Source organism: Spinacia oleracea, chromosome 4 (assembly GCF_020520425.1).
Source record: "Spinacia oleracea cultivar Varoflay chromosome 4, BTI_SOV_V1, whole genome shotgun sequence".
Lineage (NCBI taxonomy): Eukaryota > Viridiplantae > Streptophyta > Magnoliopsida > Caryophyllales > Amaranthaceae > Spinacia > Spinacia oleracea.
The window spans coordinates 158,431,163-158,503,251 of NC_079490.1; the positions used below are offsets into that span (position 1 = coordinate 158,431,163).

At 39.0% G+C, this 72,089-nt stretch overlaps 3 protein-coding genes and 1 non-coding gene across 4 annotated transcripts; 3 read left to right on the top strand and 1 right to left on the bottom strand.

Moving 5' to 3' along the window:
• The first annotated feature begins 17,822 nt into the window (after window positions 1-17,822).
• On the top strand, window positions 17,823-30,264 carry LOC110802895 (polypyrimidine tract-binding protein homolog 3). The gene is made up of 15 exons (XM_022008349.2): window positions 17,823-18,091; window positions 18,834-18,908; window positions 22,986-23,057; window positions 23,146-23,222; window positions 25,766-25,847; window positions 27,253-27,376; window positions 27,618-27,682; window positions 27,763-27,812; window positions 27,932-27,973; window positions 28,095-28,146; window positions 28,219-28,273; window positions 28,373-28,386; window positions 29,093-29,200; window positions 29,309-29,452; window positions 29,537-30,264. The coding sequence occupies exons 2-15, from the start codon at window positions 18,852-18,854 to the stop codon at window positions 29,924-29,926; spliced, it is 1,332 nt and encodes a 443-aa protein (XP_021864041.1). The 5' UTR covers window positions 17,823-18,091; window positions 18,834-18,851; the 3' UTR covers window positions 29,927-30,264.
• Window positions 30,265-33,180: 2,916 nt separating this feature from the next.
• LOC110802890 (5-formyltetrahydrofolate cyclo-ligase-like protein COG0212) lies at window positions 33,181-37,345 on the top strand. Its single transcript, XM_022008345.2, has 6 exons — window positions 33,181-33,655; window positions 33,749-33,839; window positions 34,863-35,089; window positions 36,188-36,263; window positions 36,789-36,914; window positions 37,014-37,345. Exons 1-6 carry the CDS (start codon window positions 33,212-33,214, stop codon window positions 37,163-37,165), a joined length of 1,116 nt encoding a protein of 371 aa, XP_021864037.1. The 5' UTR covers window positions 33,181-33,211; the 3' UTR covers window positions 37,166-37,345.
• Window positions 37,346-37,698: 353 nt separating this feature from the next.
• On the top strand, window positions 37,699-37,772 carry TRNAN-GUU (transfer RNA asparagine (anticodon GUU)). Its single transcript has one exon. It is a non-coding gene; the product is annotated as a tRNA-Asn (tRNA).
• A 5,991-nt stretch (window positions 37,773-43,763) lies between these two features.
• LOC130472081 (uncharacterized) lies at window positions 43,764-57,779 on the bottom strand. Its single transcript, XM_056842504.1, has 6 exons — window positions 57,304-57,779; window positions 46,875-47,222; window positions 46,283-46,661; window positions 45,026-45,877; window positions 44,483-44,875; window positions 43,764-44,405 (listed from the first exon to the last, which is right to left on the bottom strand). The coding sequence occupies exons 1-6, from the start codon at window positions 57,777-57,779 to the stop codon at window positions 43,764-43,766; spliced, it is 3,090 nt and encodes a 1,029-aa protein (XP_056698482.1).
• Between the last annotated feature and the right edge of the window lie 14,310 nt (window positions 57,780-72,089).

Below are 72,089 nucleotides of genomic sequence, written 5' to 3' on the forward strand. Positions count from 1 at the left end.
ACCGGGAATTTAATCGGAAGCGTATCGTACGAATTAGCATCGGACGAGGCCTGCCGGACGAAGGCCCAGCACGAAGTCGGGCCATCGCCCAGCAAGCCAAACGCGCGCCCAGCCAAGGCAGCGCCCAGGCCCACCGCAAGGCAGGCCCAGCGCGCGCCAAAGGCCATGGGCCTCGCTGCGTGGGCTGCTGCTCGCACGCACGCATGGGCGGCCCTCGTGGCTGCCGTGTGTGTGTGTGAGTTTGTGTTCATGCACGATTCCTAAAACTATTAGAATTAGTATATGATTAAATTCCTATTCCTAAAAGGATAAATTAATTAATTAGAGTTCTTATAGGATTCTAAAGTTTAATTAATTCGTATCCTACTAGGATTCCAATTCCCTTTCCATAACTCTATAAATACGTGCCTAGGGTCACATATTTTCAGAGATTAATTCAAGTATTCAAAGTGAGTTTTGAGAGAAAAATTCAGCCACATTCCTTGCTCAATAGTGCCGAAAATTCTAGTACCTTAAGGGCGATTCTAGTTGGTCAATCTTAAGGCGGATCCGGACGTGCTGTGGACTATCTACGGAGGGACGACACTTGGAGTCCTAAAGACTTGTTCTTGTTCGGTTCGGGCGCAGCTAGGGAAGGCACGCAACAAAGAGTATGCATCTAAATTATGCTATATAATTATGTGTAAATAATATGTATTCCTGGCTTAATGGTTGTTTCCGCATGATTTATGTATTGTCATATGTATCATAACCTTACAGTGGTATCACGAGCCCCTTATTATTTTCATAATCTAAATTGCATGAACATGCTTAAATATTACAAATTTGCAAGAATTAAAAGGGGTGATTAATTTTCGTAATTGTTAATTAATTGCAAATTGCGTTTATTTAATTATACGTACGCAGTTTTTCGGCAGTTTCTTCGTTACTCATCCAAATCGAGTGATTTTTGTGTCAATTCCGCATGTAAAAGGCATTCTAAAATTTTGATAAAATTAGTATTTTTCTGCCGAACCCAGAATTCTCAAATTCGAAGCCTAACTATGACTTTTCGAAGGTTTTAGTTTTTCGAATGCAAAATTTCGTAAATTTAAGATGTTAAATTAAATATTTGCGATTCTTGTTGATAAATCTTGAATTTTTGATTTACCTACTGTATATGTTTAACAAGTTTGAATGCCTAGCCTTGTTAATTATGCAATCTAATTTGTAATTATGATTAATTTGTTGAAAATTAGAATAATTTAGAATTAATTTGATTTTCATAATTAATTATAATTTAATTAGAAACCTATGATTAAAAACCACCATAAAAATTGTAAATTTATGATAAATTTTAAATTTTTATGACCTAGACTTGAATCCATGACAATCGGAAATCAATTGAATAATAAATTTTCGATTTTTTCGCCCTAAAATTATGAAATTAATATTATTTATTAATTTGTCATTAATTTTAAATATAAATTTTAAATTTTTATGTGATTCGTTCATATAACTTGCACGCACAAAGCAATGGACGCTTCGTGTTACCCTTAAGGGGTGTTGTATAGTGCGGACATGCGACGACGAGCAAGGGAGCTCGTCGCCCGTGAGGCACGAATGCAATGAGCAAGGCATGGTGCACGAGCACAAGGCAGCAGCCCTGCCTTGTGTCGTGGGCCACGAGCTATGGACGAATGGGCATGGGCGAAAGGCAAGCCATGGCAGTCGCGTGTGGGCAGCAAGCGAGCTGCGCCACAACGCGCACTGCCTCGCGCAAGGGCGCGCAGCCTAGCGCGCAGCGAGCGCAAGCTCGCGTGCCACGAGCGCTGCGCCCAGCGTTGATCGCGCGGAATTGCTCGCGCACAGCAAGCGATGGCTCGCGCGCACAGCGAGCAATGGCTCGCGCGCACAGCGAGCAATGGCTCGCGCGCACAGCGAGCGATGGAGCGCGCGCAGCGAGCGCTGGCGAGCGCGCACATCGAGCGATGGCTCGCGTGCGTCGAGCGCTGGCGCGCGCGCAGCGAGCACCACAGCGTGCGATGGCTTGCGATGGAAGATGCAGCAGCTATGCGACGAGCGCATGGGCTGCGCGCACATGGCCAGCAATGGCTGTGTGCGTGCGGCCCATGGGCGTGCAATGCGTAGGGTGTTTGCGTTGCGATTAGATCGTTTTGAATGTTTAATTTGAAATTTTTCAGTTTACGTAATTTTAATTAATTTTAAAATTAATAATTTAAATTATTTTCTAGGATTTTAATTTTGAATATTGTAATTATAATAAATTTTATTTATTCTAATTATTTTACTAAAATTAAAATCATGAATTAATTTAAATACGACTGAAATTAAATTAAACTTTTGGATTCAATTATAAATTTATATGAGCTTTAAATTTTAATTAAATTTGTATGTTTCCGGTTAGACTTGAAATACATTTTTATGTTTAAAATTAGTAAAGCATATGAATTTATTGGTTTGAGTGGGAGCCCTTTTAGTCATAAAACTCTTGATTAGGTCTACAAATCCTTAAGGTTAAAACAACTTGATTAGAATTAATAAGGACTGAATAATTGGTAGATTATTGGTGCCCCTGATTAATTGCTGCAAATGTTTACGTGATGCATAATGTGTTTTACTAACCAGCTATGTGGGCCATTCATGATAATGAATGGGTGAATGGTATATATTGTATATGTACTGTTTTGCAGGTTATGAAGTGACTAGTATGGCCCAAATAGGATAGAAAATATGGTATGCGTACCATTAATTTGAATGTAATTGGTCTAAAGTACCAAAGTTATTTTTCAATTCAAATATGGTCTGCGTACCATCATATAGTTGTAATTAGTTATAGCTTATCCTATTTGAAGAAAATGGTGCCTCCCACGGAGATTTTCAAGACAGACTTTGAAGTCAAAGCTTCAAGATGAAGTCGGGCCATACTAGATCACATTTATCTTATGCATGTATTAAGTTATTTATTGCTTTTAAATATGTCTTAAAATGCATGAGATCAAAAGCTTGATTATGTTGCATGATTAAGGATTTTAGTTCACTTAAAATCTAACCAACATAGTAAGAGCCTTAAGTTCCAAACTTAAAAATTGAGTTAAAAGGTGCCATGCCAAAATATACACTTGCTTGGATATCCTTTACATCAATCTAGTAATAGTTTTCGCTCAGCGAGGTGTTACTTATTGGTCCTAAAGGGGCAAGGTACACAAATAATTGTGAGTACATGTTAGTTTTGGTGAAACTCAACGATATAAGTAAGGAGTCCTTTTATGTCGTGGCAAAATCGATAGGTTTACCTAATAAGTTCTTAGACGTACCTATCAACCAAGAATAGTTTCTAGACTATTAGCAAAAGGCTTTTGCTTACCTAAGATGTTCTAGGATTAAGTCGACAAACTGTGCTTAGTTCTTCAATGATTTTAGGATCTTGGAATCATTTTATTCACACCTGCCGGAACACATAACTTGAATAAAATGCTTAATAAACATTGAATTATGCATGTATGCTAGAATTTAAGTTTATTAAGAGAAACTGTGAATGGTTATTTATTTGTTTATTCTTTTCAATTGTAGTTTTTAATATGGCAAACAACAATTCATTCAACATTCGATCAATTCTCGAAAAGGAGAAGTTGAACGGGAAAAACTTCCTTGACTGGCAAATGAACTTGCAAATAGTTCTTATGCAGGAAGAAAAGGAGTATGTCCTAGATGAGGCGATGCCCGAAGCCGCAGGCGACGGGGTCACTCAGGCAGCCCTCAATCGTTGGATTGATGCCAACAAGGATGTGAAATGTCTAATGCTCGCCACCATGAGTGCGGATCTGCAGAAAACGTTCATCAACTCAGATGCTTTCACAATCATCAGTGAGTTGAAGAACATGTTCCAAGATCTGGCTCGAGTCGAAAGATTCGAGACTCATAGGCAAATTCTTGAGACCAAGCTTAAGAAAGGCGAGCCCGTAAGTCCACATGTTCTCAAAATGATTGGACTCATTGAGAATATGAGTCGGCTGGATCAACAATTTTCTCAGGAAATGGCTATAGACACCATCCTCCATTCTCTTCATAGCGGGTATGATCAGTTCAAACTGAACTACAGTATGAATAGTCTGGACAAAACGCTCACTGAGCTTCACGGTATGCTGAAGACCGCTGAAAAGACGCTCAAAAGTGATAAGCAGGATGTGCTTATGGTGCGTGGGGGCAAGTTCAAGAAATCTGGAAAGAAGAGGAATGCTAAGAAAGGTGGCAACAAGGCCAGCCCAACTAAGCAAACTGGCGCCAAATCTGCAAAGAGGAAGGTCAATCAACCCACTTCTGAATCCGAATGCTTCTACTGCAAGAAGAAGGGGCATTGGAAGAGAGATTGCTTGAAGCTAAAGGAAGATCAGAAGAACGGAACAGTCGTTCCATCTTCAGGTATTTTCGTTATAGACTGTATACTTGCTAATTCAACTTCTTGGGTATTAGATACAGGTTGTGGCTCACACTTATGTTCCAATCCACAGGGACTAAGAAGAAGTAGAAAGTTAAGCAAGGGTGAAGTCGACCTACGAGTGGGAAATGGAGCACGGATTGCTGCATTAGCCGTAGGAACTTACTATTTGTCGTTGCCCTCCGGGCTAGTTTTGGAACTGGAAGAATGTTTCCATGTTCCAAGTCTTACTAAAAACATCATTTCAGTTTCTTGCTTAGATGCTAAGGGATTTTCCTTTATAATAAAAGACAATAGTTGTTCGTTTTATTTTAAAGAGATGTTTTATGGATCTGCTAGATTAGTCAATGGACTTTATTTATTAGATCACGACAAACAAGTATATAACATAAATACCAAAAAGGCCAAAAAGGATGATTCAGATCTCACCTATCTGTGGCATTGTCGATTAGGCCATATAAACTTGAAACGCTTAGAAAGACTTCAAAAGGAAGGAATTCTAGAACCATTTGACTTAGAGGATTATGGTAAATGCGAATCATGTTTACTTGGCAAAATGACAAAGCAACCTTTCTCTAAAGTTGGAGAAAGAGCAAATGAACTATTGGGTTTAATCCATACAGATGTATGTGGACCAATGAGTACAAATGCTAGAGGTGGTTTCAGCTACTTTATCACTTTCACTGATGACTTCAGTAGGTATGGTTATGTCTACCTAATGAAGCATAAGTCTGAATCCTTTGACAAAGTCAAGGAATTTCAGAGTGAAGTAGAGAATCAATTAGGCAAGAAGATTAAGGCACTGCGGTCTGATAGAGGCGGTGAATATCTGAGCTATGAATTTGATGACCATCTGAAAGAATGTGGAATTCTATCAGAATTGACTCCTCCTGGAACACCACAATGGAACGGTGTGTCAGAACGGAGGAACAGAACCTTGCTAGACATGGTCAGGTCAATGATGGGTCAGGCCGAACTTCCATTAGAATTTTGGGGACATGCACTAAATACAGCTGCACTCACTATAAATAGAGCTCCGTCTAAAGCTGTCGAAAAGACTCCATACGAACTATGGTTTGGAAAGCCTCCAAATGTGTCTTTTCTTAAGATTTGGGGATGTGAAGTATACGTCAAACGATTAATTTCAGACAAACTTCATCCAAAATCTGACAAATGTATCCTTGTGGGCTATCCAAAGGAAACAAAGGGGTATTACTTCTACAATACATCTGAGAACAAAGTGTTTGTTGCTCGAGATGGTGTCTTTTTGGAGAAGGATCACATTTCCAAAATGACAAGTGGGAGAAAAGTAGACCTCGAAGAAATTCGAGTCGAACAACAAACTCTAGAGAATGCTCAAGATGACATTCAGGATGAAACTCAGAGATCTTTAGAAGAATCTGGTGAGAATCATGGTCAATCTAGAAATGTTACCCCGCGTAGATCGCAAAGATATAGATCTCAACCGGAAAGGTACTTAGGTATTTTGACGAACGAGAGCTATGACGTTCTATTACTTGAAAGTGATGAACCTGCGACTTACAAGCAAGCTATGACGAGCCCTAGCTCCAAGCAATGGCAAGAAGCCATGCAATCTGAATTAGACTCCATGTCTGAAAACCAAGTATGGGATTTGGTCGATTTGCCAGATGGCTACCAAGCCATTGGAAGCAAATGGGTTTTCAAACTGAAAAAGGACAAGGATGGGAAACTTGAAGTTTTCAAAGCTAGATTGGTTGCAAAAGGTTACAGGCAAGTCCACGGTGTGGATTACGATGAAACCTTTTCACCAGTTGCAATGCTAAAGTCTATTCGAATAATGTTAGCAATCGCTGCATATTACGATTACGAAATATGGCAGATGGATGTCAAAACTGCTTTCTTAAACGGCGTTTTAACAGAAACTGTGTTTATGACACAGCCTGAAGGTTTTGAGGATCCAAAGAATGCTAAAAAGGTATGCAAGCTAAAGAAGTCAATCTACGGATTGAAGCAGGCATCCAGGAGCTGGAATATACGTTTTGATGAAGCAGTCAGTGACTTTGGTTTCATCAAGAACGCGGACGAATCTTGTGTATACAAGAAGGTCAGTGGGAGCAAAATTGCTTTCCTAGTATTATATGTCGACGACATATTGCTTATCGGAAATGACATTCCTATGTTGAACTCTGTCAAGATTTGGCTTGGGAAATGTTTTTCGATGAAGGATCTAGGAGAAGCACAGTACATATTGGGCATCAAGATTTACAGAGATAGATCTAAAAAGATGATTGGACTTAGTCAAAGCACTTATATCAATAAGGTGCTTGATAGGTTCAAGATGGCGGACTCCAAGCGAGGCTACCTACCCATGTCTCATGGAATGACTCTAAGCAAGACTCAGTGCCCAAAAACACTTGATGAGCGTAGACGAATGAATGGGATTCCATATGCATCATTGATTGGTTCAATAATGTATGCTATGATATGTACACGCCCGGATGTTGCGTACGCACTCAGTGCTACGAGCAGATACCAGTCAGACCCAGGAGAGGCGCATTGGACTGCTGCCAAGAATATTCTGAAGTACCTGAAAAGGCACAAAGATGACTTCCTGGTCTATGGTGGAGATGATGAATTAATTGTTAAAGGCTATACGGACGCAAGTTTCCAAACCGACAAAGATGATTTCAGATCACAGTCTGGGTTTGTCTTCTGCCTCAACGGAGGAGCAGTAAGCTGGAAAAGTGCTAAGCAAAGCACCATTGCGGATTCTACAACTGAAGCGGAGTACATTGCTGCACATGAAGCAGCAAAGGAAGCTATATGGCTAAGGAAGTTCATAGGAGAACTTGGTGTAGTCCCCTCCATTAAAGGACCAATAGCCCTGTATTGTGATAATAACGGAGCTATTGCACAGGCAAAAGAGCCTAGACACCACCAGAGAGTCAAGCATGTACTTCGTAGATTTCACCTTCTACGAGAGTTCGTTGAAAGAAAAGAAGTCGAGATAAGCAAAATTGGAACTGATGACAACATATCAGATCCATTAACTAAACCTCTGCCGCAAGCGAAGCACAACTCGCACACTGCAGCTATGGGAATCAAGCATATTGGAGAATGGCTTTGATGTCTCTGTTTAATGTTTTAAAGTATTAGAGTTTAAATCTTTGTAAAACATTATTGGTTAATCATTCACAATAAATGAAAGGAATTCATTTTTCCATTTAATTTGTGGTTTATTAAATGATGAGTCCCTTCAACTTGACGATATATTCAAGATAGACTGTCAGGACCAGTCCTGTGACTAAGAAATGTCTATCAAGTGAACTTGAATGTCAAAGGTTGAAAATGGTCCCTAATCGGAGTTTTCTATAAAATTGGACGCATAGAAAACGTTAGACGATTAGAATGCAAGATGACTAGTAGTTCTGTTTCTTGAACTATGTGGACATGGCAATGTCATAATCATTTGCATAGATACTTACTTTGGGAAGACTAGTATCGGACAAGACCTATGAAACTTTACTGTAAGAGATGAAAGTCTGTCATAAGTAAATTTCATTAAATTATTAGACACTAAATCCTCAATACCTGAGTGATTTGAGATTACTTGTTTGAGAACTGGTTGCTTTGACGTTGACCAACCGTCGCACCGTAAAAGGAGGCTATAAAGGCAACGCTCAGGTAATCACCTATCAAACGAAGTCTAATCTCAAGATCGCAAGATTGGGATTGTCCTCCCATAAATCGGGATGAGATGCTTAAAAGTTATACAAGGCCACTCGGAGAGCTAGAAACTGTGAAATGCATGGCCGTGCTCGGATGAATCATAGGCTATGATTATCTGTTTATTTGATCAGTTGAACTCTGAAACCGAGGAACACCTCTGGACATAATAAGGATGACAACTCTTACCTTATGTTCAAGAGCAAGCATCGAGCGACAAAGGAATTAGGAAATGCACACTTGTCCCTAAGGACAAGTGGGAGACTGAAGGAAATAATGCCCTTGGTCCAAGTATGCATTCTATGTTAAGTCTAATAAATGCGGTTCAGTATTAATTAACAAGTTAATAATTCAGTGAGATCAAGTGAGCTGAATGCCTAGCTAGAGGCCGCTTCAGTTCAAGTGGAATTAATGATATTAATCCACAGCTTACTCTTGACTGAACCCGTAGGGTCACACAAATAGTACGTAAACGGATCAAGTATTTAATGGCATTAAATACTCCATCTATGAATATTCGGAACCGACGGATCTTGGTTTCAGTGGGAGCTAAGATCGTCACAGGCAAGAAATGAATACTCCGGAAACGATGATATTGCCGGAAACGGAAATATGGATCGTATCGGAAATATGAATATTATCCAAGTCGTAGATGTTGTCGGAAACGGAAACATGGTACGTATCGGAAAATATTATTGGAAATGGAAATATTACCAGAATCGGAATATTGCCGGAAACGGAAATATTGTCAGAATCGGAAATATTACCGGAATCGGAAAATAATTTCGGAAACGGAAATATTAAATATTTGTTCGAAACGGAAATTAATTCCGGAATCGGAAATATTAAATATTGTTCGTATCGGAAATAAATTCCGGAACTGGAAATTTAATCGGAAGCGTATCGTACGAATTAGCATCGGACGAGGCCTGCCGGACGAAGGCCCAGCACGAAGCCGGGCCATCGCCCAGCAAGCACGCGCGCGCCACAAGCCCAGCCAAGGCAGGCCCAGCGCGCGCCAAGGCCACCGTTGCGTGGGCCGCGCTGCGTGGGCTGCTGCTCGCACGCGCATGGGCAGCCCTTGAGGCTGCCGTGTGTGTATGAGTTTGTGCTCATGCGTGATTCCTAAATCTACAAGAGTCAGTGTATGATTAAATTTCTATTCCTAATTGGATAAATTAATTAAATAGAATTCATGTAGGATTCTAATTTCAATTAATTCGTATCCTACTAGGATTACGATTCCTTTTCCATAACTCTATAAATAAAGGCCTAGGGGTCATAATTTATACACAAGTTTCAAAGTATTCAAAAGTGAGTTTTTTGAGAGAAAATTAAAACACACATCTTGCTCATAAAGTGCCGAAATTTTCTAGTACCTTAAGGGCGATTCTAGTTGGTCAATCTTAAGGCGGATCCGGACGTGCTGTGGACTATCTACGGAGGGACGACACTTGGAGTCCTAAAGACTTGTTCTTGTTCGGTTCGGGCGCAGCTAGGGAGGGCACGCAACAAAGAGTATGCATCTAAATTATGCTATATGATTATGTGTAAATAATATGTTGTCCTGGGTTAATGGTTGTTTCCGCATGATCTATGTAATGTCATATGTATCATAACCTAACACCAATCCACAGGGACTAAGAAGAAGTAGAAAGTTAAGCAAGGGTGAAGTCGACCTACGAGTGGGAAATGGAGCACGGATTGCTGCATTAGCTGTAGGAACTTACTATTTGTCGTTGCCCTCCGGGCTAGTTTTGGAACTGGAAGATTGTTTCCATGTTCCAAGTCTTACTAAAAACATCATTTCAGTTTCTTGCTTAGATGCTAAGGGATTTTTCTTTTTAATAAAAGACAATAGTTGTTCGTTTTATTTTAAAGAGATGTTTTATGGATCTGCTAGATTAGTCAATGGACTTTATTTATTAGATCACGACAAACAAGTATATAACATAAATACCAAAAAGGCCAAAAAGGATGATTCAGATCTCACCTATTTGTGGCATTGTCGATTAGGCCATATAAACTTGAAACGCTTAGAAAGACTTCAAAAGGAAGGAATTCTAGAACCATTTGACTTAGAGGATTATGGTAAATGCGAATCATGTTTACTTGGCAAAATGACAAAGCAACCTTTCTCTAAAGTTGGAGAAAGAGCAAATGAACTATTGGGTTTAATCCATACAGATGTATGTGGACCAATGAGTACAAATGCTAGAGGTGGTTTCAGCTACTTTATCACTTTCACTGATGACTTCAGTAGGTATGGTTATATCTACCTAATGAAGCATAAGTCTGAATCCTTTGACAAATTCAAGGAATTTTAGAGTGAAGTAGAGAATCAATTAGGCAAGAAAATTAAGGCACTGCGGTCTGATAGAGGCGGTGAATATCTGAGCTATGAATTTGATGACCATCTGAAAGAATGTGGAATTCTATCAGAATTGACTCCTCCTGGAACACCACAATGGAACGGTGTGTCGGAACGGAGGAACAGAACCTTGCTAGACATGGTCAGGTCAATGATGGGTCAGGCCGAACTTCCATTAGAATTTTGGGGACATGCACTAAATACAGCTGCACTCACTATAAATAGAGCTCCGTCTAAAGCTGTCGAAAAGACTCCATACGAATTATGGTTTGGAAAGCCTCCAAATGTGTCTTTTCTTAAGATTTGGGGATGTGAAGTATACGTCAAACGATTAATTTCAGACAAACTTCATCCAAAATCTGACAAATGTATCCTTGTGGGCTATCCAAAGGAAACAAAGGGGTATTACTTCTACAATACATCTGAGAACAAAGTGTTTGTTGCTCGAGATGGTGTCTTTTTGGAGAAAGATCACATTTCCAAAATGACAAGTGGGAGAAAAATAGACCTCGAAGAAATTCGAGTCGAACAACAAACTCTAGAGAATGCTCAAGATGACATTCAGGATGAAACTCAGAGATCTTTAGAAGAATCTGGTGAGAATCATGGTCAATCTAGAAATGTTACCCCGCGTAGATCGCAAAGATATAGATCTCAACCGGAAAGGTACTTAGGTATTTTGACGAACGAGAGCTATGACGTTCTATTACTTGAAAGTGATGAACCTGCGACTTACAAACAAGCTATGACGAGCCCTAGCTCCAAGCAATGGCAAGAAGCCATGCAATCTGAATTAGACTTCATGTCTGAAAACCAAGTATGGGATTTGGTCGATTTGCCAGATGGCTACCAAACCATTGGAAGCAAATGGGTTTCAAACTGAAAAAGGACAAGGATGGGAAACTTGAAGTTTTCAAAGCTAGATTGGTTGCAAAAGGTTACAGGCAAGTCCACGGCGTGGACTACGATGAAACCTTTTCACCAGTTGCAATGCTAAAGTCTATTCGGATAATGTTAGCAATCGCTGCATATTACGATTACGAAATATGGCAGATGGATGTCAAAACTGCTTTCTTAAACGGCGTTTTAACAGAAACTGTGTTTATGACACAGCCTGAAGGTTTTGAGGATCCAAAGAATGCTAAAAAGGTATGCAAGCTAAAGATATCAATCTACGGATTGAAGCAGGCATCCAGGAGCTGGAATATACGTTTTGATGAAGCAGTCAAGGACTTTGGTTTCATCAAGAACGCAGACGAATCTTGTGTATACAAGAAGGTCAGTGGGAGCAAAATTGCTTTCCTAGTATTATATGTCGACGACATATTACTTATCGGAAATGACATTCCTATGTTGAACTCTGTCAAGATTTGGCTTGGGAAATGTTTTTCGATGAAGGATCTAGGAGAAGCACAGTACATATTGGGCATCAAGATTTACAGAGATAGATCTAAAAGGATGATTGGACTTAGCCAAAGCACTTATATCAATAAGGTGCTTGATAGGTTCAAGATGACGGACTCCAAGAGAGGCTACCTACCCATGTCTCATGGAATGACTCTAAGCAAGACTCAGTGCCCAAAAACACTTGATGAGCGTAGACGAATGAATGGGATTCCATATGCATCATTGATTGGTTCAATAATGTATGCTATGATATGTACACGCCCGGATGTTGCGTACGCACTCAGTGCTACGAGCAGATACCAGTCAGACCCAGGAGAGGCGCATTGGACTGCTGCCAAGAACATTCTGAAGTACCTGAAAAGGCACAAAGATGACTTCCTGGTCTATGGTGGAGATGATGAATTAATTGTTAAAGGCTATACGGACGCAAGTTTCCAAACCGACAAAGATGATTTCAGATCACAGTCTGGGTTTGTCTTCTGCCTCAACGGAGGAGCAGTAAGCTGGAAAAGTGCTAAGCAAAGCACCATTGCGGATTCTACAACTGAAGCGGAGTACATTGCTGCACATGAAGCAGAAAAGGAAGCTATATGGCTAAGGAAGTTCATAGGTGAACTTGGTGTAGTCCCCTCCATTAAAGGACCAATAGCCCTGTATTGTGACAATAACGGAGCTATTGCACAGGCAAAAGAGCCTAGACACCACCAGAGAGTCAAGCATGTACTTCGTAGATTTCACCTTCTACGAGAGTTCGTTGAAAGAAAAGAAGTCGAGATAAGCAAAATTGGAACTGATGACAACATATCAGATCCATTAACTAAACCTCTGCCGCAGGCGAAGCACAACTCGCACACTGCAGCTTTGGGAATCAAGCATATTGGAGAATGGCTTTGATGTCTCTGTTTAATGTTTTGAAGTTTTAGAGTTTAAATCTTTGTAAAACATTATTGGTTAATCATTCACAATAAATGAAAAGAATTCATTTTTCCATTTAATTTGTGGTTTATTAAATGATGAGTCCCTTCAATTTGACGATATATTCAAGATAGACTGTCAGGACCAGTCCTGTGACTAAGAAATGTCTATCAAGTGAACTTGAATGTCAAAGGTTGAAAATGGTCCCTAGTCGGAGTTTTCTATAAAATTGGACGCATAGAAAACGTTAGACGACTAGAATGCAAGATGACTAGTAGTTCTGTTTCTTGAACTATGTGGACATGGCAATGTCATAATCATTTGCATAGATACTTACTTTGGGAAGACTAGTATCGGACAAGACCTATGAAACTTTACTGTAAGAGATGAAAGTCTGTCATAAGTAAATTTCATTAAATTATTAGACACTAAATCCTCAATACCTGAGTGATTTGAGATTACTTGTTTGAGAACTGGTTGCTTTGACGTTGACCAACCGTCGCACCGTAAAAGGAGGCTATAAAGGCAACGCTCAGGTAATCACCTATCAAACGAAGTCTAATCTCAAGATCGCAAGATTGGGATTGTCCTCCCATAAATCGGGATGAGATGCTTAAAAGTTGTACAAGGCCACTCGGAGAGCTAGAAACTGTGAAATGCATGGCCGTGCTCGGATGAATCATAGGCTATGATTATCTGTTTATTTGATCAGTTGAACTCTGAAACCGAGGAACACCTCTGGACATAATAAGGATGACAACTCTTACCTTATGTTCAAGAGAAAGCATCGAGCGACAAAGGAATTAGGAAATGCACACTTGTCCCTAAGGACAAGTGGGAGACTGAAGGAAATAATGCCCTTGGTCCAAGTATGCATTCTATGTTAAGTCTAATAAATGCGGTTCAGTATTAATTAACAAGTTAATAATTCAGTGAGATCAAGTGAGCTGAATGCCTAGCTAGAGGCCGCTTCAGTTCAAGTGGAATTAATAATATTAATCCACAGCTTACTCTTGACTGAACCCGTAGGGTCACACAAATAGTACGTAAACGGATCAAGTATTTAATGGCATTAGATACTCCATCTATGGATATTCGGAATCGACGGATCTTGGTTTCAGTGGGAGCTGAGATCGTCACAGGCAAGAAATGAATACTCCGGAAACGATGATATTGCCGGAAACGGAAATATGGATCGTATCGGAAATATAAATATTATCCAAGTCGTAGATGTTGCCGGAAACGGAAACATGGTACGTATCGGAAAATATTATCGGAAATGGAAATATTACCAGAATCGGAAATATTGCCGGAAACGGAAATATTGTCAGAATCGGAAATATTATCGGAATCGGAAAATAATTCCGGAAATGGAAATATTAAATATTTGTTCGAAACGGAAATTGATTCCGGAATCGGAAATATTAAATATTGTTCGTATCGGAAATGAATTCCGGAACCGGGAATTTAATCGGAAGCGTATCGTACGAATTAGCATCGGACGAGGCCTGCCGGACGAAGGCCCAGCACGAAGTCGGGCCATCGCCCATCAAGCCAAACGCGCGCCCAGCCAAGGCAGCACCCAGGCCCACCGCAAGGCAGGCCCAGCGCGCGCCTAAGGCCATGGGCCTCGCTGCGTGGGCTGCTGCTCGCACGCACGCATGGGCGGCCCTCGTGGCTGCCGTGTGTGTGTGTGAGTTTGTGTTCATGCACGATTCCTAAAACTATTAGAATTAGTATATGATTAAATTCCTATTCCTAAAAGGATAAATTAATTAATTAGAGTTCTTATAGGATTCTAAAGTTTAATTAATTCGTATCCTACTAGGATTCCAATTCCCTTTCCATAACTCTATAAATACGTGCCTAGGGTCACATATTTTCAGAGATTAATTCAAGTATTCAAAGTGAGTTTTGAGAGAAAAATTCATCCACATTCCTTGCTCAATAGTGCCGAAAATTCTAGTACCTTAAGGGCGATTCTAGTTGGTCAATCTTAAGGCGGATCCGGACGTGCTGTGGACTATCTACGGAGGGACGACACTTGGAGTCCTAAAGACTTGTTCTTGTTCGGTTCGGGCGCAGCTAGGGAAGGCACGCAACAAAGAGTATGCATCTAAATTATGCTATATGATTATGTGTAAATAATATGTATTCCTGGCTTAATGGTTGTTTCCGCATGATTTATGTATTGTCATATGTATCATAACCTAACAGATGTGTTCTACATTCGAGGTACCCTTGGGGGTGAAGAATTGATCATTCTCCATACGGCTCATGGTCAAAGTGTATGATCTTTTCCTAGTATACTAGGCATTTGTCAAGATGCTCATGACATTTTGACATGGAGGGCGTTCGCAAACAAACATTTCCTAGAATAGGAGGCGCTTTGTTCAGGATCGATCTCCCTTTTAGTCAAGGACCCTTTTGCCTCCATAAACTGACCTTTGCATCATGGTGAACCCAGACTTCCCTTGGGTTTAGAACTTTTCTATCCACATCATATTCATGACAGTGTGACAACGTTCTTTGTTGTGTATGGTGTGTGGGAGCTTTTGCACGCGTGAATGCCTAACTTCGAGACCTTAACTTTGCCAAACATTAGCCTCCACTTAGGTAATAAAAAAACACCTTAAGAGCCCATTGTGTGCCACACATAAATCGCCGATTAGAATGGTCATTTAGGAGTGCTTCTCCGTTCAATTCAAAACCCTCAAACACGTCTCACGCAAAAAAGCTTAAACCTTCAAGTCCTAATCATGACGTCATAATGCCGAAATTTTGAGTCACAATTCCAGACCTTCTAACTATGGCGTCGTAATGATGAAATTTCGAGTGACAAATGCCAAATTTTCGAGTCCAAACCATGGCATCATAATGTCGAAATTCCGAATCACAATACCCAACTTTTGAGTCTAAACCATGTCAACGTTATGTCGAATTTTTGAGCCAAGAAACCCTTCCAAATTTAAGGCCTAGTCCAAATTTCCCATTGAAAATCATAGTCAAGTTCCAAATTCAATTTGTAGTCCAAATTTCAAATTTAAATTCTAGTCCAAATCCAAATTCAAATCCTAGCAACAAGTCAAATTCAAATCCAAGCTCAAGTTAAAGAATTCCCAATTTCGACCCAAATTCCAAATTGTCAAACTACATAAATGTCAAATTCCATTACCATCTCTCAAATTGCCAAAATTTCAAGTACAATCCGGTAAACCCCCTTCAAATTCAAATTCTCCAAATTTCAGAATTTCTAATTCTATTCAAAAGTTCAATGTCCAAATTCAAAGTAAAAAAATTCAAACGTTCAAATTTCGAATTACCAAGTTCCCATGTTCAAATTCCGAATGTCCAAAATTCTATGTCAAATTCCTAGTTCGAGCTACGAGTCAAAATCTATGTCTACCCCTATTGAGTTAAAACCCGCAAAATCATCTTCTAAATATTTCCAAATGGTTGAAAGTCTCCATATAGAATTCAAGTCCAAACATACTTCCAAGTGGGTTGAAAATCCCTAGAATAAGTCCTAGTTAAAAGTAGTTCCAAGTGGTGAAAGTCCCCACACAAAATTCGAGTAAAAAATTACTTCTAAGAGGGTTAAAAATCCCCAGAAAAAGTCATAGTTCAAAATTCCGTTTCCAAAAAATACTTTCAAGTGGGTTGCAAGTCCACAGAAAAAGTCCCGGTGAAAATTCCGTTTCAAAAAACAAAAAATATTTCCAATGGGTCAGAAATCTCGAGAAATGGTCCTAGTCCAAATATAAAAAATCCCACTTCAAGGTCCGGAAAAAGTCAAACTAAAAATCCAAAATCTTAAACCCAAATATAGCGGAGCGCTGGTTAGAGTCTTTCTAGTTATCATTCTATTTGTTGGATGGTTTTAATTGTTGATCGTTATTTACAATTCTCGTGGTCTGTTTAATTGCTTGTTAATCTTGTTTGACCATACTTTATTGATTAAGTGTTGTTAATATTGGATTATGCATCGAGAGGTATAGATCTGATGTTTTAGACGTGGGACAATTAGGTAGGACTATTTTCAAGTAAATTGCGAGAGTCTACTAGTTATGTGTTCAAAAGAAGTCTTTAGATTCGAGAGAGCATGTTCTCCCTAATTATTGTTATTGATTAATCGTTATTGTCCGTTTGTCAATCCTAGTATGTATTTGCGGTGAACCGTTTTCCTAGACCGTTTTATCATACTTGTTATTTACATTCTCGTCTAATAATTATAACATCGAATATTACTTGGTCTCAGTTTTGATAATTATAAGAAAGTTTTTTCTACGTGGATACGATTTTTACTTCCCTAGCTATATTTTAGTTGGTGAACTAAGTTTATCTTTGATAAGAGTATGATTTAGCCTGTCAGAAACACAACTCTGGATTCTTTGAACCATACCGTTACTGTCGCATGGGATTTGTTTATGCTAGTGCGTAATAGCCCCTACATTAGCAAGTAAATAACCTTGTCTACTATATTTATTGTAGAGTCATAGTATTCAGTCAAATGGGCTATATTATTATCATTCATTTAAGATTTAGATATTGCTATTATCAAGAGTCCATAAGAGACTATGAAGGAGATGAGAAGAGAGAAATTGTCTGTTGTTGAATTTTGTCTATGCGAGGTTAGCTGTTGGGCTAGACATCGGATGCTTAGTTTTCTCTATGGCTTTTTCCCGAGGATTTTAAGAGAGAAACATATGCATAATCAAATTTGTGGCTGTGAGAAGCGAACTTATATAGTTATACTAGATTTCGAGTTTTGAATTTGTTTTACCGATGTTAAATCACCAAATATTTAATTTTCTCATCCCGCCGCAATCCCGCCATCAACATGTCCATATCCTTATTACTCTGTGATAGATTGTAAAGTATAATTTCACCTACATAATCATTTATGAGGCATGAAAGTTAAGTTTTTATTTTGGATTGTATCCGACACTCTTATTTATAAATCACTAATTCGTATTGCTGTTATAGCTCATTCATCAAAAAAAAAAGTTTGTTAAAAAAGATTAATTTCTGAAAAAACCCAAATGAAATTTATCTCTCATCTCCAGCTAGCAAGCTAGCACTCTCATATCCTCCTCCTCCTCCTCCCGCCTCCATAGTTCTGATTGCCTCCTCCTCCTCTTAAGATCCTCCAACAAAACCACCATCTTCTAGTTCTATTACCACCTCTAGTTGGCGGCGCCTCTGCCCACCACCCCTCCTCTGCCGCTGCTACACTCGGTGTTGACGACAGTGTATATTTCCTCATATATTTTCTTTACTTTTTCAAATATTTATCTAATTTTTTGAATTCTTCTGTCGATTTATTTGTATTTATAGATCCAAAGAGTTTGTAGTCTTATGTGGGGATGATGGATTCATGGATTTTGCCTGATAAGATGTTTCAATCTTGTTGTTAAATATGTTCTGTTGGGTTTTCCTTGTTGGCTTTGTTTAGGTGTTGTTTTTATATCTAACTACTCTATACCCAGTTCATAATTCTAGTATAAAAATCATACTCCTTAACCTTTTTTTTTTCCATTTGTTTTTTATTAAATACTATGTCTTGGGAGTTGATTTGGTTTTTTAACGAGGGAGAAGAGTAGAAAAGAGCAATACTTTAAGGGCATTATAAAATTTTGTTTGATTAAATTAATTTATAATTTTATTATATACAGTTTATGAGTTTGTTTGAATAAGAATTTGGGAATATCATTTTACTTTTTTAATTTGAATTATGGAGCTTGAGGAAATGCAGGTGGTTGAGGTTTTGTTCATGAGAAGATAGTGTATTGGGTTAGATTCAAACACTTGATGGCTTAAGAAGTTTGATCATTTATAAGGCCTCAACACCATTTAACCACTTTAACCATTCGGTCTAATTTCGTAGGCTTTGTTTATAACACTTTTATGTTATGATAAAAAACTATGAAAATCGGCCTTTTCTTCATGGCTCAGGGACGGGCCTGCTTATGTTCATTTCGGTCTGTTTTTCAGGCTGTTTTCTGTAGAAAAATGGCTGAGCCATCCAAGGTTATCCATGTTCGAAATGTGGGCCATGAAATATCTGAGGTATTAATTTTACCCTTTTAACAGTTCCCACTTTCTTGCTGTCTTTTTATCATCACAGTTCTTATTAGCTTCAAATTTTGAAAAATATGATGTGCTTTTGTATTACTTGTTATCTTTTTTGGTGGGAAAGACTACAAGTTGGCTTCATATAGAACGTTGGTATTGGACATTTTTTAATTTCCGTGTTTATTTCAAAAGAATGTACGGAGTTGGTGTTATTCTACAGTCCTATGGACCTACCTTTTCTGTCTTTCATGGTGCTGGAAAAGGTGAATGGCTTGAAAATTAGTGCGGAAATTCTTGTACCGGACAGTTTGACAAAGATATAAAGTTATTCCTACGTGATTGTTTACTTAATTTGCAATTTTTTACTTAGTTTCTTGTCAATTATCATGACCGAGATAATCATTCCTAGAAAGAAAGACAATAATGAGGCTGCTGTTTGTCGTTTGTGTTTGGTAACAATTGATTAAGTAGTAAAGCGTGTGTAATTATATCATGCCTTGTGGAACATCGGATATGTTGGCTCAAGCGATTATATAACTTTTCTGGCGCAGTCAAACATTGCTCAATGCTTTCCTATTCCTTAATAAGAGCTCACTTATTTGGATAATTGGAGTTATTTTCAGGAGTTATTGTTAAAAATCACCTAATATGACTCAACTTTAGTTAACAACTACCTATTATGTCCTTTTTTAATTAAAACATCTGCATAAGATGAATATTTTTACTTAGTAGCACTACCAGATGATGTTTTCCGTCCCATGGGCCCAAATATTAGCTTTGCCACCCTCTACTGTCATTATTTCCTTATAGCTTTCTATTCCTTACCGTTTGTGCTTCAAAAACCCCCCTTTCCCCTTTATGAATACAACAAATCCCTAGCAAATCAAACAAGTGTTCAAGCTGAAGAGATTGTGAAGACTACCCATTATAAAATACATTTCTAAATTATCACGTTACAACAAGTTGATGTTTCTATTAAGTTACTATTGGTCCCTGAATTTTTGAACTAGGGTTTGCAATTTTTTGGGAAATAGGACTTTATGTGATTTTCAATTATTTTGGGTAAGTGGTGATGAATAAGTTTAAACATGTTGAATACTTGTTCAATTTGGTTGAGTTGGTGGTTGAGTGGGAACATGTTTGGATAATCAAAGTAACAGAAAATGTTACTTGGTAGTGCTACCAAATTAAAATGTTCGCATTGGGTAGGTTTTTAAGAAAACAGACATAATAGGTATTAGGTATTGTGGAAGTTGGTCACAAAAGTTGATACTCCGTACATATTAGGTACTTTTTGACAATTTCTCCTTATTTTTACCCACTCCGTCCCAAATTATTCTTTACACTTATCATGACACAAGGTTTTAGGAGATAAATTGTTGTTTGGTTATCAAATATTAAGTTATTGGAAAAGTTGATGTGAAAGGAGATAGTAGGGTATTATTTTAATTGATTGTAAGAGGGTGTGAGCCCTTACTTTTTGGTAGTGGAAATTGAGAGTTATTAAAATAATTGTGAGGTGATTCCTAAAACAAAAGTGTAAAAACTAATTTGGGACGGATGAAAATGGAAAGTGTAAAAACTAATCTGGGACGGATGGAGTACTATATTTCTTGAATACTTTGTAGTTAGGTTTTGGCCTTGTTGGCAGTAGTTTATGGTAGTCTTTCCTTGCTTGACAAGCTGACTTTATCGGTTGTTTTAGGCTCTGTTATGTTTACCTTATTCCCACTTATTTAAGGAAAAATAAGTTCATATAAGTTCGCTTAAGTTCAGATAAGATAAGTTCAGGAAAATTAAGGGCTACCCAAGTAAAATTGATGACTAAAATAAATTTTGATAAGTTATAATAAGTTCAGAAAACATAAGTGAAAATCAGGTTAATAGAACTCATTAGTTAGGCATTAGCTTTAGCAGCTAATACAGATGTTTGGTAAAATAATATGTAACCTAACTTTCTCATTCGGGCTAAGAAGTTTTACATTCCTAGTTCTTTCCCGTAGAAGTTTGTAGTGACTAGTGATGCCTTTTTGGGAAGAATTGGTGGTTATCAATAATGCTACTTTTGTAATTGCCTCGGAAAGCTTCTTGACTATAGGTAATTTCCCAAAAGGGACCAAAATGTTTTTCCAAATTCCAAGGGTAAGTATTTAAGTATTTTATACGAATATCGTTTCTTCTTGAAAGTGAAGAGCCTTAGGGAACATTTATATTTGTATAACGTTTTGTTGACACTTGGTTGGCTAATTTTCATTTTCCTTTGAGGAAGCTTCAAGTTCGGGGTATATTTTTTGTACAAAGAGGTTCTTGATTGGTCTTGACTCTTGAGAGATGGAAATGAAAGAATATAGAAATGGGAACACTTAAATTCAATCTACAATGATCAATGATGTGGCATTCGTGTGGGTTCCATATTATATTTATAAAAAGGATTTTCTTTGATATCGATGAGAAGTCATTTATCTACGAGAATTTTTAGAGCTGGTCAGTATTTTTCCAGTGTTTTTTTTTCCCTTCGTTCAATTACATTTTGGTCGGACGATGGTCCATCTTTTTTTATCAATGTGAAGGGTAAGGGAGAAAACTTGGCACTTTTAGTTTAACTTAAACCAATTGCAGGGGAAGAAACCCAGGATGTGTTTAAATCACACTTATATACTGAATTCATTTAGTTTGTTGGCAACCATATTGGGTTTATGGAGGGTGTAGGAGCTGGGCTAAGTGGTTGCAAAGCTTAGGTGATTATGTTAGTGTGGCTTGAGATTAGTAGCCCCCTCAACTGAAAATTGTATCAAGCAAGCCTAACTAGACTATCGTAACCTACAACGAGGTAGGATTGTTTGGTGGGAGTTAGAAAATGGGCTTGGTAAGAACCAATTCAGCAAAAGGAGACGTGTGGTTAGTAAATGCAGCTCAACAATTCTCCTCTATAAATCATGGGCCTCCTTCAAAATTCAATTATTTAGGTCTCTTTGGTTCCATTTTAAGAATATGGACAACTCCTAATATCTTAAACTTTTTAACAACTGGTTTTGATTAATTCGTTACATAGAGATCAGTTATTACATTTGACTCACTAAGCCACCATAAGTTGCTCAAGAGTATTGACGAAGGTTTTTCTCCTTGGTTGTTTTTTCTTAGTTTCCTAGATTTAGGTATTTGGTTGTTTATTATCTGAAAAGTGAGAGGGTAACTGTAGAGTTGAAGAAAGAACGTCTTTGTGATGTAAGCTATTAGCGCAATAGCAATAAGAGGTCTGTCAAAAGGTTTGTTTCATCTTTTTAGAGGTTTGTTGACAAACCTCTTATTGCTAGAGAAAGTTACTAAAAGTTACAAAGTAAGAGGTTACTAATTAGTATCTGGTTCATTTGATAAATTTTAGTGGGGCCCACTAATATAAATTACAAAAAATTCTGATTTTTATACATAAATAAAATTATGTAATATTATAAAAATTATTATTTTGTCCATTTCCGATGGAGCCAAAGATTCATTTGTTCTTTTGGCTGTGGGATGTAATGGACTAAATCAAAATGACTCTTAAAACCTTTTCGCTTCCTCTTCATGAAGTAGAAGATGGTCGTCCCATTATTGCTTTTGGGTCAATTGGAAACAACCTCTCTGCAATTGCAGGGGTAAGGTTGCGTACATCCGACCCCCCCTTACCCCGCTTCTTGCGGGATTCTCTTTGAGGCAATGGGGTAATGATAATGATATATATAAAATAAAATTATGTAATATTATAAAAAATATTAATGGGCCCTATACACAAACCTTTAGCTAGGTTCATCTATTACTGGTGAAAGGTTTGTTGGGAGGGAGGTTTGTACAATAATGACGTGGCATGTGAACAAACCTCTTAAATGTTTGTGCTATTGCTATTGCCCTTAGTTGAACATACATATCTTTGAGGTTTGTCTATCTGTGAGATCCTTTTGTTACTTCTTACCTTGATAGAGCTGCTATTGATCTCTCTCCGTCTATAGTATTAAGTAATATGATTCTCCTCGACCTCTTATACAATGTTGTTGCTTTATTTTACTTCATGAACGAATCTTTTTGTTTGTCCAGAATGATTTACTTCAGCTGTTCCAACCGTTCGGAGTCATCACAAAACTTGTAATGTTGCGTGCAAAGAATCAGGTTTGTGCATTGTGTGTATTCTAGAGAGGGCAGTACTGAGATTCGACAATACATTTTGGTTAAATGTCTGATGCAAAAACTTTCCCAGGCTCTTGTTCAGATGCAAGATGTTGCCTCCGCTGTGAGTGTTTTGCAGTGCTACACAAGCACACAGCCAACTATAAGGTTTGTTGAATGAAGATACTGCTTTTGTCACAAGCTTTTTTTTATTGGTAACAGTGGATGGATATTGATTTTTGTGTGTACATGTAGATGACGTTTCATTATGCTGAGATTAATTGAATTTGCGAATTCTTTTCTGGACCTAGTTTGCACTGATAGGCTTTGGTCTATGGAATCATTTGTCAAAAGAGTGCAGTACAATTACCAGTTGCCTTTTCTGTAACAATTTTATTTTGATTACTAAATGAAATTCCTTAATGCACTTACTGACGTCAGCTTTTGATTCGTTGTTTAATTAACTGGAGGTAACCTTCTTTGTTCTGTGGTGGATTTTCAAGTTTTTGACGATCCTGCGGAAGTGGTCAGTAGTGTTAGAAATAATAGCTGAAGATGCTATGCTGGATGTTTTTTGCTGTTTCATGTTTCCCATGTTCACTAGCCTAATATTTTTTTTTTGCTTGCCATTGCTATTATATGCATCCACGTACTTCAAAGGGTTCTAATTCTTTATGGAAAAGGTGGTTGCCTCCTAGCATAGTCAGTAACTCAGTGTGGAATAACTTAACATTAGCTGGTAGAGTTTGCAGGGGTGCATGAAAATATGACAAACATATGATTTGATAGTTATCTTTTGATTCAGAGTAGCTTGTAATTATGAGTTGATTTTCACCTCTTCTTTATTAAAAGAATACATCTTATAGCTTAAAGAATTATTGCTGGTTTGTCCAGCCTCTACTGTCGATAGGAGACTTGGAGATCTTATGTCTATTCATGTTAGCCGACCCCAAATCATTTTGGGAATAACGCTTTGTTGTTGTTGTTGATTTTGGAAAAGCTTGTGATAGATTGTTTGCAGTTGCTGACTTGCTGGATAGGGTGATCAGTTGAAAGGTTTTTGATCCTAGATGGGAAGAGATTGATTTATACCTTTTCTTGTCCCTGCCAAAATTGAAAAAAGCATCTGTGATATAGTTGATTTATCAAAATGGAGATCTTATGTGAAGTGGCCTTGGAAAGACTTTGTCTGAAGGATGTTGACGAGTCTGGACAATTCCATGAAATTGGGAAAATAGGTATTCTTATGTAGTGTTCACCTTGATATCCATGATGGTGGCCTAGCCCGGTGCTTGAAGCATGGAGAAAAAGATCTCGACTCACTTCAACTGTTAGGAGTGAAGATGGTTCCATATATGTTATTGGACTCTTCAGCTTGAATTGGGCTAGTAGGTATGCGAATTTGGTTAATATCCACGCTGGTGGCAAAGGCTAGTGCTTGAAGGTAGTAGCGAAGAGGGATACGGTCTATGTAACCCTTGCCATTGGAGGCTATTTACTTGGCTGTGAAAGGGCTTTGAATGAGTGTGTAATTTTGACCACTGTTATTTATCTGCTTACTTTGACTCTGTGTATCTTTGCTTCTTGTTAATCTAGATTTGGCAGTTCATTCAAATGCGATTTTCACAGATAAGGCTAGCCCAGCACCAATTCTCACACTCTTACTCCCAATCTAAACGAAAGCGGGTTAAGACTGAGAAATCATTTGACAAGGATGACGTTTAGGAGGATGATATGGTGAGCATCAGAGGCAGGTTGAGAATAGGTTTTGATACGTAGTGGAGCTAGTTGAAACCAGAGGATAGTCAATTATGCAGATGACACTTATTGGTGGTACTAGTCTAAGATTGGCCTAGGAAGGTCCTTTGTGCTTTCAAGGAATTCAGGAGATTGTTGAAGCACTAATGATATTTCTATTGCATGTACTGTTAGTAAGGAATTTCTCATGGATGACATGTAGTAGGGAAAAAGGTTGTGGCGAGGTTTCTCTTATGCAGGTTTTCCTGTTTGATTGTAGATGTTCTGTTGGGAGATTCACTGGAAACCTCTGTAGGTTATTCTTGCTACCAAAGTAGAAGTTCAACATGATGGCGGTTTGTTAGGTTGCATTACATCCAATGTTAAATCAACCTCATGATGACCTCCTCCTTTTTCCTTCGTGCACATGCTGATGTGCAATTTCCTTCTGAGAATTTTCAGTTATTGGTATCTTGTTCATTTGAGTGAAAAGAATTGGATAAAATAAAACACTTTAAAACAGATATCAACTCTAATCCCTCGAGAAGGGCTACCCATCTTCCTACTCCCTCTCATTGTAGGTCTTTTTTGAGGGACAGTTTGTTTGCTTGTATTTCTTCTTGTTTCTTTAATTTGTATGGAGTTATTTTTTATTGTCTAATAATATGCTCCCTTTTAAAATATCAAATATCTAATGGTTTTATTGCTGAAGTGGCCCTCTTGCACTTGTTTCAACTGTTCATTCACATTGTCTTCAGTTATATTAAGACATGGTTAATTTGCATTGTTCATTCAGAAAGTCTTGGCTGTATTCTGACATTTTTTTCCTGTTTTCTTGTATGAATTATCTTTTTCTATCATGTATGTATAAAGAAAAACATAATTATATATAAACTGTACTGCTATGCTCATAAGTCGTAACTTTAAATAGCACAGCTGAGATATGAACCTTAATATTTATTTGTTTTCTTTAGGGGAAGGAATGTGTATATTCAGTTCTCGTCACATCAAGAATTAACAACAATGGATCAGAACACACATGGACGAGGAGATGAGGTTGGTATACGTATCATTTATAAGTATATGAAGTTTGTCTGTATAGACATACCTGTTCATGGTACATGTTATGGGATTACTCTGCTTTTGGCTGGACATAATCATCTATACTGTGTGTAGTTTGATTTAGATTTTGTATGTGAGACCATAGGAATCTATTTGTATCGTCTGACCTTTTAGGTTTCTGTCTATGAATCTTTCAAAATTGACATTCATGCTGCTGTTTATCAACTAGAAGTCTCCAAACTTTTTATTCATGTTTCATTTTATGTATTAATCATGATTGTATCTTTTACTCAGAATTTGGAAATTTGGCCCAAAGGTGGTCTCAGTGATTGCTAATCACAGCTCCAGAAAGCTGAAACCTTTGAAAGATGTGTTTGTTTTGAAATATGTACTATTCCTAGTTATCTGTCTTGTTCTGTGGAGTTTTGACTACGGTCACAACTCACAGGCTCACAGCCTAAAGCATGAAAGAAGTAGTTCAGGTTCAATCATTTTGTTCTGTACTGGATATGTATCACAGTAGGAACTTGGATGTGGAGGTGGTACAAGAAGATTAGGACTTTGTGGTTGAAACTTACGACATTTCTGGAGTAGGCTGCAGTCAGGAGTATGTATAGGTTCTTCAGTGTACAGGAATATGTCAATAGTGTCCTAACATTTCTTTTGAGGCTAGCTTCACCAAAAGAGAGGAATGTAGAGTGCTTTATTGCCAGTCCTGAGCAAAATCTTTTAAGATAGAATAAAAAAGATTCTAGTATTCCCTGTGGGAATCTTCTCCCTGTTCAATCTACAAAAAAGTGCATGGTGGGAGAGAGGAGAGGAGGGGAGTTGAAACTTGGAGTTTTAGTGGCCCCAACATGACTACATCTCAAGAGGACTTGTAGTTGTCATAAAAGTCCTACGGAACATAAGCTACAATTGGTTTGCTCCCAGTAGATTCTGATTTGATTTGAAACCAATTTTTCTCTTATAGCATATGTAAGGATTTACACATGTTATGTGTTGCACTGTATACATTTTTCTTCTTCTTTTGAGTTGCGGTAAATGACTTGTTATGCAGTAAGGTTGCTGCCGACCCCAAAACAATTTGGGACTAAGGCTTTGTTGTTGTTGTTGTATGCAGTAAGGTTGCTGCTGTACAGTCTTTAATTAACAGACTTGTGATGGTTGTTTTGTATTGGCCTTTTGCTTATGTGAGCTTCTAGTATGCTTCATGCTTTCGTTTCATTTTGTTGTACGTGGTAGTGGTATAAAAAATATGTGAAATAATTTATACATGCTTTGTTTCTTTAATATCTCTCTTCATCTCTCTATATATTCTTCTCTATTTATTCTCTTCTCTCTCTCCCCCTTTTCCGTCTCTTTGCTGGTTTGCTGTGGGGCATCTCTGGGAACTCAGCCCAATCGAATTCTATTAGTTACAATCCATCAAGCGGTCTATCCAATAACTGTGGACGTGCTGCATCAAGTTTTTTCTCCTCATGGATTTGTGGAGAAGGTTGTTACGTTTCAGAAGACAGCTGGTCAGCTTCTTCAAGTTTTTCTCTCTTTTCTGCTTTCTTTTCTTTTCTCTCCCATTCTTCTTTTCTGTCTAGAATTGCTTCTTGGTATAAGTTTTAATGTTACACATATGTAGGTTAACATGTCATCTGTTTGTGACTTTGTGATTTAAGTTATTCCACTGGGGAACGGATGTTTTTACTTTTTCTGAAATGTGCATTTTGCTTCAAGGAACAGTTTCTTCTGAGTATGCTTGTTTTGTAGGTTTTCAAGCTCTTATTCAGTATCAATCACGCAATAGTGCGGTGACCGCAAGAAATTCACTTCAGGTTTGGGTTCACCCAAATATATTTGTATTTGCTTCTGACACTTGCTTTGGAATGACCTAAGTCTGGTGAATCTTCTTTAGGGACGCAATATTTATGATGGTTGCTGCCAACTAGATATTCAGTATTCGAAGTATGTCTGACAGCTCCTGTAACATTGGCATTTGTTTATTTTGCATGTAATTATTTTGGTGATTGACTACATGTGTTTGAACTTATATTGTACTAATTTGTTTTATCATCTTGATGCAGTCTTGAAGAACTGCAAGTAAATTATAACAATGAGCGGACAAGGTATGCTGCATTCTGCAAGCTTCCATTTAGGGTTGTTGACTTCTGGATGCAAAAGAATTCTTGTTGAAGCAGCGTTGTTGAATCTAATGACGATGCATTGTTTTTTTTATTCTATATGCAGGGATTTCACAAATCCAAACTTGCCAGCAGAACCAAAAGGCAGATCTTCTCAGGTATGCCGGAATACCGACTAAGAAAAATGTTCATTTCTATCAGCATAAAGTTAACATGGAGTTTTGTAACAGCCTAGCTATGTAGATGGTGCTGGTATGTATCCACTTCCAACAGGTGGAGCTCCAGGTGATCAGCTGTGTTTATATCTCTTAATTTTTTCTTGTAACCTACATTACAATATAGAGTTTAATTTATTCCCCCCCCCCTTCTTTTTCCGTGTTTCAGGTGCATTTCCACAGGTACTTTTCGTGATTTGATGGAAGGTTCTTATTGGCGATGCTGCTGATGCTTCCATCTGATATGTTTTTCCCTTTTTTCTTTCCGCGTTCTTAAAATATTGTTGTCTATTCTCTTACAAGTACATTGACGTCATTTCTTCCTGAAAATCCTTTTTGCACCATATGTATGTTCCTTGTTCAGTTCCATGTGAGTATTCCCTGTGGTTATTCATGTGTTCACAGACATCACAGTAACTTCCACTGTGTGTTCTTGTATACTTTCTTGTTTTCAGCCTAATGATGTCAATAAATATGATATTGGTGATTGCACATTGCATGGTGTTCATTTTGTTAAGACATACATACATTTGTATTCTTTTAGTTTGAGGAGATGTCATCACATGTATGACATTACTCGAAACAAGACGGAAGCTATTATTTCTTCTTCTACTTGAAAATATGACATGCACGGCGTGTATTTTGTTACCAGATAAGTTTATAAACATATATTGTTTGATTTGGGGGGATATAAGACATGACTACTCGAGAACAGACAGAAGATGTCTCTTTCTTTTACTTGTGTTTGGTGTGGGGGAAATGGTCAAAACAATATGATATTTTTTTGCAGTTTATATGCATTTTCTTCCATTGTAATGTGTGGGATTCTCATGTTATGTTAGCATTTTACATTTTGGACAAGTGAATAAAAGGGCAAGTTTTTTTTTAGATGGCGAACCATGCGGCTATTGCAGCTGCTTTTGGAGGTGTTTTCCCTCCTGGAATCACAGGAATGAATGACAGGTGCACACTCCTTGTTTCTAGCCTAAATCCTGATGTAAGTCAACTCCCTTCCTTTGCCTCTTATGACTCCCTCCTGCTATGTAATTGTTTTATTATTATTATTTTATCGTTGTGGTAATTTGTGATATGGGTTGTATTTCAGAGTATTGATGAGGACAAACTATTCAATTTATTCTCTCTATATGGGAACATAGTGAGAATTAAACTTCTTCGTAATAAACCGGATCATGCCCTAGTGCAGATGGGTGATGGCTTCCAAGCTGAATTGGCTGTTCACTTTCTGAAGGTGTGCTTTGAATGTTTCTTTTAGTTTTCATTTGTTAATGGAGTGAGTTAGAACTGAAGTGGTGGTTTTCATTGGGTAATGTAGGGGATAACACTATTTGGGAAGAGATTAGATGTGAACTTTTCCAGGTACCCACAAATCACATCAGGGGCGGACACCCACGAATATGTCAACTCAAACCTGAACCGGTTCAACCGTAATGCGGCCAAGAATTACAGGTACTGCTGCTCACCAACAAAGATGATTCACTTGTCATCTATTCCTCAGGATATTAGTGAAGAGGAGATAGTGAGTCAGTTGGAAGAGCATGGCAGTATTGTTAACACCAAAGTTTTTGAGACAAATGGGAAAAAGCAAGCCCTTGTTTTGTTTGAGAATGAAGAACAGGCTACTGAAGCTCTTGTGTGCAAGAATGCAACAACCCTTGACGGCTCTGTCATTCGCATCTCATTCTCTCAGTCACAGGCAATATGAATGATTTTCCAGATCAACCGTCTATTCCTCATTTGCATTTGCGTACTATCAGAATCTGAAGCTGTCTATGCAACCTGATTACTTACTTGTATGGTTTTGAGTGTGTTAGAATTATCTTGTTTTTACATATAACTATACTAATTGCTTCTTCTGATAAAAGCTTCTTCACAAGCGATGTTCAGAAGGTTGCAGCCTTGAGCGTATCACTATTTCTTGCTGTATATTCGCGAGTCTGCTACTCCTTTAGTTTTCTAATTCTTTCTTCTTTGTAATACGTTTAATGTGTTGCTATATGCTGCATGAATTTCTAATACTCAGTACTAGATTGGTTGTTTTTATCGTCAGGGCTACCCTTTTTTAAAAATCTGACAACTGAAATTGATTCCCTGCGTCTCTTTATTTTTGTTTTTCTTATTTGGAATCTTTTTGTTTATATCTCGATGAATGAATCATACGTAATGTAATGTGCATGTTCAAGTTAAATGCGAGATGTTAGTTTTTTAGAAAAGCGAAAAAAACTCTAAATGAATCCCTCTGGAATCTGGATCATGATAAAAGAAGGAAAGCTTAGTACACAGTTGAATCTGGACTACAAAATTTGCACATTTAGTTTTGTTTTAGAATTGAAATAAACTTTTGTTTATTAATTTTGCTCAAAACTACATACTGTATATCCCAAGAGTAATTTGGTTGCCTGCTCAAATAAATAATCAGGAGATTTGAGTGCTGTTACCGGTTGTTTCATTAGCAAAGCAACCAATGTGGCCTCTCGCTCTCCCTTTCGGCTAGGGAATGAAATCCTTATATCATGATTCATGGATCGCTACCCCTAGGGGGCGTTTGGTTGGGGGTTTTCAGGAAAGGGAATGGGAATGGACTGATATCATTCCCTTTGTTATTGTTTGGTTGGCATGTTTCACCATTCCCTTTACCCAATTTCATTTTTGGGTTACCCCAAAAACCTTCTACACTGATTCCCCACCCCCCCCCCCCTAGACTTTTCCATTCCCATTCCCCCAACACTTCTACAAAAACATTTACCACCTTATAACACCCAAAGTCACCTGAACCACCACCCCATGACCCCACCACACCCCACAAAACCACCCCCACCACCCGACACCACCACCCTAAACCCACCAGCACTACCCGAAAACACCCCCTTACCCACCCGAAACCACCCCATGACCCCACCACCACCCCGCGAAACCACCCCTTGACCCACCCCCACCACCCGAAACCACTACATGACTCGAAACCACCACCCCTTACCCACCCCCCACCACCCGAAACTACCCCCTGATCCACTCCCACCACCCGAAACCACCCCATGACCCGAAACCACCCCCCACCACCACCACCCCAAATTCCACCCCAACCCTAAAAAATTGAAGAAAAAACAAGATTTAGAATGAAATTACCTTTTTTTTATGCAATTTATGTCTTGAAATGGTCAAATTCGGCTATGGAATCTTCAGATCTGAGGATTTCATAGTCGAATTAGAACATTTAAACATCAAATTCATCCATAAAATTGTGAGAAAATAAGATTAGAGGGAGGGGGTGCATGGTGGCGGAGGGTGCTGAGCAAGAGAAGGTGGTTGGGTGGGCTGCGGAGGGAGGGTGCGCGGCGGAGGGTGCGCGGCGGAGGGAGGGTGAGCGGCAGAGGGAGGGAGGGAGCAAGGGAGGGTGGGCGGAGGAGGGAGGGAGCAAGGGAGCAAGGGAGGGAGAAGATGAATGGAAAATGAAAAATACATCCCAAACAACATTTTAAATCAAAGGGTTTCATTCCCATTCCCCTTCTATCCCATTCTTGATTTCATTCCGTTTACCCTGTGTGAACCAAACGCCCCCCTAGTGCCTTTGCTTAGGTTTTTCTATATTATACCATACTCCGTATGTTTTACAGATTTCTACATTGTACTCGAGTGTTTTATTTAAATATTTCACATTGTACCCTTGTAGTTGTTAAAGTCAATCAGCTCTATCCCTGATGTCATCCCAATGTTAACAGATTATGTTACTTTTTTAAAAAAATATCCAGAGATATTTAAGGTTAACAAAAAGATAACATTGATTATAATATAGAAAAACCTTGGTATGTTTTTTAATGTTTGGTTAACAACAAGAATAAGATTGATTAAATTTTACAAGGACAAGAGTACAACGTAGACGAGTTTAAACGCATGGGTAGAACATAGAAATCAAATAAACACAAGGGTAAAATGAGAAAAAAAAACTCAAATCTTTATATCTTCCATTTTCCTTAGTCATCGTTCCTAGTTAGCCCTTTTGGCACTTAGTTCGAGTCCTTTTGGAGTTTTGAGTTAGATGCGATTCAGATTTGTAAATTTGGGCTCTGTTTGGTTGGGAGCTGTTAGCTGATAGCTAGTTTGACTAGATGTTGGCTGTTAGCTGTTTGCATTAGCTGATTTGACTAGCTGGTTGCATTAACTGATTTGACTAGCTGGTTGCATTAGTTGTTTGTGTAAAAATGTTTGGTAAATTAGCTGATAGTTGTTAGCTGTTTAATATGTAAAATGACCATTAAGGACATTGACATACTTTGTTTCTTATTAATATTAGACAAATATTTTATTGTGTTAATTTTCTTTCTCTATATTTTTCTAATAAAAATTGACTAAATAAAATATTTATTTTTTAAAATTATTTTTTATTTAGTTTATTTAATATATATTTTTCAAATAGATAAATATTACTAATGAAATTTTAAGCATGATTGCAATATACTTCGATTGCTTCAAAGTACTAATATAAAATTTATTACAACAAAAAACGAATCTAGTAAATATGGTAAAATGAAAAAGAAAGTGTGAGTAATGTTTTTAGGAGAAAAATATGTAGGGTACCAAGGTTGATAGTGGTTGTAATAATAAGTAATAGTAGGACAAAATAGTCATTTTCATCCACTTTCTCAAACCTCTAATTGCAAAAAGCTCCCGAGCTTTTACAAAATTAGTTTTTTCACCCCAAAACTCTCTTCCAATCCTATCCAAACCAAACACTCTCAATTAGCTTTTTCTAAAGGTCAAACCTCTAATTCACCCCCCAAAACCTATTTTTCCATCATACCTCTCCTAACCAAACACCCCCTTGATTTCTAATGAGTTAGTGGATGTCAGATTGATTTTAGGTCGAGTCGAGTCGAGTCGAGTCGATTTGGTTTAACCACATTCTTGGATTCAATCAAGTCGGGTCGAGAGAGTAAGAAAGACCGTTAAAAACAAAAAAAGTGCCGGGAATGAGAACCAACATCAGCAGGCAATGGACACGATTGTAATACGAGCACCACTACTCTCTTCTTATCTCACACCTTCACCTTTCTCACTTCCCTCCAAATTCCCAAGAACCCTAATATCAATTGGGATTCCACTAAAAAATGCACCCAATCAAAGAAATCTAAATTACAAAATTCCATCAAATTCAAAACTGTATAATTCCCAGAAAAACAATGCAGAAATCTTCAACGAGGCGGCATTTGAATCAAATCGCCTCACCCTTGATGCTAAAGCTCGAGAATCAATGGCAGAAGCGTCAGAAAGGGAGATGAGAGAGAGTGAAGGAAAGGAAGTTGACCCAAAAGCTTGGAAATGGAGGATTAGGAAGAGGGTTTGGGATTTAATGGAAGCCCAGAATATTGCTCAGTTTCCTCGACCTGTTCATAATCGTATTCCTAATTTTGTTGGTGCTACACTTGCTGCTAATAAGGTTTTTTCATTAATGTTGAATGGTTTGATTTCTTTTTTTTTAAAAATATATTTTCTGTGAGGAACTTCATGGGGTTGAATTATTTTTTGGCAGTTGGGTGAACTGGAGGTGTTCCGGGGGGCGAGTTGTGTGAAGGTTAACCCAGATTCTCCACAAAAACAAGTCAGATTCTTGACGCTTTCTGGTTGGTTTTAATTGTTTCTGTTTGTCTTGTTCGTTGTTCGGTAGTACTTGCATATAATGGACATCAATTTTGCAAAACTGAACTTTGTATGATTTGTCATTTGGGATGATTAATTTATTGTATACAACTTGTGGCACAGTGCATATATGGTGTTGCTTGTTAATGTTGGATAGCAGGGAAGCTGGAAGTTTGAGGGTATCAGACTCTTGCTGGGAAATGCTGTTTGAAATTTAGTCATAATATTAACTACTTTGTGTGATTGTATAATTTATATGACACTTGCTGCATTTATATGATATTTCCATTTGATGGGGATTTTTCTTTGTTCCTGTGAAGTAAAGAAATCTAAAAGTGATTGTTTGTTGTGAAACGGTTGGATACTCATTGCATTTTAGACCGAGATCTAGAGTAAAGAGATTGTGAGAAATTAAAGCTAATTGTGTGTGTGTGTGTGCGGGGGGGGGGGGGGGGGGGGGGGGGGGGTGGGGTGGAGAGTTTATCTACCCCCCTCTTATTTTGCTCTTCAATTGTGAGTGTTCTGTGTTTCTTTTTTGTTTAACCTAAAGGCGGAAGCAGATTGTCTTCATCTTAGATTGAGCTGTCAAGTTTTCTCAAAGTGTAAAATTTGTGAAATACAGCAACATATTTCTGTGAATAACAGATTTTTTTCCCGCTAATCAGTAGGAAACATTTTTTTTATATTGGAAGGCAATCAGACTTATTATTTATAAACAGTCCTAATCTTAGAATCTAATGTTTGATGTAGGCCATTATGGTATATTGGTATGAGGACCACGTGTTATGAATTTTGACACGGAGTAATAATATGGAGACACATGCTGTTGAAAAGTAAAAATGAGGCATCTTCTTTCTATAGAAACCCAGAATGCTCATCATGATTTGCTTGTATGAATAAGTAAAAGTGTGTCTATGGATCATTTCTGTCATGATGCTTAGTTTATCTCATTGGTCTTCTATATTATGCTGTTGACTCATTTCCTTGAGGCTGCTTTGTTGATGCAGAGGGGAAGAAACTGCTGACTCCACAGCCACGTTTAAGGACAGGGTTCTTTTCTATTCTTGAGTCAGAAATGTTGAGTCCAAGCACAATAAATGAGGCATGCACCTCTGTAGGTGTAGCAAAATATGGAAGACCAATTGGGCTGGATGAAAATATCAAAGTAGACTTAATTCTTGTTGGTTCAGTTGCCGTTGATCCAAAGACTGGAGCCCGGCTAGGAAAGGGTGAGGTAGTTTTCCATTAAAATATTCAACATGCCTTCTTTTTCAATCTCATGTAGCCAGTGTAGGCTGACTGTATTTCGAAATTGTCTGGTAAGGCCTCCTTTGGTAAAAGCACAAATATGTTGAGAGAATCAGCTGCTCATTTATTTCACTTAGGATGGAAATCCTGTTAAGTCTAAATCAATTATATACGAACTGGTATAGGTTAGTATCCCTTTTTGGTTTTCCCGTTTCGTCCAAGTAATGAAGTCCTTGGATGCCACGGGAATAAATCAGTCTATGCATACTTGCATTTCTTCTTAATGGCGTACTTAAGCACTGAACCTTTTCAGCTTTGGATACTAGCATTCTTTTATTGCCATATCTCTGTTTAGAGATTAAGATTCTACAGTGTTGGCTGTTCTTGTGCAGTATAATTGAATTAACTTTTGCGTATAAGAAACAGTCGAGTATTTGATATAAGCTTTTTATTTTGCGTTGTTCAGTTCTATTCTCTTTGAAAATGTCATAAATAAGCCAATAAGGACTTCTTTATTGTTGTTTTGGCTGAATAAGGACTTCTTTATTTCTAACTAACATTCCGTATCAGTGTAATACGCTCAGCCGCCCAGGCTGGTGGTGTGTTATTATAGTGCATGTGGAAAACATAGGTTAACATGTCAATAGTTATTGACCATATCACTTCAATCGAAGCTTCATAGCGATACATCTAAAAGTCTTTGTACAATCCATATGTTTTACCTTCCATCATATCTATTTTCGTATTGATTCTCATCATCTTCAAATGATTTTCCTCTATCCCAGTGTCCTATAGGAGTTCATTTTTATTCTTTTTTCAAGAACTATAAATTATGCTCTAAATGCAATCTATTCCCATAGTCTTAACTGCAACTGTTTTTCATCTTCTGATAAGTTCTTTACCTGGGGTGAAGAGAGTGTCCTATCTTAATGCTGTCTAATTTTCTCGTGGTACTCTGATAATATAATTTGGCTTTAGAAAGGCCTATTTCTTGCTTGGCCTCCTACTTTCGCAAGTGTAATTGCATTTGTAAAGAACAGCTTGTAAATTGTAATGTCCAAAACCCTACTCTATATTTTTGAAGGGATTTGCTGAACTTGAATATGGAATGCTGCGTTACATGGGCGCCATTGATGACTCAACACCTGTGGTCACTACAGGTATTTATGTTCTTTTTCTGAATTTCTTACTACTGGTGCTCATTGCGACTGTTCAGTTTTCTCTCAGGGACTGGAAATTTCTTGCCAAAATCCAACATTAATTGTTTTACATCAGACTTTGATAATTGAAGTGTTGAACCTCACTCACTTTGATAATTAATTTTTCAAGATATGTATTGAGTTGTAATCGGAAAATATCATCTCTAGATTTATCATCTCCTGTGAGGAGCGGAGGGTGACATAATTAGGGAAAATTAGATAACGTGCCTGTTGAGTCAGCTCATGCATGGTACGTAATCAGGGTATTTTTCTGCTCATTAACTCATCTGAAGCCGTCTAAATGAGCAAAAAGATATTCTTGGTTAACCGGTTGTATAATTAATTACCTAATTGAGTATCTGTAATAAGATGTTATCAAAGATTAAATCTGGGAATGATTTGGGAATTGAATCTGTAAACTATTTTCAGTAATTACTACATCGCTGCTATTGTTTAAGCTTAACCGGCCAGTTAATAATACTGCAGTGCATGATCAACAACTGGTAGATGATATTCCAGCTGAAAAGCTACTAATTCATGACGTAGCAGTCGACATCATTTGCACCCCAACACAGGTGATATTCACCAATACGGATATACCAAAACCGCAAGGTTAGCAATGAATTGTAGTAGTTGGTCACGTACTTTTCAAACCACGCTTTGAATTGCATTGTTAACATTTAGCTTCCAATTGCATTGTTAATGGTGCAGGGATTTACTGGGAGAAATTGTCTCCCGAGAAACTGGGACAAATACGAATACTGAGAGAGCTAAAGAAGAGGATTGAGCGAGAAACTGGGCAAAAGCTTCCTAGTGGCCCATCTGAGAAGCTGCCCCCAACTGCACAACGAAGACGGCGCTAAACACTTTCTTCTTTTCTAGGCTCTTCAGCTATGGAATTATACGAAGTATAATTTATATTTGTGTTACATATGTAGTTACTGGATCAACCCTTGTACAAACACTTACGGTTCCTATAAATATTATACAGTATGAGACATGGCGGAATAATTTATTTTCCTGTTTCAGGTCTGTTGTTTCTATTTCCCCTCTCAATACACTACCTGTTACGGAGTATATAAGCTAACTCTTGAGTAATTTAGTGTCCGCATATATACTGATAATACCCTTATTTAAGATTTGAAATGTTAAACATACTTTTATAAAGTGTTGTAGTGTTGATTGCATATCAAAGTAGATTTTTTTTATTTATAATAAAACATCAGTTCTCAGTGCACCAAATCCTTGTCAGTTGAATAAAAGAAGCTCACTCTATTAGATCTAATTTTTCTTTTCTTTTTTTATTTTTCTTTGTGTTGGTAACTTGGTATCCAATAGAAAAAGGGATGAAAAAATAATAAGTTTTTAATGTTTAAAATCGAATAGAAGAACAAAAGCTGGAATAGCTCAGTTGGTTAGAGCGTGTGGCTGTTAACCACAAGGTCGGAGGTTCGACCCCTCCTTCTAGCGAATTTTTTTTATTTTTGTACGAGGAATAAATTGTACTTTTTTCTAGGGAAATAAATAAATTGTGCCTTAGTCTATCATCACTAAATTGTACCTTAATCTATCATCACTATATGCTAAAATAGATATCATAAATATCACGTGTCATTTTCTCATGCAATCTTTTAAGACATAGACCAATAAGGTAAACTATGAATGATATTCCCTCACAAAAAAAAAAAACTATGAATGATACCTACTGTTGTGGGGGTTTTCCGGTAAGCTAGACTTGGAGGTTTCCGGTAGCCGATGTTTAAGCAAGAGTATGTTTTTAGAGAGAGAAAGTATAGAGAAGGCAGAGCTGTAAAATGTTCTTTCTTTTGATGTAATTGTGACCCCTTTTTCTAGGGAAATGGGGATTTTTATAGTACTAGGTTATTGGGGGAATGACCTAACATTCCCTTCACATGATTGGCTGAGGCAGGAGGAGAGGACAAGTGTCCTTTCCTCTTGCAGTTTTCTGGCTTTTTAGGGCATAAGTGGGCTATTTGGGCCTTTGCGCCCATCATGGGATACTTGCCACGTATGCCCCTCATGTACAGACATAATACATACATTTATACGTACACAAATGCAAGTACGTATACTTTGTAGATACGTAGATGGACACTCATACTTATGCGTAGACGGATATTTATACTTCCATGGTTTACTTACGGGGCGTAATGCGTGCCAAGTGTCGCATCTTTATTGGTATATGTTGGCATGGTAATTTTGCCCACAACATTTGCCCCTCAAGAAGGGCATTTCAGGAAACAATCTTTCGGATATCGCTTCTTGACCTTTGATATTCAGGTGCATTTTTGGGACAAGTGTTGAGATAGTGACAAGTGTCACTTTTCTCTTTTTTGCCCCTGTCTATATATAGGGTGGGTAAATTTTCATTTTTACGTTTCATTTTTACAGAACTCAGGACAGGCGATTTCCGGCGTATTTCCACCACCAGCAGGCGATTTCCGGCCACCGCGAGACTCAACCTGTTCTTCATTAGATTGAACTTGTTCTTCGTGAAACTCATCCTGTTCTTCACCAACTACTTCTCAAATCTTTCAAGGTTAGTTTTCACCTTTCTTTCATGTTTTTTGTCATCTCTTCGTCATTTTTATCCTCGTTAGTAGCCCGCACCTTAGTACTAGGTAAGGACTTATTAGGTTTAAATGAGATTTTTACGCCGCTCGTCCTTTGTCGGGGCGGACGCCCAATCACGTCTTTTTCTTCATTGTTGGTCACCCCTAAGCCGTGCTTCGTTCACTATGCAGAAGGCATGGCTAGAACCAAGCAGACGGCAGATCCTACTCGCCTGCGTTTGTGAGAGGAAGCAGCCACGCCTCCTAGGGAGAGATATTCCTCCACCGCCCCGGCAGTTGACGCAGAATATGCCGATCTCTTTCAAGAGATCGATGAATATGCCGAAGTTGAGGAAGAACAAACTGCAAGCTCGCCTGGGGGTACAGCGAGCCAGGCAGTCGGGGAGTCGAGTATAGCTCCATTGCCGTCGGCTGCCGAAGAGCAAGAGGTTGCTCTAGTACCAATTAGGCCAAGAGGCCGGGAAGAAGCTCAGCTTCTTCCTTCGGAGATTCATCCAGACATTGGCTTGATGAGGTGGCTAGATAGGCATGGGGCCAAGATGAGAGAAGACCTCTGCGTGGGAGAAGGATATCAGATGCGCGTGCCAGCCGGTTTGGACTCGACAATCAGCCTGCTCGCTAAGGGAGAGTTCCCAGTTTATGCCGCGGCCATTAAGCTTGGCATGAGGTTCCCTCCACATCCCTTCGTTGTAAAGGTTCTGGATGGGTTTAATATTGGGGTGGCTCAACTGACCCCAAACTCCTGGGCAGATATATTTGGCTACATCGCCAAATGTGCGCTGAACAACGTGGAGCCGTCGTTCAACGCATTCTTGCATCTGGTTTCCATCTCCCGTTCCCCCAATGCCGCCGAGGGGTGGTTCAATCTGAGCAGTCGTGGTACGTACCAGACTGTGATGGGTAAACTCAGCAACTGGCACATGTGGAGGAAGAGATGGGTCGTATTTTATACTGACGACCAGGAGATGTATGATAGGATGAGTCGTTGGAGTCGCACGGCAAATTATATGGAACGCGACGAGGCTCTCCCACCCCTTACTGCCGAGGAGTGGGATCACATAATGGTCTTGTTTAAGGCTAACACCCATCACTTGACGACTGACAAGACCTTTCATGTGCCGGCCGAGTGGTTGCCGCACATAAGCCAGTTACGGGATGAGGCATTTCTAGCTGCTGTTGGCTTAGGATATTCTATGACCCAAGGTAGAACGTTAGATTATGTGCCGCTCCACTTTGTTCTAATCCTTTTCTAACTATTGTTCCTTTTTGTGTGTAGAGGAAGGGATGAGCAAGCTGTCCGCAGCGGATATTGGCAGGGGCGACATGACTGGACTGGATGGCCGACATTTATGAGGCCAAGATGAAGAAGGCCAAGGCCCAGTTGGAGGAGAAGGTGAGTATCATTTTTTATTTCGTCCTTTGTGAATTAAACTTTACTCGTCCAGAATTGGTGACGAGTGTCCTTTTTTATGACGAGTCACAACTTAGTGAGTGGCTTGTGCTTGCTAAGGTACGCCTCGTCACTTTATTTTGGACGAGCGTCCTTTTTAATGACGAGCCACAACTTAGTGAGTGGCTTGTGTTTGCTGAGGTACGCCTCGTCACTTTTTAAACGGGCGTCCTTTTTTATGACGAGTCACAACTTAGTGAGTGGCTTGTGCTTGCTAAGGTACGCCTCGTCACTTTATTTTGGACGAGCGTCCTTTTTAATGACGAGCCACAACTTAGTGAGTGGCTTGTGTTTGCTAAGGTACGTCTCGTCACTTTTTATACGGGCGTCCTTTTTAATGACGAGCCACAACTTAGTGAGTGGCTTGTGCTTGCTAAGGTACGCCTCGTCACTTCCTTTTGGACGGGCGTCCTTTTTAATGACGAGCCACAACTTAGTGAGTGGCTTGTGCTTGCTAAGGTACGCCTCGTCACTTCATTTTGGACGGGCGTCCTTTTTAATGACGAGCCTCTATCTAGTAAGTAGCTTGTGATCGTTAAGGTACGCCTCGTCACTTTATTTTGGACGGGCGTCCTTTTTAATGACGAGCCACTATTTTGTAGGTGGCTTGTGATTGCTAAGGTACGCCTCGTCACTTTATTTTGGACGGGCATCCTTTTTAATGCCGAGCCACTATTTAGTAAGTAGCTTGTGATCAATTTTCTGACTTTTCTTTGTGTTCTTGGTCAGCAAGCAAAGGATGCGGCCAAGGCGTCGTCGAGGGCGAAGGGGACCACTCTTTCGCAGCTGAAGAAGCGGTCAGTGCCGGCTGACTCGGAGACCCCAAGCAGCTTTAAGAAGCCACGTCCCCGGCCACGTCGTTCAGCAAAGAAGGAGGAGTCGCAAGCTGCCGAGGGTGGTCACCCTGTTGAAGAGGAGCAGGCAGTAGATAAGCCTTCCTCAATTGTGGACTTGGTGTCCAAATCGAGGCCAGGGGGGCACCAAACGGAGCCGGCGGACCCTTTAGCTGGCATTCCAGCTAATGTCCGTTCGCAAATCCCTGCGGAGGTGGCTCGCCGAGCTAGGTCTTCGAGTGGTAAGTTTTACTCAAACGTTGTTCAGACGTATCGAGCCTCATCAGGCAGTTCTTCTTACTCTCCACGTCATCCTAAGGCCATTGTTTTTCCTATAGCTAAAGAAGGCAAGGGGAAGGAAGCAGCTTAGGCAGAGGACGAGAATATCCCCGCCACTCCTCACTACTCGTCAAGGGACAGGGCGGCCATATGCCGCAAGGTTTTCAAGGTCGTTCCCAAAGAGTATGTCGCTTCTCTTCCTGGCCGGCGGAAGGACGCTCAATTCGGTGCCATCCAAGCCAGTCTGCTTGACGTGAGTTTGACTCCATAACATTACCTGTTTGTAAACGTTTTTAGACTGTTTTACTAACACATAGGTTCTTTTTGCAGCTGTTCTACCGCATGGAGTTCTGCAAAAGTTGGAAGACCAATACTGCCGAGGAGCTCAAGGCTCAACTGGCCGAGTCCGTCCATCATGGTAATTATGCTTTTAAGTCGATTGAGGAGGTCCGCTTGGAAATGCAGACGACCATAGATCTCCAGGCGAAGGAGGTTGCGTCGTTAAGGTCTGAAAAGGCCGAACTGCTGAAAAAGATCCTGGCGCAGGACACGGACATGATGGCAATGGTCGAGGAAGCCAAGAAGGCAGCGGCGGAAATACAGACTCTCCAGGACCAGCTTCGGGAGTACCCTCAAGTCAAGGAAGCAGCCGACCAAGCTGAGCGACTTCAGGGAGAGCTGGAAACTGCTAGGTCGCAGGTTCGTGCCTTACGTGAGCGTCTGCATGAGTCCTACGACCAAGGGGAGCAGGCGGCGAAGGACACCGTTAAGCATGCCTGGGAGAACCATATGGAGGAGTATGACCTCGCGTGGTTCCAGCGACGCTTAGAACACAGTGCTGCTGTGTTGGCCGCTGAGCGTCTCGGGCAACCGCCCCCGGAGTTTGTGCCTTCCGATGATGAGGACGACGCTGCTGCCCCCTGATTTGCCGCCTTCTGTTATGCAACAATTTTTAGTTGTAGTGTTCTCCTGCCTTAGGGCAAAAACAATTACTTTTGTTATGTTTTGGCGCCGCTGCCGTCTGTACCTTTGTGCCTCCTGAGCACACAACAATTTATTTTTTATTTTGGATTTTGGGCTACTTTTGCACGCCTTACTACGGGCGTTGTTCTATAAGTAGGCTACTTTCGTTGTTTCCTTTATCTCGTGTTTATTTATTTTTCGTACTTTGGTTTTTTCTTAACCATGGTGTTACCAATCAATAGGTATGGTCGTCACAATCTTTGATGAGCGTGTCTACTACGATATTGATTGACGCAAGTCAATCAATAGTTATGATTGCCGCTAGACAAGCTCGTCAAATGGGCTGGACGACTAAGGTATTTGCACGAACGGCACTTTGTTCTAAGGAAGTTCGTGCCGCCGGACTTTTGGGCAAACAATTTTTGCTCAAGGGTAATTCTGCCGCGGGCACCCTAGTATACGCTCGGCCTTATTTGGTCGTCAAATGGGCTGGACGACCAATGAATGAATACATAACAACCTTTTTCCAAGGTCATTCTTGCCGCAGGGCTTTTGAGCAAACCACCTTTGTTCCAAGCTCATTTTTTCCGCAGGCAACTAAGTGTGCGCTAGGCAATTTTGTGGTCGTCACTTTCTTTGACGAGCATGTCTATTCTGGAATTGATTGACGCAAGTCAATCAATAGGTATGATTTCCGCTAGACAGGCTCGTCAAACGAAGTTGTCGACCAAAGACTGGACACATAACAACCTTTTTCCCAGGTCATTCTTGCCGCAGAGCTTTTGAGTAAACCACCTTTGTTCCAGGGTTACTTTTGCCGCAGGGCTTTTGAGCAAACCACCTTTGTTCCAAGGTTACTTTTGCCGCAGGGCTTTTGAGCAAGCCACCTTTGTTCCAAGGTTACTTTTTCCGTAGACAACTAATTATGCTGTATGGGATTTAGGGTCTTATTATGTATGCTAATGTGTCGCTAAGCGGTTAGTGGGCATAAACCCTGCTTTCGCACATGGGTTATCCTGCGGCATGTTGTGCCGCTGAGGTGAGAGTTGGATAGGTGATCAGCCTACAACTTAGTGCTAATCTAGGCCATTTCTTAGGCTTCAAACAATAAGTCTTGTTATGTATAGGTGCTAATCTGGGCCACTTCTTAGGCCGTCATTCAATTAGGCTTTGGTATTCGACGTGCGAGTAATAAATGATATGAAACAAGTAGAGTAGTATTATTTATAACTTTGCATGGAAAATTTAGCCGGTTACAAAAGTGATTACTACCATATCAGGACCATTAGAGGTCGCCCCTTAAGCAACATATCCTTCTATGTAAGACAAAGCTAGCACACATCTAAAAGAAATATTTCTTGAGATTGTCAGCATTCCAAGTGCGCAGGATAGGTCGGCCTTGCATGTCTTGAATGCGGTAAGTTCCATCCCTGACTTCATCATAGATCTCATAAGGTCCTTCCCAGGTAGGCGTCAACTTACCCTGTTCATTGGCTCGGCCTGTGGATTCCATTTTTCGGAGGACAAAATCTCCCACTTTGAGCACTCTGTTAGAGACTTTTTTGTTGTATTCCCTCGCCATTCTTATCTTGTACAGCTGTTGTCTTAGGGCGTCATTTCCTCTAACCTCAGGCAAGAGATCCAAGGCCACTTTCATCATTTCCCAGTTAGCATTTTCATCGTATAGCATGACTCTCAAGGTTGGCTCACACATCTCTATGGGTAGGACGGCCTCGGCACCATAAGCTAATAAGAAGGGGGTTTCACCGGTGGAGTTCTTTGCCGTGGTGCGGATTGACCATAAGACGTTTGGCAACTCATCAGCCCACAGACCCTTGGCTTCGTCAAGCTTCTTTTTAATCCCTTCAGAGATTATTTTGTTGAACGCCTCAACCTGGCCATTGGCTTGGGGACGTCCAACAGAGGCAATACAACTATGTATGCCATGGTCCGCCAGCCATTCTTTCAGCTTAGGCGTCTCAAACTGAGGCCCATTATCAAAGACGATAGCCTGTGGGATTCCAAAACGAGTCATGATATTTTCCAAATGAATGCTCGTACATCACTGGATTTTATATTCTTGAGTGCTTCTGCTTCCACCCACTTGGTGAAGTAATCTACAGCAACAATGACATAACGCCTCCCTCCAGGAGCGGCAGTAAACGGGCCTAGGAGGTCCATTCCCCACTTAGCAAACGGAATTGGACTAGTGATGGGTGTCAGAAATCGAGTCGGTCGGTGTATTAGGTGAGCAAAGCGCTGACATTTGTCACACTTCTTGACCAATGAGATTGCATCATCCTTAAGAGTCGGCCAATAATTGCCGGTTCGAAGTGCCTTTTCTGCCAAGGCCCTTCCCCCAATATGCGAGCTACATAGTCCCTGGTGAAGGTCTTCTAGAATTTCTTGTCCCTTTTCAGGCGTCACACATCTCAACAAAGGACGGGAGTAGGCCTTTTTGTAAAGAGTGTCGTTCCACATTTCAAACCAAGAGCATTTCTTTTGAAGTTTTGCCGCTTGCCTCGAGTCTTCTGGCAAGACTCCATTCATTTTGAAGTTAATTATGTCATCCATCCACGTGGAAGTCCTGTCCAGAGTTTCTACCTCCATTTTCTCGATGCTCTTGTGTTCCTTTACCTCCCAGAACACATGACGAGGGGTATCACAAGACGCAGAACTGGCCAATTTTGACAAGGCATCCGCTTGGTTATTTTCTGAGCGAGGGACTTGCCTTACTTCAAAGCTTTTCAGTGGCTCCACCTCCTGGTGGACGGCCTGCATATATTTAACCATCGTCGGTTCCCTTGCCTCGTAGGTTCCATTGACTTGGCTCACAATCAGTTGAGAGTCAGATAGTGCTAAGATTTCTTCGGCACCGGCCGCTTTACACATTTTAATGCCACAAAGCAGGGCTTCATACTCAGCCTCATTGTTGGACGCCTGAAAGTTAAACCGCATAGCATACTCAAAAGTATCCCCTTCTGGCGATTGGCAGGTTATCCCGGCTCCACAACCGTTCTGCGTGGACGAGCCGTCTACGTACAATGTCCACACCGTCTTTGTATTCTTGTCAAAGGAATGCCTCGTAATTTCAACAATAAAGTTTGCACAAGCTTGCCCCTTGACGGCTTTCCTAGGTTCATAAGTGATATCAAAGGCATTCAGCTCAATAGCCCAGTTCAGCATTCGGCCTGACGCCTCCATCTTCGTGAAAGGCAGTTTAAGCGGCTGACCCGTGTAGACCACTATCCTGTGGGCTAAGAAGTAAGGACGAAGCTTTTTGCTGGCCATGAACAAGGCTAAACCAAAATTTTCCACCGTAGGGTATCTAATTTCAGCATTTTGAAGAACATGACTGACGAAGTACATTGGCATCTGTATTCCTTCCCTCTCTGTTAGTAGAACGGTACTCAGCGAGTGTTCAGATACAGCAAGGTACATGTATAAAGTCTCTCCCTGCAAAGGGCTAACAAGACAAGGTAAGGTGTGCAAATAATCTTTTAATCTAACCAGCGCCGCCTCGGCTTCATCCGACCATTCAAACTTGGCCTTCTTTCTGATTGCCCTAAAAATGTAGTGACATTTGTCTCCGGCTCTGGAAAGAAATCTGCCCAGGGCGGCCAGACAACCTGTGAGCCGCTGGACTTTTTTTACTGTCTTTGGTGAGCTCATATCAATTACCGCCTGGATCTTGTCCGGGTTGGCTTCAATTCCTCTTTCATCAATCAAAAAACCTAAGAATTTTCCCGACGTTACCCCAAACACACACTTCTTAGGATTCAATCTCATGTTGTAAGCTCGAATAGTCTCAAATGTCTCCCTCAGATCAGCTATGTGTGCCGTCCGCTACTTACTTTTCACAATCATATCATCAATGTAAGCTTCAATGTTTCTGCCGAGCTGTTTGGTGAACAAAGTGTTAATAAGACGATGAAAGGTGGCCGGTGCATTCTTTAACCCAAACGGCATTACTTTGTAACAGTATAGACATTTTTCTGTAAAAAATGACGTCTTTTCCTGGTCGTCAAGCCACAAGGGGATTTGATGAAACCCTGAGTATGCATCCATGAAGCTCATCATGGCATGTCCCGCCGTGGAGTCGACAAGCCGGTCGATCTTTGGGAATGGGAAGCTGTCCTTGGGACATGCCTTATTGAGGTTTGTGTAATCAACACACATCCTCCAGGTGCCGTTTGGTTTCTTGACGAGGACCACATTAGCAACCCAGTCGGGATACTGACTAGGCCGAACAAACCCTGCATCCATCAACTTCTGTATTTCCGCCGCTGCCGCCTGATTTCTATCTTCCCCATGGTTCCTTTTCTTCTGACGGACCGGTTTAAAATTTGGGTCCACATTCAGCTTATGGACGGCCACGGCAGGGTCAATGCCCGACATTTCTTCAACAGTAAAGGCAAAGATATCTTCAAATTCTCTCAATAGGTGGACCAACTCTGCCGCCAACGGGTCGCCAGGAGGAATTTCAATGGGCACTACTCTGTCTGGCTTATCTGTATTCGATACCACATTGAAATGAGCCCCAAAAGGCTCTGGTCGTCTTTCTTCCATGTGCGCCGCTGAGATAGTTAGTGTCTCCTTCAGGGATTTGGATTGTGTGTCGCCACATTTTCGTTTGTTTCCCAACGTGTCTTTCTCTTCACCTGACCTCCATGCTTCCGGACTCAAGGTGGTTAAATAGCAGTCTCTAACTTGTTGCTGATCACCATGTATGGTGCTGACGCTCCCATCATCACATACAAACTTAAGAAGCATCAAGTGAGTCACAATAACAGCCTTTGCCCTGTTCAAGGTAGGACGCCCCAAGATAATATTATATGCCGCCAGTGAAGGAAATAGTGCCCTTGGTCCAAGTATGCATATAATATTAAGTCTAATAAATGCGGTTCAGTATTAATTAACAAGCTAATAATTCAGTGAGATCAAGTGAGCTGAATGCCTAGCTAGAGGCCGCTTCAGTTCAAGTGGAATTAATGATATTAATCCACAGCTTAATCTTGACTGAACCCATAGGGTCACACAAATAGTACGTAAACGGATCAAGTATTTAATGGCATTAAATACTCCATCTATGGATATTCGGAATCGACGGATCTTGGTTTCAGTGGGAGCTGAGATCGTCACAAGCAAGAAATGAATACTCCGGAAACGATGATATTACCGGAAACGGAAATATGGATCGTATCGGAAATATAAATATTATCCATGTCGTAAATGTTGCCGGAAACGGAAACATGGTACGTATCGGAAAATATTAATAGAAATAGAAATATTGCCGGAATCGGAAATATTGCCGGAAACGGAAATATTGTCAGAATCGGAAATATTATCGGAATCGGAAAATAATTCCGGAAACGAAAATATTAAATATTTGTTCGAAACGGAAATTAATTCCGGAATCGGAAATATTAAATATTGTTCGTATCGGAAATAAATTCCGGAATCGGGAATATAATCGGAAGCGTATCGTACGAATTAGCATCGGATGAGGCCTGCCAGACGAAGGCCCAACACGAAGCCGGGCCATCGCCCAGCAAGCCAGCGCGCCACAACGCACCAGCCAAGGCTGCGCCAGGCCCACCGCAAGGAAGGCCCAGCGCGCGCCAAGGCTGCGGCAGCGTGTGGGCCTCGTGACAATGGGCTGCGAGTGCTCGCGGGCTGCGCGCGCGCGCGCATAGCGCCCCTCGTGGGCTGCTGTGCGTGCGTGTGTGTGTTTGTGTTCATATACGAATCCTAAAGCTATCAGGATTCGATATATGATTAAATTCCTAATCCTAAAAGGATAAATTAATTAAATAAGAGTTCTACTTGGATTCTAGTTTAATTAATTCGTATCCTAGTAGGATTCCAGTTCCTTTTCCATACCTCTATAAATAGGTGCCTAGGGTCATAATTTATAGACACAATTGAAGTATTCTAAAGGTAAGATTTTGAAGAAAAATCAGCCATACACTTGCACCTAAATAGCCGAAATTCCTAAGCAACCTTAAGGGCGATTCTAGTTGGTCAAGCTTAAGGCGGATCCGGACGTGCTGTGAATTCCCAAATTCGAAGCCTAACTATGACTTTTCAGAGGTTTTAGTTTTTCGAACGCAAAAGTTTGTAAATTTAAGATGTTAAATTAAATATTTGCGATTCTTGTTGATAAATCTTGAATTTTTGATTGACCTACAGTATATGTTTAACAAGTTTGGAATGCCTAGCCTTGTTAATTATACAACCTAATTTGTAATTATGATTAATTTGTTGAAATTCGAATTAATTTGATTTTCATAATTAATTAATAATTTAATTAGGTACCAATGATTAAAAACCACCATAAAAATTGTTAATTTATGTTAAATTTAAAATTTTTATGACCTAGATTTGGATCCATGTTAATCGGAAATCAATTAATTAATAAATTTTCGTTTTTTCGCCCTAAAATAATGAAATTAATATGATTTATTAATTTATCATTAATTTTGGAAATAAAAGTTTTAAATTTTATGAAATTCGCTCATAAAACTTGCACGCACAAAGCAATGGACGCAACGTGTTACCCTTAAGGGGTGTTGTATAGTGCGGGCATGCGACGACGAGCAAGGGAGCTCGTCGCCCATGCGGTACGAATGCAGCGAGCAAGGCGAGTAGCACGCGAGCACAAGGCAGCAGCCCTGCCTTGCGTCGAGTGCTGCGATGATGCATGGGCGGATGGGCGAAGAAGCAAGGCGAGCGAGTGATGGCAGGCGCGCGCGCGCGGGCAGCGAGGGGTGCCTCGCAGCACGAGCGCTGCCTCGCCCAGCCTCGCCAAGCAACTGTTGCGCTACGAAGCAGCGAGCGATGCTGCGTGCAAGCGTGGCTCGGCTTGCTGCGTTTGCGCGTGGCAGCTGCTTGTGCCTTGCTGTGCGATCAGTCGTGAGGGGCGATGCTGCCTCGTGGACACGACGGGGCATGGGCGCAAGCTCATGGCCTCGTCTTGACCCGATTGATGCGCTTTGAATTTAATTTTTAATTTTCAGTTCGGAAACGATTTTAATTAATTTTAAAATTCGTAATTTAAATTGTTTTCTTGGATTTTAATTTTGAATATTATAATTATTATAAATTTTATTTATACTAATTATTTTACTAAAATTAAATCTTGAATTAATTTAAATTCGTTTAATTCAACTGAAATAAATTAAATTAATGGATTCGATTATAAATTTATATGAGCTTTAAATTTTAATTAAATTTGTATGTTTCCGGTTAGACTAGAAATACATTTTTATGTTTAAAATTAGTAAAGCATATGAATTTATTGGTTTAAGTGGGAGCATTTTTAGTCATAAACTCTTGATTAGGTCTACAAATCCTTTAAGGTTAAACAACTTGATTAGAATTAATAAGGACTGAATAATTGGTAGATTAGTGGTGCCCTTAATTAATTGCTGCAAATATTTATGTGATGCATAACGTGTTTTACTAACCAGCTATGTGGGCCATTCATGATAATGAATGGGTGAATGGTATATATTGTATATGTACTGTTTTGCAGGTTATGAAGTGACTAGCATGGCCCAAATAGGATAGAAAATATGGTCTGCGTACCATTAATTTGAATGTAATTGGTCTAAAGTACCAAAATTGTTTTTCAATTCAAATATGGTCTGCGTACCATCAAATAGTTGTAATTAGTTTAATTATAGCTTATCCTATTTGAAGAAAATGGCGCCTCCCACGGTGAAATTCAAGACGAAGTTACCATTTTTGAGACGGACTTTGAAGTTGAAGCTTCAAGATGAAGTCGGGCCATACTAGATCACATTTATCTTATGCATGTTTTAAGTTATTTATTGCTTTTAAATATGTCTTAAATATGCATGAGATCAAAGCTTGATTATGTTGCATGATTAAGGATTTTAGTTCACTTAAAATCTAACCAACATAGTAAGAGCCTTAAGTTCCAAACTTAAAAATTGAGTTAAAAGGTGTCATGCCAAAATAAACACTTACTTGGATATCCTTTACATTAATCTAGTAATAGTTTTCGCTCAGCGAGGTGTTACTTATTGGTCCTAAAGGGGTAAGGTACACAAATAATTGTGCGTACATGTTAGTTTTGGTGAAACTCAACGATATAAGTAAGGAGTCCTTTTATGTCGTGGCAAAATCGATAGGTTTACCTAATAAGTTCTTAGACGTACCTATCAACCAAGAGTAGTTTCTAGACTATTAGCAAAAGGCTTTTGCTTACCTAAAAGATTTTAGAATTGAGTCTAAATACATAATGTGCTTAATTCTTCAATGGATTTTAGGGTCTTGGAATCATTTTATTCACACCTGCCGGAACACATAACTTGAATAAAATGCTTAATGAACATTGAATTATGCATGTATGCTAGAATTTAAGTTTATTAAGAGAAACTGTGAATGGTTATTTATTTGTTTATTCTTTTTCAATTGTAGTTTTAATTATGGCAAACAACAATTCATTCAACATTCGATCAATTCTCGAAAAGGAGAAGTTGGGCGGGAAAAACTTCCTTGACTGGCAAAGGAACTTGCAAATAGTTCTTATGCAGGAAGAAAAGGAGTATGTCCTGGAAGAGGCGATGCCCGAAGCCGCAGGCGAAGGGGTCACTCAGGAAGCCCTCAATCGTTGGATTGATGCCAACAAGGATGTGAAATGTCTAATGCTTGCAACCATGAGTGCAGATCTACAGAAAACGTTCATCAACTCAGATGCTTTAACGATCATCAGTGAGTTAAAGAACATGTTCCAAGATCTGGCTCGAGTCGAAAAATTCGAAACTCATAGGCAAATTCTTGAGACCAAACTTAAGAAAGGCGAGCCCGTAAGTCCACATGTTCTCAAAATGATTGGACTCATTGAGAATATGAGTCGGCTGGATCAGCAATTCTCTGAGGAAATGGCTGTAGACACCATCCTCCATTCTCTTCATAGCGGGTATGATCAGTTCAAACTGAACTACAGTATGAATAGTCTGGACAAAACGCTCACTAAGCTTCACGGTATGCTGAAGACCGCTGAAAAGACGCTCAAAAGTGATAAGCAGGATGTGCTTATGGTGCGTGGGGGCAAGTTCAAGAAATCTGGAAAGAAGAGGAATGCTAAGAAAGGTGGCAACAAGGCCAGCCCAACTAAGCAAACTGGCGCCAAGTCTGAAAAGAGGAAGGTCAGTCAACCCACTTCTGAATCCGAATGCTTCTACTACAAGAAGAAGGGGCATTGGAAGAGAGATTGCTTGAAGATAAAGGAAGATCAGAAGAACGGAACAGTCGTTCCATCTTCAGGTATTTTTGTTATAGACTGTACACTTGTTAATTCAACTTCTTGGGTATTAGATACAGGTTGTGGCTCACACTTATGTTCCAATTCACAGGGACTAAGAAGAAGTAGAAAGTTAAGCAAGGGTGAAGTCGACCTACGAGTGGGAAATGGAGCACGGATTGCTGCATTAGCTGTAGGAACTTATTATTTGTCGTTGCCCTCTAGGCTAGTTTTGGAACTGGAAGAGTGTTTCCATGTTCCAAGTCTTACTAAAAACATCATTTCAGTTTCTTGCTTAGATGCTAAGGGATTTTCCTTTTTAATAAAAGACAATAGTTGTTCGTTTTATTTTAAAGAGATGTTTTATGGATCTGCTAGATTAGTCAATGGACTTTATTTATTATATCACGACAAACAAGTTTATAACATAAATACCAAAAAGGCCAAAAAGGATGATTCAGATCTCACCTATCTGTGGCATTGTCGATTAGGCCATATTAACTTGAAACGCATGGAAAGACTTCAAAAGGAAGGAATTCTAGAACCATTTGACTTAGAGGATTATGGTAAGTGCGAATCATGTTTACTTGGCAAAATGACAAAGCAACCTTTCTCTAAAGTTGGAGAAAGAGCAACTGAACTATTGGGTTTAATCCATACAGATGTATGTGGACCAATGAGTACAAATGCTAGGGGTGGTTTCAGCTACTTTATCACTTTTACTGATGACTTCAGTAGATATGGTTATGTCTACCTAATGAAGCATAAGTCTGAATCCTTTAACAAATTCAAGGAATTTCAGAGTGAAGTAGAGAATCAATTAGGCAAGAAGATTAAAGCACTGCGGTCTGATAGAGGCGGTGAATATCTGAGCTATGAATTTGATGACCATCTGAAAGAATGTGGAATTCTATCAGAATTGACTCCTCCTGGAACACCACAATGGAACGGTGTGTCAGAACGCAGGAACAGAACCTTGCTAGACATGGTTACGTCAATGATGGGTCAGGCCGAACTTCCAATAGAATTTTGGGGACATGCACTAAATACAGCTGCACTCACTATAAATAGAGCTCCGTCTAAAGCTGTTGAAAAGACTCCATATGAGTTATGGTTTGGAAAGCCTCCAAAAGTGTCTTTTCTTAAGATTTGGGGATGTGAAGTATACGTCAAACGATTAATTTCAGACAAACTTCATCCAAAATCTGACAAATGTATCCTTGTGGGCTATCCAAAGGAAACAAAGGGGTATTACTTCTACAATACATCTGAGAACAAGGTGTTTGTTGCTCGAGATGGTATCTTTTTGGAAAAGGATCACATTTCCAAAATGACAAGTGGGAGAAAAGTAGACCTCGAAGAAATTCGAGTCGAACAACAAACTCTAGAGAATGCTCAAGATAACATTCAAGATGAAACTCAGAGATCTTTAGAAGTATCTGGTGAGAATCATGGTCAATCTAGAGATGTAACCCCGCGTAGATCGCAGAGATATAGATCTCAACCGGAAAGGTACTTAGGTATTTTGACGAACGAGAGATATGATGTTCTATTACTTGAAAGTGATGAACCTGCGACTTACAAACAAGCTATGACGAGCCCTAGCTCCAAGCAATGGCATGAAGCCATGCAATCTGAATTAGATTCCATGTCTGAAAACCAAGTATGGGATTTGGTCGATTTGCCAGATGGCTACCAAGCCATTGGAAGCAAATGGGTTTTCAAACTGAAAAAGGACAAGGATGGGAAACTTGAAGTTTTCAAAGCTAGATTGGTTGCAAAAGGTTACAAGCAAGTCCACGGTGTGGATTACGATGAAACCTTTTCACCAGTTGCAATGCTAAAGTCTATTCGGATAATGTTAGCAATCGCTGCATATTACGATTACGAAATATGGCAGATGGATGTCAAAACCGCTTTCTTAAACGGCGTTTTAACAGAAACTGTGTTTATGACACAACCTGAAGGTTTTGAGGATCCAAAGAATGCTAAAAAGGTATGCAAGCTAAAGAAATCAATCTACGGATTGAAGCAGGCATCCCGGAGCTGGAATATACGTTTTGATGAAGTAGTCAGTGACTTTGGTTTCATCAAGAACACAACCGAATCTTGTGTATACAAGAAGGTCAGTGGGAGAAAAATTGCCTTCCTAGTATTATATGTCGATGACATATTACTTATCGGAAATGACATTCCTATGTTAAACTCTGTCAAGATTTGGCTTGGGAAATGTTTTTCGATGAAGGATCTAGGAGAAGCACAGTACATATTGGGCATCAAGATTTACAGAGATAGATCTAAAAAGATGATTGGACTTAGTCAGAGCACTTATATCAATAAGGTGCTTGATAGGTTCAAGATGGCAGACTCCAAGCGAGGCTACCTACCCATGTCTCATGGAATAACTCTAAGCAAGACTCAGTGCCCAAAAACACTTGATGAGCGTAGACGAATGAATGGGATTCCATATGCATCATTGATTGGTTTAATAATGTATGCTATGATATGTACACGCCCGGATGTTGCGTACGCACTCAGTGCTACGAGCAGATACCAGTCAGACCCAGGAGAGGCACATTGGACTGCTGCCAAGAATATTCTGAAGTACCTGAAAAGGCACAAAGATGACTTCCTGGTCTATGGTGGAGATGATGAATTAATTGTTAAAGGCTATACGGACGCAAGTTTCCAAACCGACAAAGATGATTTCAGATCACAGTCTGGGTTTGTCTTCTGCCTCAACGGAGGTGCAGTAAGCTGGAAAAGTGCTAAGCAAAGCACCATTGCGGATTCTACAACTGAAGCGGAGTACATTGCTGCACATGAAGCAGCAAAGAAAGCTATATGGCTAAGGAAGTTCATAGGTGAACTTGGTGTAGTCCCCTCCATTAAAGGACCAATAGCCCTGTATTGTGATAATAACGGAGCTATTGCACAGGCAAAGGAGCCTAGACACCACCAAAGAGTCAAGCATGTACTTCGTAGATTTCACCTTCTACGAGAGTTCGTTGAAAGAAAAGAAGTCGAGATAAGCAAGATTGGAACTGATGACAACATATCAGATCCATTGACTAAACCTCTGCCGCAGGCGAAGCACAACTCGCACACTGCAGCTATGGGAATCAAGCATATTGGAGAATGGCTTTGATGTCCTTATTTAATGTTTTAAAGTTTTAGAGTTTAATTCTTTGTAAAACATTATTGGTTAATCATTAACAATAAATGAATAGAATTTATTTTTCCATTTAATTTGTGGTTTATTAAATGATGAGTCCCTTCAATTTGACGAAATATTCAAGATAGACTGTCAGGACCAGTCCTGTGACTAAGAAATGTCTATCAAGTGAACTTGAATGTCAAAGGTTGAAAATGGTCCCTGATCGGAGTTTTCTATAAAATTGGACGCATAGAAAACGTTAGACGACTAGAATGCAAGATGACTAGTAGTTCTGTTTCTTGAACTACGTGGACATGGCAATGTCATAATCATTTGCATAGATACTTACTTTGGGAAGACTAGTATCGGACAGACCTATGAAACTTTACTGTAAGAGATGAAAATCTGTCATAAGTAAATTTCATTAAAATTATTAGACACTAAATCCTCAATACCTGAGTGATTTGAGATTACTTGTTTGAGAACTGGTTGCTTTGACGTTGACCAACCGTCGCACCGTAAAAGGAGGCTATAAAGGCAACGCTCAGGTAATCACCTATCAAACGAAGTCTAATCTCAAGATCGCAAGATTGGGATTGTCCTCCCATAAATTGGGATGAGATGCTTAAAAGTTGTACAAGGCCACTCGGAGAGCTAGAAACTGTAAAATGCATGGCCGTGCTCGGATGAATCATAGGTTATGATTATCTGTTTATTTGATCAGTTGAACTCTGAAACCGAGAAACACCTTTGGACATAATAAGGATGACAACTCTTACCTTATGTTCAAGAGCAAGCATCGAGCGACAAAGAAATTAGGTAATGCACACTTGTCCCGAAGGACAAGTGGGAGACTGAAGGAAATAGTGCCCTTGGTCCAAGTATGCATATAATATTAAGTCTAATAAATGCGGTTCAGTATTAATTAACAAGTTAATAATTCAGTGAGATCAAGTGAGCTGAATGCCTAGCTAGAGGCCGCTTCAGTTCAAGTGGAATTAATGATATTAATCCACAGCTTACTCTTGACTGAACCCGTATGGTCACACAAATAGTACGTAAACGGATCAAGTATTTAATGGCATTAAATACTCCATCTATGGATATTCGGAATCGACGGATCTTGGTTTCAGTGGGAGCTGAGATCGTCACAAGCAAGAAATGAATACTCCGGAAACGATGATATTACCGGAAACGGAAATATGGATCGTATCGGAAATATAAATATTATCCAAGTCGTAAATGTTGCCGGAAACGGAAACATGGTACGTATCGGAAAATATTAAAGGAAATAGAAATATTGCCGGAATCGGAAATATTGCCGGAAACGGAAATATTGTCACAATCGGAAATATTATCGGAATCGGAAAATAATTCCGGAAACGGAAATATTAAATATTTGTTCGAACCGGAAATTAATTCCGGAATCGGAAATATTAAATATTGTTCGTATCGGAAATAAATTCCGGAATCGGGAATTTAATCGGAAGTGTATCGTACGAATTAGCATCGGACGAGGCCTGCCAGACGAAGGCACAGCATGAAGCCGGGCCATCGCCCAACAAGCCAGCGCGCCACAACGCACCTGCCAAGGCTACGCCAGGCCCACCGCAAGGAAGGCCCAGCGCGCGCCAAGGCTGCGGCAGCGTGTGGGCCTCGTGGCAATGGGCTGCGAGTGCTCGCGGGCTGCGCGCGCGCGCATGGCGCCCCTCGTGGGCTGCTGTGCGTGTGTGTGTTTGTGTTCATATACGAATCCTAAAGCTATCAGGATTCGATATATGATTAAATTCCTAATCCTAAAAGGATAAATTAATTAAATAAGAGTTCTACTAGGATTCTAGTTTAATTAATTCGTATCCTAGTAGGATTCCAGTTCCTTTTCCATACCTCTATAAATAGGTGCCTAGGGTCATAATTTATAGACACAATTGAAGTATTCTAAAGGTAAGATTTTGAAGAAAAATCAGCCATACACTTGCACCTAAATAGCCGAAATTCCTAAGCAACCTTAAGGGCGATTCTAGTTGGTCAAGCTTAAGGCAGATCCGGACGTGCTGTGGACTATCTACGGAGGGACGAAACTTGGAGTCCTAAAGACTTGTTCTTGTTCGGTTCGGGCGCAGCTAGGGAGGGCACGCAACAAAGTGTATGCATCTAAACTATGCTAAATGATTATGTCTAAATAATATGCTTTCCTGGCTTTATGGTTTTTCCGCATGATTTATGTTTTGTCATTTGAATCATAACCTAACAGCCAGATCTTTCACTATGAGGAAACGGACATCCATTTGACGTGATTCTTTTTTGCTTCCCATCCGCAGAGGGAGAGAAATGATACCGACTGGATGGATGACACTACCTCCGAAGCCTATAATGGGATAGTGAATTTTCTCTATCTTTGAGGAATCATGTTGCAGCCGGTTCAAGCACTCTAGACTAATTATATCTGACGAGCTTCCTGTATCAACCAAGATATGCCTAACCCTCAGATTGGCGACCTTTAACTCAATTACCAACAGATCGTCGTGCGGGGTGGCTATTTTCCCACGGTCGGCCTCGCCGATTTCTACTTTTGGAAATGGGTCGGCTGCGGCCTTTCCTGACAACATCACTTGCCCCAGCCGCTTGACATAATCTTTCTGACCCCTCATGGTTGGACCACCGGCGGCCAACCCTCCTGATATGACGGCCACAAACTCTGGATCAGTACGGTTCCCATCCTCTTCTGAGGGAGGTGATTTGTTCTTTTTGTAGAACAGTTTTCCCGAACCTCCTGTGTTCCTGCTGATACAACTCTGTAGGAATCCCTTAGCGGCTAGGCCGTCCACTGTCCTTTTTAAGCTCTTACATTCTTTGGTGTCATGTCCAATGTCACTATGAAAGTGACAATACAGCTTGGGGTCCCTGCTTTCTGGTGGTGACTTCATGGGAAATGGCCGGTCGATCTAATACTTGGACCCAACGTCCATCAGAATTGTGTACATGTCTGTGTTATACTCAAATCGCTCCCTGTCATAGTTTCTGGACCTCTTCTGACCTGCCGCCCCGGGAGCCCTGTCTGATTCTTTTACGATAGCCCAAGTCCCATTAGGCCGGCTCTTTTTCTCAAATTTCTCTTTTTTTGCCGCCGGCTCGGCAGTATCACTTCCTCGAGGCTCTTTCGGGACGCTGCAAATTTCTGTTGCGTGGATAAAGGCCTCGGCCTCATCTAGCACCTCTGCCATGGTTCACACACTTTTCTTTACCAGATCAAACTTGAAGGAGCCCTTCTTAAGCCCTCTAATGAAGTTATCAAACGCAACACCATCCGGCAAATCTGGAATTTGCCAGCCTCTAAGTTGAATCTTTTCACATAACTCCTTAGAGACTCATCTTTCCCTTGCTGGATTCGACTCAAATGCATGCTCGTCTTCTTTTCTTCCTTGTGAGCCATGAACCGGGTAGAAAACAATAACTCGAGCTCCGAAAAATAGCGAATGGTTCCAGTTGGAAGCCTCTCAAACCACTTAGATGCTTATCCTTTGAGTGTACCGGGGAAATACTTGCACCGAGTTGAGTCAGTTGTTCCTTGAACGTACATGTGATGCCGGTAGACTAAGAGATGCATGTCTGGATCCGTAGTCCCATCATAGGCATCAATGTTGGGCGGCTTAACCTTGGGCTCCCTCGGTGCTCTCATGATGTTATCTGCAAAAGGGGAGGAATGTCCTAGGGCCATGTTGGACACTCCCTCCTGAATGTGATACACAGGATCCTGGTACCGTGAGTACGGCTCCCGCCGAGAAGACTCACGACGACGAGTTTGAAAAGTTGGATGAGTGGCCTCTGGGCGCGCTTGGCTCAAGTGCGTGTAAGTTGGTTGAGGGAGAGGTCTATCCGGCATGACGGGGGTTGACCCGGTATCAGAAAGTTCAGATTCATAATCAGGTATCTGCTCTGCGCGTGGATGCTCACGTCCTCGAGACTCTTCGCCGACCAGCCGCTGAGGCAGTCGGCGCGGTAGGTAAGACAGGGCCTGATTTGCTGGCAGCCGCCTCCTGACATCCTCGCCTGTCTGCCTGGTCCAGACGTTCGTGGGACGCAGGGACAATGACGGCATGTTATCCGTCGGCCTCTCATGATTGGCAGCTGCAGTGGTGGTGTAAATCAACATGCTCTTCTGCACCTTAGCGTGGACTGTCTTTCCCATATCAGCTTGGAACTCGGCCAAGATGGCTCACAAGGCACCCACAGACACGGGCATGTCTGGGTTTTCCTCCATTACTGTGCCTGATTGAGGATCTAGGTACCCACCAGGGGGAGTGCGGTTTGCCTGCTCCTCCTCCTCACTGAGCACTTCCACCTCGGCGGCATGACGAGGTGTGTGTCCTGCTGCAAAAATCCGGACGACATCTCCAGTGATTCTTGGAGCCGGCGTATGCTGCTGCTCGGTCGGCGTTTCCCTTTCCAGAGGTGGCCGTTCCACTCGTACAGGCCGCCCAACATCGTTTTCCTGTCGTTGCTCTTCCATACTACCGTACCTCCCCACAGACGGCGCCAAATGTTGTGGGGTTTTTCCGGTAAGCTAGACTTGGAGGTTTCCGGTAGCCGATGTTTAAGCAAGAGTATGTTTTTAGAGAGAGAAAGTAGAGAGAAGGCAGAGCAGTAAAATGTTCTTTCTTTTGATGTAATTGTGACCCCTTTTTCTAGGCAAATGGGGATTTTTATAGTACTAGGTTATTGGGGGAATGACCTAACATTCCCTTCACATGATTGGCTGAGGCAGGAGGAGAGGACAAGTGTCCTTTCCTCTTGCAGTTTTCTGGCTTTTTAGGGCATAAGTGGGTTGTTTGGGCCTTTGCGCCCATCATGGGATACTTGCCACGTATGCCCCTCATGTACAGACATAATACATACATTTATATGTACACAAATGCAAGTACGTATACTTTGTAGATACGTAGATGGACACTCATACTTATGCGTAGACGGATATTTATACTTCCATGGTTTACTTACGGGGCGTAATGCGTGCCAAGTGTAGCATCTTTATTGGTACAAGTTGGCATGGTAATTTTGCAAACAACACCTACCGGGGATTCTTAATTTTTTTTATAATTTCAATAACGTACAAATTTAATAAATGACACAAAATTAAGAATTAATAAATTAAAGACATCGTTTTTGCGAACAATATCTATATATCTATTACTATATACTAAAAGAGACACCAGGAATGACACGTGTCATTTCCTGGTGCGATTTTTTCCCGCCAAAATGTTTTTTTATTTTTTACTTTAAAATAAATAAATCACATTACGTTTTTTTAGGAAACTAAGATAAAAGTATATTTTAATCACCATAGATGAGTACTGCATAATATATTATTAGAGGAAAGCTAAATCAATATAATTTTTTCCTTTATGATATAATTTATGTATGTAATATTATAACTTTTTAATCTGATAAGAAATATAAAAAGTATTGATAAATGAATTTCTAATGTTAGTCTGCTATTAATAATATAATACATGGTAACTGGTAAGTAAGAATGTTAATTAAAATAATAATACATGGTAAGTAGACTAACATATAAGTTTATTTATCAAGATTTTACTCAGTTCAAAATATGTTGTATTTGACTAACTCGGTTATGCTCGGGTCTTTTCGAAAATTAGTCTTGAGTCATTCGGGTTTGGTTAACGTTGTTAGATCGTTCTACATACAAGTAAATGACTATAATTTTTAACTTTGCATAGTAATATGCAAATTTAGTTCATTTGAATATTTTTTTTACACAACTTTGAATTTATACTTTTTCATATATCCTTTTTACTTTCATGTTTTCCTATGTCACAAGTCTTTTATTTACTATTAAAATAATAAATTATTTTAGTAGTAGCTGTGCGTTGCACGGGCCCTAAACTAGTATTATACTAAAAGAGAGGAAATCAATGTGATGATGACAAATGTCGCTCATTGATTCGCCTCTCTTTTAATATAAGTAAATAATTAAAATAAAATATCTAGGATTTTATTACTAAATATACAAAGTGCATATTTATTAGCAAAATATTTCCTGTAACCAAAATTTCCATATTAACCTAGGTCATAGATTATATTCAAAGGAAACAATTGAATAGAAACAAGAATTAAAAAAAAATAAGTATCAAATACTTCTCCAACCAAAACGATAAGGAAAGTATAAAATACCCATTTAGATCATAGGTTTGTATTTATAATTTACTAACTTCTCCAACCAAAAAAATCAAATAATAATTACTACTGTAACTTCTAGAATCAAACACATATTTCGTACATAGTAGTAGTAGTGATATTTCGTTCGTAATTGTTTGCCCCATGCATGCACCAAAAATGTTTTTGTGATGAATTGGTTGTACTATGAAATTGAGAATAAATAAAAGTGGTTGGACCAAATATATTTTATGTGAGATTAAAATTGTAATGAGTCACTATTTAGGAACGTGTGAAATAATTAACAGATTACACTGAGCCTGTTTGGTATACTAATTTATAAAAAAATGAATAACATATTAGACTAGGCCTATTTGGTATACTATTTTTTATTTTAAAGTTGACAGAGGCCCATGCCCCTTGGTCGGGATCCTTAATAACTTCGTCATTGTCTTAGTATATTTTATTTATAGGATACTTCCTCTATTCTTGAATATTTTAGTATACTCACACACCCACTAACCTGCCCCAAATTCTTGAATATTTTATTGTACACATTAAGTATTCTTTGAATTTTCATAAAACGTGTAATTAATATTTAAACAAATATATGTCAAAATTCTCAAAAGTATATTATGTACGTAGTCCTTAATAAGTGTCAGTTTTCGAGATTTAACTTTGATCGTTCATATCAATATACTAGCTTAGATCCCGTGCACGCACGGATTTTTATCAATTTTTTCCACAAAATATTTAAATGAATAATTCTCAAACTACTGCATAGTTATAACATTTTTAACATACTAGTTTAAATTTATTCATCTAATATTCATATTCAAAATGCTAATATGGTAATTTGACTAAAATATTGAGTGATATATTTTCCATTATTAATATATCGATTTGACTAAAATATTTCCATTTTAGAATAATTATTATTACGTCGTATCTATTATTGCCATAATTTATAAAGTAAATTTTGTTTCCATACATAAATAGTTTATTAAAAAAAGGAAAGAGAATAAAAATAAAATAAAACAAATACACTTTTTTGGGAAAGTGTTTTTCGGCGGAAAAATATCGCACCAGGAATTGACACGTGTCATTCCTGGTGTCTCTTTTAGTATATAGTAATAGATTTAGAGGAAATTAAAACTTATGGATTACTTTGTTAAAGTTATTTTTTAATATAATTGTCGCTCTATGATTTGCGACTCTTTTAATAAAAATAATTAAAACAAAATAATATATTTTACTTTATTACAAAATATACAAACAAGGCTTAGTTCTATTCGACTTAGTTTGTCTAACCTGAACAAAACTAAACTATCTGAACTTAAATGAACATTGAACTTATTTTGCCTGAAATAAGTCAAAATAAGTCGAATTGAACAATGCCCGAGTATGTAATAACATAACTCATAATTGATAATTGTTATACTTTGGTCAGAAAAAATAAATCAGTATGTGCATGATCATATTCTCGACTTTCAAACCAATACATAACTCATTCATTGAATATTCAAACTTCTTACTTTATAGAAAGTTGTCACACTGATAGGAGTAGTAAAAAAAACCATAGTTATGGAAAGACGAGTGAATGTAGAACAACTTTTTAAACGCGAGAATTTAGAGAAAAAATATGTAAAACAAGAATCATAGACTAACTAATTGAACTTTCTAGCTAGGTAGTTTAACCTAATATAGAGTATGATTATTGAATTTGAAACATTGTAATTGATTATTGAACGTTATTATTCCTAAAGTTCAGAGTTATAAAAATTCGACTATTAAGCAAAAAACTTTTCTTTAGTTTTTTTCCTGCTTACTAAATATCTTAAAATTGAAAATCGAATGACATTATTCAATAAGTATGAAAGGGAAAATCATTTTTTTTTACTTTATTTCAAGAGTTGGCTCATATAGGGGGGATTTCTCTTCAATTAATTACCTGAACTTATAGGATCTGAAACTTATTTCAATAATTAAGGTCATATAAGTTGAAGAGAATACCATAATAAAGATAATTGTGGTTAAAAAATAAATAAATAAACCCTGGCCAGGAAAATGTTTTGTATGCTAGAAAATGTGATTTAATTTTTTTTATTGGACAGGAAGAAAATGTTCTTACCATGAATATAGTCATGTATTTTTACTAACATACAGAAAAATGTATTATAAACTCTTTTTTTCGTATTTTTTTTTAAAAGAGAACATATTATTATAAAAAAATCCTTAAATTCAACGTGAAATTAAATACATAGATATCGATTTTTTTTTTTTTTAAAAAAGTGCTTCATATATAATAAGTTGGTGGGGGAATCAAGATACATTTTTTATGTACCATGGTAAGGAGGATATAGGTTGGGGTTACATGTGACGTGTCCCACACACCCATTAACTTGCCCCAAATCCTTGAACATTTTATTGTAAGTATTAAGTATTTTCTTGACTTTATAACAAGTGTAATGCTAAAGATTATATGTCAGAATGCTCAAAAGCAGAATATATACATAGTCCTTAATAAGTGTCACTTTTCAAGATTTAACTTTGATCGTTAATATCAATAAATTTATAGAAAAATATATAGAAAATTTACTGAGTATAATTTTATAAAGTTAATTATTAATACGAAACAACTGGTATATGCTATTATTTTACTAAGTATGAATATATTTTACTGGTATAGGTTATGAACGACCTAACTGAGGTCAAAGTTGGTGCTTGGATTAAGTAACCGACTGTTATTTAAGAATGACAAAAGTGAGTGCGTTCGAGTAGGACTTATTTACGGGTAAGAAGACTTCTATTTCGGATATTCAGGTACAAGTCCGGAGGGTCGGACATTTTATCAAGTTTATTGGTAAGTTATACATACTAAGGTGTTAATTCGTGTGGGTTAAAAATGAGTAGAATGAAGATGTGTGTTAAGATTTATCAGTACATAAGAGGGTTGTGTGACAAGAATAATTTTAAATATGTTCCTACCACCGTTGATAGTCATACTCACTTAATACAATATTGTATTAGTGTAAGAAAATCCCTATACCCAAATTTTATATTATGATTTTCAAATCGTGTATCGCACGGGTGTTATACTAGCTTTTAACTAAACAAGAATTGGTAGTCTGATTATAGAGAGTTTCTTTGTTTAACATATGTTCGGTGGATAAATATGCATTCAATTCTATTATTTTATTCAAGTGAGTTTAAGGTCCAATCTGCACATGGTCCCCCCCTACACAGATTGAGGGTTTTTAATAGAGGATACTAAGGGTATACTCATAATTATGTACATTTTCTATTGCATTATACTAAAACAGATACCAGTAATGACACGTGTCACTTCCTGGTGCAAAAATTTCCGCCAAAAAGCATTTCCTAAAAAATACTCCATCCGTTTCTTTTTGTTCTTTACGTTTTCTTTTCTGGGTGTTTCAAAATGTTCTTTACATTTCCTATTATATTATCACATAAATGCTTTAATATTCGATCAGAATTTGTGTCCAATGATTATTTTAACCAATTAAATTCATTAGATCATTTTATCTTTCACACTTTTCCTTTGTGACATTAAAATTTTCTCATTTTTCCAATATCAGAATTTTGATAAAAGTGAAAACATTATAAATAAATGTAATTTTTCCTTGCTTAAAAAAAATAGAGGAATCTCAATGTACATTAATTATTCGTTAATAAGCGTGTAAAAAGCCAAACGTAAAGAACAAAAAGAAATGGAGAGAGTATCTACGAGTAGTTATATTTTTATATTTTTATTTTCTATCATTTTCTATTTATTGTTTATGTATGAAAAAAATATTTGTTTACAGATTATGAAAGGATTTTTGGTACTTGTAATATTTTAGTCAAATCGTTATATTAACAATGGATTAATGAAAAAATATATTTACTTAATATTTTGGTTAAATCAACTTTTTATTGTATTGAACCATGGTTGACTTTTCATTTTTCAATACATATATTGACTCTTAATATCTTGAATTATGTATAAGTAAAAATTAGAAAAAGTTAATATTTAGAAAATATATATCGACACAAATCTAACAAGATCACACGTGACTACAATTTTTCTTAAGTATTAATTACAAAAGATGAACAAATGTCTAATATGAATAGTGTAAAAAATAAGATGGTACGATATTTACTAAACGGAGGAAGTATAAGTATTTTAGGCACCCATATTAGGACAAGTTGTATCATTATTATATGCACAAGATTCACCCATCTTTGCTACTCTGGCTTAAGCAATGCGGTCTGGTCTCACTTATGCGTACGACACCGGGTTCCATTCATTCAGTGGTGGTGGAGTCTGACTGCCTCCCTCCGATGAAGCTGCTAAATGCGCAGGCGAGGGAGTGAACGAGCGCGCATGCAAGTTCTGGTTGATGATATACTCAACCATTTTTGTTTACTCCCTCAATACTCGCCCCACTATCCTTATAAATATGTCTCTTAATAATCGCTCCATTTCTATAAATGACATACTTTTACTAATAGTATATCATTCTCACACTTAATTTCGGACCAACATATATTCATATTTCCTAAAAAAACATTAAACAATTAAACCCCACCCCTACCCCTTTATGTGACTCATTGTCCACTAACTATATATTAAAAAAATATCCCACTATCAACTACTACCTCCGTTTCAAAAAGATCTTTACAGTTACTATTTGCACGAACTCCAATGCAATATTTAACTACTAATATATCCAATTTCGTATGTGAAAAAATTATAAAAATTTGATATTATGAAAATACATTCCGAGACCAATCTAACAAGATCTTACATGTAACGTTTTGATGTATATAATGGCGAGAATTTACGGTCAAAGTTTTTATACTTTGGACACATGTTCCAAAGCGTAAAGAACTTTCTGAAACGGAGGTAGTAACACATAATAAATTAATAAGTTAACTAAATTCCCTAAAACTATGTGCCGATCAAATCGGGGCGAGTATTAAGAGATAGAATGTAATTCTTTTTATTATGTTCTTAGAAATTGCAATAATGTGGCACACACCATCACTAAACTCTCCCTTCCTCTCCCAAGACAAAAAAAAATGGCCGGATATGCGCAAGCAGTGGCTCCTCCCATAATATAAAAGGAGGCAAGAGTGACAAATCTACGTATATGTTGCGAAGTTAAAATCGGAGTTAATTTTTGGTAAACTAGTTGTTGGATCGTGCGCTAGCGCGCACGATCCCCCTAGATATAAAAAATTGTTTAATAAAAATGCTATGTAAAATACAGATATTTACAATTTTATGGTAAATGCTAAAAAAGTTATGTTGAAGTTGAAATTGCATAAATATACGTTTACAATGTAAATGTAATTACAGTTTCGAGGCATTTGCCTCGCAGATTAATTAAGGGGAGTACTATACGCAGCCTGATTTTACTTGGAGCAACCCTTTTTACTTTCATTTTTTCATTCTAAAAAAAACTCTACCCTCACTTTTATTATTTTCTCTCAACCATTTTTGATATTATTTTCGTTTAAATAAATTTATTTTTTTATTTAGTTTCATGTGTATCTAATCAAATTAGAATAAATATTTAGATTGCAATGGACGATATTTTTAACTTGGAATTTAGGTAATTTTCGTTTTTTTCCTGTTTTTTCGAGTCTTTTCATACAACTTGTATGGAATTAACACTTCTATTTTGTACATATTGAACAAAATATAGTTAACTATTTCGTACGAATTGAACAAAATGTAATTACCATTTCGTACAGATTGAATATAACAGAACTAAGTATTCCGTATAAATTGAACAAAACATAATTCCGTTCAAAATTAACATAACATAAATAAGTTCTATCATCACTACTAATGTACAACAAACAACCACTACATGACCAGTCGACATCTCACTAGTGGAAAAAACCCCTGTTGTAGCCCCCTTGTTGAGGGGGGCATACATAAGCGCGCCTCAATATCCCCTTAGTCAACGCGGGTCAAATATTTTACTAACAGGTTGGGGCGGGCTTTTGTGGTGTTCGCTTCTACAGAAGCTGTTGAAGGGGGCTTTTATTGCCCGCCTCAATAGGCCGAATCTGTTGAAGGGGGCTTTTAAATGCCCGCCTCAATAGACAATAGATGTTGAAGGGGGCTTTTAATTGCCCGCTGTTAGGTTATGATACATATGACAATTCATAAATCATGCGGAAAAACCATAAACCCAGGAAAACATATTATTTACACATAATCATTTAGCATAGATTAGATGCATACTCTTTGTTGCGTGCCTTCCCTAGATGCGCCCGAACCGAACAAGAACAAGTCTTTAGGACTCCAAGTGTCGTCCCTCCGTAGATAGTCCACAGCACGTCCGGATCCGCCTTAAGATTGACCAACTAGAATCGCCCTTAAGGTACTATTATTTTCGGCACTTTATAGGCAAATGTGTGACTGAATTTTTCTCTCAAAAACTCACTTTGAATACTTTGAAACTTGTTTTTTAAATTGTGAGCCCTAGCCTCATATTTATAGCGGTATGGAAAGGGAATCGAAATCCTATTCAGATACAAATTAATTAAACCTAGAATCCTACAAGAACTCTAATTTAATTAATTTATCAAATAGAATTAGGAATTTAATCATTAACCGAACTCTGCATGTTTTAGGAAACGTGCATGAACACAAACACTTGCACACACACGCACGGCAGCCACGATGGGCCCCATGCGTGCGCGCGAGCAGCAGCCCACTCAGCGCCCGCGCGCGCTGCGCGCTGCGCGTGCTGTGCGCGCTGTGCGCTGCGCGTGCTGTGCGCGCTGTGCGCGCTGCGCGCTGCGCGCAGCCTGCTGGGCCTGACCTTGCGCTGGGCCTGGCGTGGCTGTTTGTGCGGCGCGCTTGGCTTGCTGGGCGATGGCCTGGCTTCGTGCTGGGCCTCGTCCGGCAGGCCTCGTCCGATGCTTATTCGTACGATGCGCTTCCGATTAAATTTTCCGATTCCGGAATTTATTTCCGATACGAACAATATTTAATATTTCCGATTCCGGAATTAATTTCCGTTTCGAACAAATATTTAATATTTCCGTTTCCGGAATTATTTTCCGATTCCGGTAATATTTCCGATTCTGACAATATTTCCGTTTCCGGTAATATTTCCGATTCTGGCAATATTTCCATTTCCGATAATATTTTCCGACACGTACCATGTTTCCGTTTCCGGCAACATCTACGACTTGGATAATATTTATATTTCCGATACGATCCATATTTCCGTTTCCGGCAATATCATCGTTTCCGGAGTATTCATTCCTTGCCTGTGACGATCTTAGCTCCCACTGAAACCAAGATCCGTCGGTTCCGAATATTCATAGATGGAGTATTTAATGCCATTAAATACTTGATCCGTTTACGTACTATTTGTGTGACCCTACGGGTTCAGTCAAGAGTAAGCTGTGGATTAATATCATTAATTCCACTTGAACTGAAGCGGCCTCTAGCTAGGCATTCAGCTCACTTGATCTCACTGAATTATTAACTTGTTAATTAATACTGAACCGCATTTATTAGACATAACATAGAATGCATACTTGGACCAAGGGCACTATTTCCTTCAGTCTCCCACTTGTCCTTAGGGACAAGTGTGCATTTCCTAATTCCTTTGTCGCTCGATGCTTGCTCTTGAACATAAGGTAAGAGTTGTCATCCTTATTACGTCCAGAGGTGTTCCTCGGTTTCAGAGTTCAACTGATCAAATAAACAGATAATCATAGCCTATGATTCATCCGAGCACGGCCATGCATTTCACAGTTTCTAGCTCTCCAAGTGGCCTTGTACAACTTTTAAGCATCTCATCCCGATTTATGGGAGGACAATCCCAATCTTGCGATCTTGAGATTAGACTTCGTTTGATAGGTGATTACCTGAGCGTTGCCTTTATAGCCTCCTTTTACGGTGCGACGGTTGGTCAACGTCAAAGCAACCAGTTCTCAAACAAGTAATCTTCAAATCACTCAGGTATTGAGGATTTAGTGTCTAATAATTTAATGAAATTTACTTATGACAGACTTTCATCTCTTACAGTAAAGTTTCATAGGTCTCGTCCGATACTAGTCTTCCCAAAGTAAGTATCTATGCAAATGATTATGACATTGCCATGTCCACATAGTTCAAGAAACAGAACTACTAGTCATCTTGCATTCTAATCGTCTAACGTTTTCTATGCGTCCAATTTTATAGAAAACTCCGATTAGGGACCATTTTCAACCTTTGACATTCAAGTTCACTTGATAGACATTTCTTAGTCACAGGACTGGTCCTGACAGTCTATCTTGAATATATCGTCAAATTGAAGGGACTCATCATTTAATAAACCACAAATTAAATGGAAAAATGAATTCTTTTCATTTATTGTGAATGATTAACCAATAATGTTTTACAAAGATTTAAACTCTAAAACTTTAAAACATTAAACAGAGACATCAAAGCCATTCTCCAATATGCTTGATTCCCATAGCTGCAGTGTGCGAGTTGTGCTTCGCCTGCGGCAGAGGTTTAGTTAATGGATCTGATATGTTGTCATCAGTTCCAATTTTGCTTATCTCGACTTCTTTTCTTTCAACGAACTCTCGTAGAAGGTGAAATCTACGAAGTACATGCTTGACTCTCTGGTGGTGTCTAGGCTCTTTTGCCTGTGCAATAGCTCCGTTATTATCACAATACAGGGCTATTGGTCCTTTAATGGAGGGGACTACACCAAGTTCTCCTATGAACTTCCTTAGCCATATAGCTTCCTTTGCTGCTTCATGTGCAGCAATGTACTCCGCTTCAGTTGTAGAATCCGCAATGGTGCTTTGCTTAGCACTTTTCCAGCTTACTGCTCCTCCGTTGAGGCAGAAGACAAACCCAGACTGTGATCTGAAATCATCTTTGTCGGTTTGGAAACTTGCGTCCGTATAGCCTTTAACAATTAATTCATCATCTCCACCATAGACCAGGAAGTCATCTTTGCGCCTTTTCAGGTACTTCAGAATATTCTTGGCAGCAGTCCAATGCGCCTCTCCTGGGTCTGACTGGTATCTGCTCGTAGCACTGAGTGCGTACGCAACATCCGGGCGTGTACATATCATAGCATACATTATTGAACCAATCAATGATGCATATGGAATCCCATTCATTCGTCTACGCTCATCAAGTGTTTTTGGGCACTGAGTCTTGCTTAGAGTCATTCCATGAGACATGGGTAGGTAGCCTCGCTTGGAGTCCGCCATCTTGAACCTATCAAGCACCTTATTGATATAAGTGCTTTGACTAAGTCCAATCATCCTTTTAGATCTATCTCTGTAAATCTTGATGCCCAATATGTACTGTGCTTCTCCTAGATCCTTCATCGAAAAACATTTCCCAAGCCAAATCTTGACAGAGTTCAACATAGGAATGTCATTTCCGATAAGCAATATGTCGTCGACATATAATACTAGGAAAGCAATTTTGCTCCCACTGACCTTCTTGTATACACAAGATTCGTCCGCGTTCTTGATGAAACCAAAGTCACTGACTGCTTCATCAAAACGTATATTCCAGCTCCTGGATGCCTGCTTCAATCCGTAGATTGACTTCTTTAGCTTGCATACCTTTTTAGCATTCTTTGGATCCTCAAAACCTTCAGGCTGTGTCATAAACACAGTTTCTGTTAAAACGCCATTTAAGAAAGCAGTTTTGACATCCATCTGCCATATTTCGTAATCGTAATATGCAGCGATTGCTAACATTATTCGAATAGACTTTAGCATTGCAACTGGTGAAAAGGTTTCATCGTAATCCACACCGTGGACTTGCCTGTAACCTTTTGCAACCAATCTAGCTTTGAAAACTTCAAGTTTCCCATCCTTGTCCTTTTTCAGTTTGAAAACCCATTTGCTTCCAATGGCTTGGTAGCCATCTGGCAAATCGACCAAATCCCATACTTGGTTTTCAGACATGGAGTCTAATTCAGATTGCATGGCTTCTTGCCATTGCTTGGAGCTAGGGCTCGTCATAGCTTGCTTGTAAGTCGCAGGTTCATCACTTTCAAGTAATAGAACGTCATAGCTCTCGTTCGTCAAAATACCTAAGTACCTTTCCGGTTGAGATCTATATCTTTGCGATCTACGCGGGGTAACATTTCTAGATTGACCATGATTCTCACCAGATTCTTCTAAAGATCTCTGAGTTTCATCCTGAATGTCATCTTGAGCATTCTCTAGAGTTTGTTGTTCGACTCGAATTTCTTCGAGGTCTACTTTTCTCCCACTTGTCATTTTGGAAATGTGATCCTTCTCCAAAAAGACACCATCTCGAGCAACAAACACTTTGTTCTCAGATGTATTGTAGAAGTAATACCCCTTTGTTTCCTTTGGATAGCCCACAAGGATACATTTGTCAGATTTTGGATGAAGTTTGTCTGAAATTAATCGTTTGACGTATACTTCACATCCCCAAATCTTAAGAAAAGACACATTTGGAGGCTTTCCAAACCATAATTCGTATGGAGTCTTTTCGACAGCTTTAGACGGAGCTCTATTTATAGTGAGTGCAGCTGTATTTAGTGCATGTCCCCAAAATTCTAATGGAAGTTCGGCCTGACCCATCATTGACCTGACCATGTCTAGCAAGGTTCTGTTCCTCCGTTCTGACACACCGTTCCATTGTGGTGTTCCAGGAGGAGTCAATTCTGATAGAATTCCACATTCTTTCAGATGGTCATCAAATTCATAGCTCAGATATTCACCGCCTCTATCAGACCGCAGTGCCTTAATCTTCTTGCCTAATTGATTCTCTACTTCACTCTGAAATTCCTTGAATTTGTCAAAGGATTCAGACTTATGCTTCATTAGGTAGACATAACCATACCTACTGAAGTCATCAGTGAAAGTGATAAAGTAGCTGAAACCACCTCTAGCATTTGTACTCATTGGTCCACATACATCCGTATGGATTAAACCCAATAGTTCATTTGCTCTTTCTCCAACTTTAGAGAAAGGTTGCTTTGTCATTTTGCCAAGTAAACATGATTCGCATTTACCATAATCCTCTAAGT

Bases quoted from the DNA above. Each gene is read 5' to 3' on its own strand.
- LOC110802895 (XM_022008349.2), top strand. From the start codon at position 18,852: ATGGCTGAGCCATCCAAGGTTATCCATGTTCGAAATGTGGGCCATGAA. The intron at 23,223-25,765 runs GTTTGTTGAATG...TGTTTTCTTTAG, and splicing joins AGCACACAGCCAACTATAAG to GGGAAGGAATGTGTATATTC. The intron at 29,453-29,536 runs GTGTGCTTTGAA...TGGGTAATGTAG, and splicing joins TGGCTGTTCACTTTCTGAAG to GGGATAACACTATTTGGGAA.
- LOC110802890 (XM_022008345.2), top strand. From the start codon at position 33,212: ATGGACACGATTGTAATACGAGCACCACTACTCTCTTCTTATCTCACA. The intron at 36,264-36,788 runs GTATTTATGTTC...ATAATACTGCAG, and splicing joins AACACCTGTGGTCACTACAG to TGCATGATCAACAACTGGTA. The intron at 36,915-37,013 runs GTTAGCAATGAA...TTAATGGTGCAG, and splicing joins GGATATACCAAAACCGCAAG to GGATTTACTGGGAGAAATTG.
- LOC130472081 (XM_056842504.1), bottom strand. From the start codon at position 57,779: ATGAAGTCACCACCAGAAAGCAGGGACCCCAAGCTGTATTGTCACTTT. The intron at 44,876-45,025 runs GTAGAAACTCTG...CTTTACAAAAAG, and splicing joins AGAGCATCGAGAAAATGGAG to GCCTACTCCCGTCCTTTGTT. The intron at 44,406-44,482 runs GTACGAGCATTC...AATGGGCCTCAG, and splicing joins AGAATATAAAATCCAGTGAT to TTTGAGACGCCTAAGCTGAA.